The 72,089-nt window shown below is 41.5% G+C and overlaps 1 protein-coding gene, 2 long non-coding RNA genes and 1 other non-coding gene across 4 annotated transcripts; 2 read left to right on the forward strand and 2 right to left on the reverse strand.

The window, feature by feature from the left end:
- Window positions 1–8,325: 8,325 nt before the first annotated feature.
- LOC135569083 (uncharacterized) lies at window positions 8,326–9,608 on the reverse strand. The gene is made up of 3 exons (XR_010462824.1): window positions 9,361–9,608; window positions 8,925–9,055; window positions 8,326–8,596 (listed from the first exon to the last, which is right to left on the reverse strand). It is a non-coding gene; the product is annotated as an uncharacterized LOC135569083 (long non-coding RNA).
- A 5,123-nt stretch (window positions 9,609–14,731) lies between these two features.
- Window positions 14,732–16,349, forward strand: LOC135569082 (uncharacterized). The gene is made up of 4 exons (XR_010462823.1): window positions 14,732–14,889; window positions 15,025–15,118; window positions 15,298–15,516; window positions 16,169–16,349. It is a non-coding gene; the product is annotated as an uncharacterized LOC135569082 (long non-coding RNA).
- Window positions 16,350–16,502: 153 nt separating this feature from the next.
- Window positions 16,503–19,615, forward strand: LOC115127874 (zona pellucida sperm-binding protein 4-like). The gene is made up of 8 exons (XM_065015928.1): window positions 16,503–16,730; window positions 17,011–17,131; window positions 17,447–17,643; window positions 17,758–17,872; window positions 18,081–18,250; window positions 18,346–18,443; window positions 18,606–18,736; window positions 19,059–19,615. The coding sequence occupies exons 1-8, from the start codon at window positions 16,503–16,505 to the stop codon at window positions 19,250–19,252; spliced, it is 1,254 nt and encodes a 417-aa protein (XP_064872000.1). The 3' UTR covers window positions 19,253–19,615.
- Window positions 19,616–31,831: 12,216 nt separating this feature from the next.
- On the reverse strand, window positions 31,832–31,903 carry trnat-cgu (transfer RNA threonine (anticodon CGU)). Its single transcript has one exon. It is a non-coding gene; the product is annotated as a tRNA-Thr (tRNA).
- Between the last annotated feature and the right edge of the window lie 40,186 nt (window positions 31,904–72,089).

The following is a 72,089-nucleotide window of genomic DNA, read 5'->3' on the forward strand; positions in this document are numbered from 1 at the left end:
ACCGGGACACATACTTAAAGAATGTCCAGAATTTATATGTCATAAAATGTGGTGAACAAGGGCATTATGCCAGGGAATGTTCAACATCGGTGATATGTGTAGAAGATGTGACAGACCTAAGGACAGATGTAAATGTAAGAAGGAGCGATGTCTTATTTCTGCAAACAATGGACCTCATTACTGAAGAAGATGAGGGAGTGTGGCTATGGAGAGAGGGAAGAGAGTGATATGGAAAGTGTGTCGCAGGTGATTCAAGAGACAGCTATAGATGTGCTTGGAGAGTATGCAATTCCTTCTGGCAGTACTCGAGACGCAGTCTTGGTCTCTGCTGCTGACAAGGTGGAGCAGCAGCACAGGATTGGTGAATTAGACACACAGGTAGAGATGGTGCAAGGTACTTCTCAGGTGCCTAAGCTGCTTTAAGCCTGTGTGAAAATGACACCAAGGAGAGGGCTGTGTCCACTGGAGTTGATGGCACGGTTAAAGCGCATTTTACAAAAGGCTGAATGTTGCTCCCCTCATAAGTCCAAGTCATGAGTCGGACGAAGAAATAGAGAGTGAGGATTTTCAGCTGTTTGCTAGAAATAAGAGATCATTGGCGAAAGCTTGGGAGGTGATGGGGTCTGGTAAAAAGAAAAGTCTATTTTGAAATGACATGTTTGTCTTTGACTATATTTCTGCATACATTAACAATGATTAAAGTTGCATCACTAAATGGGAACAGTCTGAGAAATATGAACAAATTGGAGCAGGTTTTGGTGTCTGTGAAAGCTGACATGTGGTGTTTTCAAGAGACTAATGGACAGACTCCAAAATGTTGGAGATTTAAGAACAAATGTTCTGAGCTAATGTTTTGTAGTCACGGAAGTGAAAAACATGTGGAGTAGCTATTTTGGTAAAAATGATGTGGTTCAAAATGTCAAGCAGGTATATGCAGATAATCAGGGCAGACTTATTGTTATTGAGTTTGAAGTGCAAAAATGTCATTTTTCGCTTAATTAATGTTTATGCTTCGAATATTGAATCGGAAAGGAGAGATATGTTTAATAACCTAAGATCACTGTGTTCAGAAAATTGTATACTGGTAGGAGATTTTAACGTGAAGTGCACTAGAATGGATGTCTCGAGATGTGATAGTTTCAGACATGATTCGTCTAGAAATGCTTTATGGGAATTAATGAAAAATGAGAATCTTGTAGATATATATGGAGGGCTGAAAATTTAAATAGAAGAGTGTTTTCGAGAAGGCAGGTGGTGTTAAATGAACTAAAACAAAGCAGAATTGATTTATGTTTAGTAAAAGAAGATGTGATACAGCAGGTTCAGAAGATGTCATATAATTTTACAGCATACAGTGATCATGCAGTTATGTCATTCCAGATAGGTTTTGCTGTGGAGATGAGAGGGGGAGGTGTCTGGTGTTTAAATGCCAGTCTGTTAAAGGAGGAAAGTTATATAAAGGAAATTGTTGAATGTATCGAGGATGAAATGTCTAACGTACTGTTAAAAGACAATGTGTGTTTATGGTGGGAGGAAGTGAAAGTTAAAGTAACAAACAGGAGTATTAGGTACTCTAAAAATCGTAACCGTGTAGATAAGGTGAAAGAAAAAATGCTTAGAAATAGGATGTTACATGAACTTGAAAAGGCCGATGCTGATCCAGACTATGATGTAGTGAACTATTTGAAAATCCATGCAGAGCTAGGGTTTTATGAAGAAAAAAAATGTTTAGGTGCTATTGTTAGGAGTAAGGCACAGTACATCTTGGAGGGAGAGAAATGTACTTCCTTTTTTCTGGGGCTTGAAAAACAAAAGCAATTTAAGAGTTATATTTTAGAATTGGAAAATGAAAAAGGTGTAAAGGTAAATGATTGTGTTGACATCGTAGATTCAGTTGAATCCTGTTACAGAAATCTTTATAAAAAGAATGATGTGGACAAAGTGTGTGTTGCAAAAGTGTTGGAAAAAATCAGTGCCAAAGTATCTCAGGCAGATAGAAGAATGTGTGATGAAGAGATTTCAATTATAGAAATCAAGGAAGCAATTGAGAACACTCAAGGAAATAAAAGTCCAGGTTTGGATGGTTTAACAAATTAATTCTATAAAGCTTTTGTGGATACTTTGGCATCCATTTTACTGAAGGTTTTTCAGTATATGGAAGAGAATAAGGAAATCCCTGAGTCTATGTCAATTGGTATGTTAACCATCTTATTTAAAAATAGAGGCAGTAGGTTAAAGGCCTATTAGTCTTCTAAATTCAGATGATAAAATACTGACTAAAGTTTTAGCTAATAGGATGAAAAAGGTGATTGGAAGTATTATTACATCAACACAAGCCTAGGGAATACCTGGAAGAGATGTTGCAGATGTCATTTGTACAATTAGAGATGTTGTTAATCAAATGAAAAATGAAGGTGGTATAGTTTTAAGTTTAGATTTTAAGAAAGCTTTTGATAAAGTGGAACATAGTTTTCTGCAACAGACTTTGGAGAGGTTTGGTTTTGGGCCAAAATTTGTATCTTGGATTAACTTGTTGTATAGTGGAGCAAAAAGTTGTGTTAAATGTAACGGAGTGTTAACAGATACATTCCCTATAGAGAGGTCAGTAAGGCAGGGTTGTCCTTTGTCAGCTCTATTGTACAGTGTTTCTACGGAACCTTTAGCTGTTTTAATACTTGGAGACAAAGAGGTGAGGGGTGTTGGAATCCCAGGTGGTGGTGTCAGTGTTATACATCAGTACGCTGATTTTTTATTTTATTTATTTTTTATTTCACCTTTATTTAACCAGGTAGGCTAGTTGAGAACAAGTTCTCATTTGCAACTGCGACCTGGCCAAGATAAAGCATAGCAGTGTGAACAGACAACACAGAGTTACACATGGAGTAAGCAATTAACAAGTCAATAACACAGTAGAAAAAAAATGGGCAGTCTATATACAATGTGTGCAAAAGGCATGAGGTAGGCGAATAATACAATTTTGCAGATTAACACTGGGGTGATAAATGATCAGATGGTCATGTACAGGTAGAGATATTGGTGTGCAAAAGAGCAGAAAGGTAAATAAATAAATAAAATAAAAAAACAGTATAAAAACAGTATGGGGATGAGGTAGGTGAAAATGGGTGGGCTATTTACCAATAGACTATGTACAGCTGCAGCGATCGGTTAGCTGCTCGGATAGCTGATGTTTGAAGTTGGTGAGGGGAGATAAAAGTCTCCAACTTCAGCGATTTTTGCAGTTCATTCCAGTCACAGGCAGCAGAGTACTGGAACGAGAGGCGGCCAAATGAGGTGTTGGCTTTAGGGATGATCAGTGAGATACACCTGCTGGAGCGTGTGCTACGGATGGGTGTTGCCATCGTGACCAGTGAACTGAGATAAGGCGGAGCTTTACCTAGCATGGACTTGTAGATGACCTGGAGCCAGTGGGTCTGGCGACGAATATGTAGCGAGGGCCAGCCGACTAGAGCATACAAGTCGCAGTGGTGGGTGGTATAAGGCACTACTGATGACGACACTACTTTTCCTGTGAAGGATGTAGGTAGCATTGAAAGCATTATGAAAATCATAGATATCTACTGTAAGGCATCAGGGGCTGAAGTTAATATAGAGAAGACGGAAATTATGTTTTTTGGGGATATCAATGCAAATAAGTGTGAGATTCCATTTAAGGTAGCTAAGGATTTTATGAAGGTGCTGGGAGTAAATATTGGTGGAGAGGAGAAAGAGGCAAGGGATATAACTTGGATGGAGATCCTCAATAAAATCAAGCTAACTTTGAATTTCTGGAAAAATAGAAAATTAAAGTTAAAAGGTAAAGTAATTGTAGTAAATGCTTTGGTATCATCTAAACTTGTGTATATTTTGGGAGTTCTAGACATGCCAGAGTGGGTTATAAATTAATTGAATAATGTGGTGTCTAATTTTATATGGGATGGTAAAGGTGTTAGAATTGTGCAGAAAACATTGATAGCAGACTATGATGATGGAGGTTTAAAACTTGTAGATTTTGACGTTAAAAGAAAAGCTATTAGGATAAAAACAGTAAAGAAATATTTGTATGACAGCTTAGATTATGGCTGGAAACATTTTTTCAAAGTCTATTTGGATGAGAGTGGTGGATGTGAAGATAATGGTTTGTTGATGGGTCTTAAAAGGAAAATGTGTGAAAAGGTACCAGATTTTTATAAAGAAGTGCTAAATGCATGGGCAGAGTTGTTGCCTAATGTGTATTATGAGTGTGGGCATATTGACCTAATTATGAATCATCCTGTTTTTCTGAATGAGAAAATTAAGTACGAAGAAATGGTGTTACATAGTGAAGTATTCATGGGTGCAGGTCTTAGACAGATAAAAGATTACACATATGAGGTAATTCCAGTTTTTTTCCTGAAGAAGCTATTGTTGACACCATCCATGAATGGGATGTAGAGGTGGGTAGGGGAACAGTGAAGAATATGTACGAGAAGATAAAAGAAAGTATACCAAGCACATGGGTGGATTTAATGAATAGTGAAGTTGTTAGAGAAGATGTATTTGTCTTTCCTAAATTGTTTATTGGTAACAGTAAGGAGAAGGCACATTTATCTAGTATCCCGGTGAAAAGATTCTATAAAATAATGGTAGAGAAAATGTGAAAAGGCCAGCTGGGAGAAAGTTTGGAAAGGAATTCTTCCAACTTTGGACGTAAAAAGATATGGAAAACTTTAAATGTAAAATATAATAGTATGGAATGTGAAAGTAACGATTTTAAAATAAGGCATAATCGTATATATACAAAGGTGGTTTTACATCAAATCAATAGGGAAATAAAAAGAGAATGTAACTTATGTCACGAGTCACCGGAAAATTCACTGCATTAGTTTGTGGAATGTGAGGAGTTAAAATATTTATTTTGTAAGGTAAAGGGAATGATACATAGAAACTGGAAGGGTGATATTTAAAAAAATATATGTGTGGAATGAATTGATGTTATTTGGCGTGGCTGGTAAATGCGAGGGTGTTAATGTTGTTTTGTTGAATGTTGCTTTGAGTTTTGTGAGGTTGGCTATTTTTTGTAGGAGGAATTATGCTTTTTCTTGAGGGGAAGAGGGTAAGGGTGTGGGATATTTTTGTAGTATTGTTTAAGAAGCATATAGATATGTTTCATTATTATGGAAGTGAATGGTTTGATGAAGCTTTTGTGGAGGGGAGTGGGTTGATTTCAAGGGTGGATGGAGGAAGAATTACTTATATTTTTGAAAGTATTGGTATGTTCATTTCCTTTTGGTTTTTATAGTTGTTCGGGAGTTGATTTCAACATGCCTGTTTTGTGAGATTAGAATTTATGTAATGTTTTTATTAGTATTTGTTGTATTTTATTTACTTGAGTTCTTTGATTTGATAGGGGGTGAATTGTTCACCTGCCTATGTTAGTCTCGGTTTTTGTGTATGGTACATTTTATAAAATATTGTAATTGAAACTTTTTTTATAATATATATATATATTTTAAGTACGTCTAATCTCGGAAGCTAAGCAGGGTCGGGGCTGGTTAGTACTTGGATGGGAGACCGCCTGGGAATACCAGGTGCTATAAGCTTTTTGTCTTGCATCATTTCATCAGCATCACTGTCTTGTGGAATTTCAACTCTTTGTCTGTTTTTTCCCACAAGGCTGAAATATGTGCCCTCGCTTTGAAATAAGTAAGCAAGGTTAGTTTGTATATCATCCAACGATCTGTGCTACAAATTATGGCTACAGTATATGCAATTTCATCCACTTTTTAAGTGACACAAAGATACTTATCTAAATGGTGAAAATGCAACATCTGTTAACCCTTCGAAACAGCCCCTATGACCATTTTAAGGCACATCCGTTTGGCACAGGAAGCTGAACGTGAACACATATCCTCATGCTTTTACAGAATCCTGAGTTTTAAGTCTATACGTTAAGAACTGACTGATTTACACAAGGTTGAATTCACTATTTCTGTAAAACATCAGTTTGGTTATGGAAAAACACTTTTAGGGTGATTTGAACCACTTCCGGTTGCTTCAGGAAGCTTAGAATCGACACAGGTAGACCTCATAGTGGCCTGATTGTATTGTCATCGAAGACAGGTTCACAGGGCAATATTAACCCACATAGGCTCTAGGTTGAATTTAGGGTTGCAGGCAATGCATTCCTATGGGGAGAGAAGTCAGTGAAAACTGTTTGATGTAGACACCTTCTTTTAACTGTTAAGGGTTAATGCTACACGGTCAAGGTTTGCACAGATCGAGGTCGAATTGTGCTTCTCACCCTAACGGTTCTCTCACTGTCACCCAAAAGCAAATTACATTTAGGGCCAGGCTTCATTTTGGGCCTACTTTTTCTCATGGTTGCTGTGCTCAGACCGAGCAGGCTATGGTCAAGCGGGGCATCTCGTTGAACTCGGCACAGCCTAGCGATTATGGTAATGCCATTGCAGGCTCTGTGTGTCTTTAAGCACCGCACTTTGTCACTCCATCCTTGCTGTGTGTGTGTGTGTGTGAGAGAGGTTTTTCTTTGACATCTGTTGGGAGAAATGACTGATTTACAGTTCATGAGGGTTACCTAGTCACACGAGTGACGTTTTGGAAAGATGTGACTATTTTTATCCTTAAAAACCGACACTGTGACCCCAATTAAACGGTACTTCCGGTTGGCACAGGAAGCGATAAATAAACACATATCTTGCTTGGGGTATGCTCTTACGGAATCCTGAGTTTTAAGTCTTTATGTTTAGAATTGACTGATCTACACAGGGTTGAATGCAGTGATTTTCAAAATTGCAGGTTATGTATATCAAAACACTTTTAGGCTGAATTTAATCACTTCCGGTTGCTTCAGGAAGCTTAGAATCAACACAGGTAGACCTCATAGTGGCCTGATGGATTGTCATCGAACACCCTAACGGTTCTCTCACTGTCACCAAAAAGCAAATTACATTTAGGGCTTGGCTTAATTCTGTGCGCATGCGTGCGGAGCGCGCGCATGTCTACACTTTGTGTAGCCGTTAGCGATGAGGCTAATGATAACCTTCTTGTGGAAGAGAAGGAAAGGTGTAGGTAACGCCAACATTAACCTTTTCACACGCGAGTTCCAGATATCTTCAACAGTCGCCCCAGTGGGAGTTGATTTTATGGGCGTGTTGTCAGAATGCACTCACTGTTCCAACATGTGGACAGTTAACCCGCGCTGACCTCAGACCAAGGCACACTACCTGCTAATTTTCTATAGGCTGTTTCAACTTCTAATTTTGCCTCATTCATTCACAAAAGTAGCCCATTTCACTGTTGCAGACCATTTCTATTTGAGAATTTAGGGAGCCGGACAAACTTTCCTTCAAAAGAAAGCCCAAGCACTTCCCCAGATCAAGTATACAGTCCTTGCACATTTATTGTCTTCCTTACAAATAACTGTGGACATGCGTGCATTCCTATCAAAGTGCCTTATTTTCTGCATAACGTGTTGTCGTTTCTACTGTAGCATACCGTAAGTATAATGTACTTAGCGTTTTATTCATGCTTTCTGATTCTTGCCTAGATTGTAATGGACACGTGTGTAAAACACTTTTGAAGGTGGTACTGAATATGAGCTAATGCTAACGCCATACAATGCAGTCAGGTTATCACGTACGCTTCTGCCAGACTTATGGTGATCTCAACTGGAGTACCCCCATTGTCTTGAATGCACTGAAGTCGTTAGTTGATTTGAACACGGCATCAGAGTGTAAACTATGGTACCTCAGGGTTGCCAGATCAGACCCCCTTTCCAGGGGTATTTAGCTTAGAAAAACTGTCTGCCACTTATTGTTGATAAATCCCCCATCTTATTAATATTTCCTGCATCATCTTCTCCATAATACCTTCCCCCAAGGACTTCACCTCCCAAAATGGATTGAGATATATATCTTGCAACTTTGTTTAGCTTTCGTGCTACGGTTGTATTGGCTTTTTGATTAGTTAACTGTAAACTACTTGTCATGTGTACGCCGTAACAAGTACAAAGATTTGTCACATGCTGAAGTGGCCAAACTAAGTTAAGACCTCAGGAAATGGGCGCAGTGAACGGCATTCTGGGATTAGGGAGTTCTTGCTTGACAAACATGGCTGCCATATTTTCTAAAATAAATTTACATGTTCCAATGGTACACTGCAGGGACCATTCAGTGATAACAAGCATGTGATCGTACGCGCCAGACTCTCCCATAAGTGTTAAATTGGGTGGAGATCTGGTGACACACCGCACATGGCTCAAAACCATTGTGACCACTCATGACCTATGGATGGGGGCATAGACACGGTAGCCAAAGTAAATGGCCTGCCAAGCATGATAGGTTGCTAATTACTCAGGAACCACACCTGTGGAATAACACTTGTTTAGGCCCTAAAACAACAAGTTACCCATTAATGATGAGATTCCAACGGGGTCGGGAGTCGCGGTCCTCGTTGAGGGTGGCCCAGCAGTGGTCAAGCACCAGCGCTACCTTGGGGTCAGAGGACGTGGTCAGCTCCACCTCAAAGTGCAAAGGCTGTCTCAGGTACCTCACCACTGGATAGTCCTCCTCCTGGTGGAACGTGTTATACGAGACGTCTGGAACACAGAACAAGACAACCGGGGGTCGTGTTCAGTGGGCACCATCTGAACTTGTCCATTAAGAAAAGCTTGTTTATAATATCGTGTTGTGCCCTGATGAACACAAGCCATTTATAGCCAACACTATTACCCCCCCCAGAGGCTTCTGACAAATTCCCAAATCAGCTCCTCACCGTTACTCCATAGCCACACCTGTAGATCTCAGAACGCAAGAGTAATATATCACAAGGCTTACATTTTTGGGAATGGTTTTGTAAAGGAGACCTTCCAAGATTATTTTAGAGGCTAGGGGTCAAGTTGAAATTCTGAATTTGTGCACGCTTACCCTGAACGAGTCTCATTCTGAACATTAGTTAACCCGTCCCAGTCTCTGCAAAAGGCTCGTTGTCACGCGGCCTGGTCAGGAAGGCCAATGTGCGAGTGATGTTAACCACATAGTAGCAGGAAACCTTTAACCTTAAAAGAGTATGCAACTTCAATAGGGGAAATATGCAACTTCAATAGGGTAAACTTCAAGCAGTGGAGTGGACACACTGATAGTAGAGGCACATTTTCCCTGTATACAAAGTATTGAGCAATTGGTGAAGGGAAAAAAAACACCCTATAACAGCTAATAGCTACAATTGTGATGCGTAATGCACTCATACAGCATGAATTGTTGATAAACTATGTAGTAGAGGGGAATTGCTTATTACAGCCTACAGAAGCAAACAGTCCATAAATACACAGTACCCATCACCTCAGGGTAATAGTCATTTTACCTTCCTGGTGGTGCCACAGGAGTTCACAGTGAAGTGGAAGCGATCGTCGCTGTAGGTGGGACCCCAGGCGGGGTCGCTCAGGGTCAGCTGACCGGGGTTCAGACCGGGAGCAGACTCCACCTTCACCGCCAGCGCAGTCATCGTTCAGTTAGAGAAACACTCTTGGAGGTGGGGGAGCAAAAGACAGGTAGCTGTATTTGTTACACTTAGTTGAGCTTGCCGAGCACTGTAGAACCAATGGAATAGCACCAAATGTGCAAACCATGTCCATCTGGTTCTCCAGATTGAATTGAAGAATACACCTGAAGTCGTAAAATGTCTAACTAGTAATTTGTTACGCGAACTATCTAGCAAGAGGTTGCATAGCAACATCATCAACTTCCGGTTGACAGGTGAAGAGCTAGTACACGCGACTGAAAGCATAATGTTCGTTTACAGGCTACCCTCACAGCCTACCTCAGTACAGATGTGCAGATGCACCACTACATTCACTTCCCGAAACCGAATGTTTTGATCGAACACATTTTTTAAATAATATAATAATTCAATGTCCAAAGTCAGATTCCGCACTCATCTGGTACGTTGTGATTCAAACTGTAGCCCAAATGAGCGTGCTCTGGTATCAATGTTCATCGGGAGAAGTCCTCAACTTCAAAACTTTGTTTTCTACAGCAAAGCTGGCTTACCTTACGTATTCACTACTGCACTTGTTTATTGCAATTGAATGGTAAAAACACATCCAAGAAACACCCACATCAAACCACACCCCCAAGACAATTCTTGTTTGCCTTCAGTCATGGCCGCTAGCATTTCTTCTTAATGAGCATTGATGAAAAACAAGAGCTGTGCTCGAATACCCATACTAACATACTGTATACTACATACTTAATGAGTATATACTGAATACTATATATTATTAGTTCATTTTAGTATACTGTAAACGAACAGTATGCTTTCAATTGCGCGTACTAGCTTTTCACCTGTCTACCGGAAGTTGATGCTGTTGCTATGCAACCTCTTGCTAGCTATCTAGCATAACAAATTACTGGTTAGACATTATACGACTTCGGGTGTGTTCTTAAATTCAATCAGGAGTTCCAGAATGCGCTCATGAATTCAGAGCGTTGTCACATTGTCTGTTTGTAAATTCCGAGCAGAGTAGACTGCCAGAACGAATTTACGAAAGCACCCGAATGTCCATTGAGAACGCACAATGACTATACCATTTAGCTAAGCTCAGAATGACGGGAATAATCACGTCAAACATTGGGTAGTTAGTTAGATAGCCTATAGTTATTATATTGTCAAGTTTGATCTATAAGTAGCCAACTAACGTTAGGTATCTAGCTAACAACATACCGGTACATACTGCTGTACTGATACGCTATGTGGTTCGTAAGACCAGTGTAACTAACAAATTGTAAGCCAATATAACGTGTAAGTTAACTTATTTCAAAAGTAATTGCTTTATTACATTGCTCAACATTTTCTTAATATTTGTCATAATTAGTTAAAGCAATGAATTTGTATCCGCTCTCGTTGTACTTCGACTGCATATGTTCCGCCATTTTCAACAAATCTGGAAACGATGTGAAGCCACGCCCAGTTCCCGAAGAATTGCATTATTGGCCCTAAAGTACGGAAATAGTGTCCTCTTCGTGTATTCCTCATATTTTGGCTAATTTAGTACGACATCCTCGAACATTTGGCATACTAAATATATCCATAGTATTTTTTTATTTCTATTTTATTTCATCTTCATTTAACCAGTTAATGCTAGTTGAGAACAAGCTCTCATTTACAACTGCAACCTGGCCAAGATAAAGCAAAGCAGTTCGACACATACAACAACACAGAGTTACAGATGGAATAAACAAACATACAGTCAATAATACAGTAGAAAAAGTCTATATACAGTGTGTGCAAATAAGGAAATGATAAGGGAGGTAAGGCAAATGGTGGCCATGGTGGCGAAGTAATTACAATATAGCAATTAAACACTGGAATGGTAGATGTGCAGAAGATGAATGTGCAAGTAGAGATACTGGGGTGCAAAGGAGCAAGATAAATAAATAAATACAGCAAGGAGATGAGGTAGTTGGATGGGCTATTTACAGATGGGCTATGTACAGGTGCAGTGATCTGTGAGCTGCTCTGACAGCTGGTGCTTAACTTCTTGGATATAGGGGATGCTCGACTATGCATATAATTGACAGCTTTGGAAAGAAAACACTCTGACATTTCCAAAACTGCAAAGATATTGTCTGTGAGTGCCACAGAACTGATGTTACAGAAAAAAAGAAAAAGGAAAAAAAACTCTTACACAATCTTTTTGGAAAAAATGAACATTTGCTATCTAACTGAGAGTCTCGTCATTGAAAACATCCGAAGTTCTTCAAAAGGTAAATTATTTTATTTGAATGCTTTTTGTGAAAATGTTGCCTGCTGAATGCTAGGCTGAATGCTATGTTAGGCTATCAATACTCTTACACAAATGCTTGTGTAGCTTTGGTTAAAGCATATTTTGAAATTCTGAGATGACAGTGTTGTTAACAAAAGGCTAAGATTGTGTTTCAATATATTTATTTCATTTCATTTGCGATTTTCATGAATAAGAAACGTTGCGTTATGGTAATGAGCTTGAGGCTATGATTACGCTCCCGGATACAGGATTGCTCGAGGCTAGAGGTTAAAGCTTAGTGAGGGAGATCTGAGTCTCCAGCTTCAGTGATTTTTGCAGTTTGTTCCAGTCACTGGCAGCAGACAACTGGAAGTAAAGGCGGCCAAAGGAAAAATTGGCTTTGGCGGTGACCAGTGAGATTCACCTGTTGGAGCGTGTGCTATGGGTGGGTGCTGCTATGGTGACCAGTGAGCTGAGATAAGGCGGGGCTTTACCTAGCAGAGACTTGTAGATGACCTGGAGCCAGTGGGTTTGGCGACGAGTATGAAGCGAGGGCCAGCCAACAAGAGCATATAGGTTGCAGTGGTGGGTAGTAAATGGGGCTTTTGGATTGGAGATGCTTAATGTGAGTCTGGAAGGAGAGTTTACAGTCTAACCAGACACCTAAGTATTTGTATTCCACATATTCTAAATCAGAACCGTCCAGAGTAGTGATGCTGGACGGGCGGACAGGTGCGGGCCACGATCGGTTGAAGAGCATGCATTTAGTTTTACTTGCATTTAAGAGCAGTTGGAGGCCACGGAAGGAGAGTTGTATGGCATCGAAGCTCATCTGGGGGTTAGTTAACACAGTGTCCAAAGAAGGGCCAGAGGTATACAGGTATACTATGATATATTTATACAGGTATACTATGACCAATAAGCATACTAAATACTAAATTCATGTCACAAACAGTACAGTTAGTGCGAGTATTCGAACACAGCTAAGGCCAAATCAGGAAGTGCAGTCACCTTTTAATCCTGAATGACAATTGTCTTACCTCATAGAGATAGATCAATCTTCTTAGGGCTGATCGATATGACAACAGCCAGTGAAAGTGCAGGGCGCCAAATTCAAAAGAACAGAAATCTCATAATTAAAATTACTCAGACATACAAGTATTTCACACCATTTTAAAGATACACTTCTTGTTAATCCCACCACAGTGCCCGATTTCAAATAGGCTTTACGGCGAAAGCACCACAAACGATTATGTTAGGTCAGAGCCAAATCACAGAAAAACACAGTCATTTTTCCAGCCAAAGAGAGGAGTCACAAAAGCTGAAATAGAGATAAAATTCATCACTAACCTTTGATGATTTTCATCAGATGACACTCATAGGACTTCATGTTACACAATACATGTATGTTTTGTTCGATAAAGTTCATATTTATATCAAAAGATCTCAGTATACGTTGGAGCGTTATGTTCAGTAGTTCCAAAAACATCCGGTGATTTTGCAGAGAGCCACATCAATTTACAGAAATACTCATAACAAATGTTGATGACAATAAAATTGTTATGCACAGAATTAAAGATATATTTCTGCCTTATGCAACCGCTGTGTCAGATTTCAAAAAGCTTTACGGAAAAAGCAAACCATGCAATAATCTGAGTACGGCGCTCAGAGCCCAAACAAGCCAAAAAGATATCCGCCTTATTGTGCAGTCAACAGAAGTCAGAAATAACATTATAAATATTCACTTACCTTTGATGATCTTCATCAGGATGCACTCCCAGGAATCCCAGTTCCACAATAAATGTTTGTTTTGTTCGATAATGTCCATCATTTATGTCCAAATAGCTACTTTTGTTAGCGAGTTTTGTAAACAAATCCAATCTCACAAAGCGTGTTCATTAGGAGCAGACGAAATGTCAAAAAGTTCTGTTACAGTCCATAGAAACATGTCAAACGATGTATAGAATCAATCTTTAGGATGTTGTTAAAATAAATCTTCAATAATGTTCCAACCGGAGAATTCCTTTGTCTGTAGAATTGCGATGGAACAGAGCTCGCTCTCATGTGAACGAGCGTCACGAGCTCAAGGCATTCTGCCAGACCTCTGACTCATTTCCCTCTCATTCGCCCTCACCCCACAGTAGAAGCATCAAACAAGGTTCTAAAGACTGTTGACATCTAGTGGAAGCCTGTTGACATCGAGGAAGTGCAACATGACACCATTTGTGTCTTCAATAGGGAATGAGTTGAAAAACGACCAACCTCAGATTTCCCTCTTCCTGGTTGGATTTTTTCTCAGGTTTTTGCCTGCCATGTGTTCTGTTATACTCACAGACATCATTCAAATGGTTTCAGAAACTTCAGAGTGTTTTCTATCCAAATATACTAATAATACGCATATCTTAGCTTCTGGGACTGAGTAGCAGGCAGTTTACTCTGGGCACCTCTGGACAAGAAGATAATAAGAAGCCAAAAGACTCATCTATGTATCTGTGCCAATATAGTGTCTGTGACAGCATGGGCAGTGCCATTGAGGCTATCTTCACATTAAAGTAGTAACATTTCTTCTTCACAATTGTCTGAGCCCTTCTGATGACCCGATTGGACATGACTTCAACAGGGTCACCAGTAGGGCTCAGCCAATGAAGTTGGTAGTCCCACCCAGTTGACTACATTCAAATTGTGAAAGTGTATGCAAATGCAGCATTTTGGCCATTAGAGGCCAATATCTTTCTCTCTGTCTGGGCTACAACTGTAGACGGTTGGGTAATTATGCTTTTCACCTGTGAAAGGCTGTTGTGCTGCTAATGAGGGAGTTCTATTAACCTGAGCCGAGGTGCACCGGTCCATGGCCCCTGACATGAATGGATAAAAGCGGTGAGGGCGGAGCACCCTTCTAAAATTGAACAGTTGCCTTACATTTAGGTTTTTGTCCTAACACTACACAGCTGATTCAGATTAACAAAGCTGTTGCTTCAGGATACAAAATGACAGCAGTCGTCTTTAGTCCTAGCAAGAATGTCATGAATGTGGATGAGGTCCAAAGAAAGGGTTATGCAATAGCCAACACTCTCACACGGCTGGTGTTAAGAAGCCCTCATAATGCAGAGGAGACATACCTCCAGAATGTAAGCTGACCTCCATGAACTGGGTCATGTTCAGTAGAGCAAACATTTGGAAACTGTGGCGCTACCTGAACTCTGCAACATATTGAACGGTGTGCCTTACTGAACATGGCCCTGGTGTGGTTGCCCCCTGAACAGGTAGCTGGGGTTCCGATGCGGGTGCTCTCAACCTTCTTTGAGCAGAAGTGGCTGGTTACTCGAGTAGATGCCACGGCTGTTTGTCCAACACCAGGTTGAGTGTGAAATAATTTAAGATCCTATAAGCCCAGTTCTTAATTGGCTCCAGACAAGACTTTCATGTAGTGTTCAGTTGGAAAAATATTTTGGAACTTTTTCCAAATAATGGCACAGTTGTTATCAGTTGCAAAATGTTCTGTTTTGATGTGCACTTGGCTTCTTGTTTCACTGCAGAGGCAGTGACCTTTACTCCAGAAGTGATCACCTGGTACATGCCCAAGCACAGACCCACTTTTGTCCTCTGATGCCTTCACCATGTTGGAGGTGTACATGGGAATTGACGCTAAGAGGCAGGACACTGAGGAAATGGCTGCCAGAAACTACTCGGTTTTAGTCACAGAGGCTCATATTATTGTTGAAATTCCAGTGGGGGCGGTTGGCGGCTACTTCAAGGTCAGCATTGGATGAGTAAAATGTTCCTGTTTAATTTCTAAGTCTTATTTGTAGAGCCCTTTTTACTACAGCAGTTGTCAGTGCTTTGCAGTAACCCTTTGCCATCTCTCATGGGTAAACTCTTAGAAACGTTGTCTTGTGTAAAATGTTTCTTATTGAGCAATTGTCTGCTTAATCAGGCTAATATACAATGGATTGCAAAATTGTGTGAATGTTGCATAAAATTACATTTAAACATACTCTACCGCTTGTCTTTGCAGTTTGTCCTTTACCCGCTTGAAATTTGAGACCAAATATCCACACTAAAGGATTGTTTACCTGACTTTTTAGGTAGCCGGTAGCTTTGCCACTGTCGACTGAATGCAAGCAACACTCTGCTGCTGTTTACATATCGTGCAAGTGTTTACTTTGCGTGTCAGTTGCTTTGAAAATGCACACCGCCGGAAATGCAAGTTGACAACCATACACCTACCAGCTCTCTAAAGTCTGGTAACCAATACTTTCCTTTGGATATTTTGTCTTACATTACGAGCGGCAAAAAGACAAGCGGTGGAATAATTGTCTTTAACTTTCTGGCTTATAAGGAACATTTACCTGTTTTGCACTAAAAGTGTGTATTACAGCCTTACTGCATCACTTGCCTCCCTTACAGAGCCATATTCAGGATGACCAGTACTTTGTCACTTACACCATTGAGCCCATGCTTGAGTTGCTGTGGATCGAGGAGGTCGCACATGAGGACACCAGCTATAAAGTCCTCTTCCCTATCACAACGCCTCCGATGGCCAGGCCTCCACAAGTTCGCAACTGTGAGTCTGGTTTAGTTAAATAGTGCCTATGGTAATTTGGGATGCCTGGGTTGTTCATTAGGCACAAAACAGAAGAAAATGTAATGAAACGGAGGCAATATCTGGACTTACCCAGTAACAAATGTCAATTTTCAACTTCCATTGTACCGCATTTCAAAATGTTTTCCTTTTTTGCCAATGAACAGACACACCGACACAGTTCCTGAGCAGGCAGTGTTTGTGCTTGAGTTGGGGACCTTCAACCTTGATGTGGAGCTGCTGAACATCACCTTTCCCACCATGGTGCTAACTGTTGCAGAGTGCAACGCCAGGGGCTTCAATGTTCAGGAGCAGAGATCCCCGGACAACACCTTGAAGACCTTCAGGATGGAGGTGCCCTTCTCAGACTCGGTGGTCTTTAAGGAGGTGTGTTCCTGTTAAATGCAAAGCCACATGCAGTGATTTGTACATGCCCTAGTAAGTGGGCCACCAACAAAATATAAACAATGGCACAAATGTACTTTGTATCCATTATTATGGCAGTTGCGTGCATTTGATTTAGAGGAATATTGGCACAAATGTACTTTGTATCCATTATTATGGCAGTTGCATGCATTTGATTTAGAGGAATGAGGGCAACATTACTTTGAATATGTTTGTTTTAATAATGCTGACCAATTGACCAATGCTTTTAACTTCACTACAGAGAAGGGCGGAACAAGGTGTCACAACCTTCACTCTTCAGCTGATCTATGGCCTGGTCATCTTTCCAGAGTACTCTCCTTTCTCTCACTCTGCCGTTGTGGACGCTGTACTGCTGGACATTGGTATGCCTCTGGACTACGCCAAACTACTGAATGGTTTCCTCTCGTTAATGATTGCCCTGAAAGGAAGTTGGCAGTGAAAGCCCAACTAGCCATACTGTAGGGTTTTCCTATGCGGTCTTTCTACAAAGAATGTTAAGCTTTAGAGTATTTGGACCCAGTTTCCCTGTTCCTGATTTGCCAGGATCGTGTTTATTCAGTCCCACCGTAGCGAAACATTTTGCAATCTAAACAAGGGTTTCTTCTTGGACCAGTTCAAGTAGTACCTTCCTGTTTTTTGTGCTTAATTAATGAACACCACCCTGTTTGTCCTTGTAGTGCCACCCTCAGTCACTGGCAACTGTGATCCGGAGAACTTCCACATCACTGTGGACTACAGGAACCAAGAGCCCTTTTTTGTGGTCTTGGTTGGCAAGCGGCTGCTTAACCATGAGTTTGCTCAACAGTATTTAACAGAAGGCGACACAGACTTCACCATCACGTTGCCCTTCTCTTCGCCGGACGCAGTGTTTGAGGTACGACACTCTCCAAAAACATGTTAACCTAAATTGCTTTAGCTAGCCTCGCTTTCCTTACCCTGTATACATGCATACAATATTGTACTAATGAACTCTCCCATTGGTTCCCAGTCAGTTCACTCGTCCTCTGTCAGGAGCAGACTGGATGTGGCTCTGTTGAATCCTTACAACAACATGACCATCAAATACTTTTCCCTGGCTTGCAGCTTCCTCAAAACGCTGACTGGTTGGTTCTCAAACAATTACTTCCGATAAATAGGTGTTTAACATGGTTACCAAACCTGGGTTCCTTGCAAATACTGTGAGTCTAATAGTAGTACCAGATGGGCATGGTTTGCACTTTTGGTGCCATTCCATTGGTTCAAGCTCAATAAGTGTAACAAATACAGAACCCAGGTCTGATGGCTACCTGTCTTTGCTCCCCCACCTCCAAGAGTGTTTCTCTAACGGAACGATGACTGCGCTGGCGGTGAAGGTGGAGTCTGTTCCCGGTCTGAACCCCGGTCAGCTGACCCTGAGTGACCCCGCCTGTGGTCCCACCTACAGCGACGATCGGTTCGCCTACTTCCACTTCACTGTGAACTCCTGTGGCACCACCAGGAAGGTAAAATTACTATTACCCTGAGGTGATGGGTACTGTGTATTTACGGACTGTTTGCTTCTGCAGGCTGTAATAAGCAATTCCCCTCTACTACATAGTTTATCAACAATGTCATGCTGTATGAGAATGAAATCTCCTTGCCAGATGAACTTGAGGTGAAGCTGAATGCCACGACGTCTTCAGAGGAGGAATATCAGTAAGTGCATTACTCATCACAGTTGTAGCTATTAGCTTTCATAGGTTTTTTTTTCTTCACCAATTGCTCAATACTTTGTATACAGGGAATGTGCCTCTACTACCAGTGTCCACTCCACTGCTTGAAGTTTCCCTATTGAAGTTGCTTACATCCCTCTTTTAGGTTAAAGGTTTCCTGCTACTATGTGGCCAACATCACTCGCACATTGGCCTTCCTGACCAGGCCGCGTGACAATGAGCCTTTTGCCGAGACTGGGACGGGTCGACTAATGGTCAGAATGAGACTCGCTCAGGGTAAGCGTGTACAGTTCAGAATTTCAACTTGACCCCTAGCCTCAAAGTATCTTGGAAGGTCTCCTTTACAAAACCATTCCCAAAAATCTAAACCTTATGATATATTACTCTTGCTTTCTGAGATCTACAGGTGTGGCTATGGAGTAACGGTGAGGAGCTGATTTGGGAATTTGTCAGAAGCCTCTGGTGGGGGGTGGGTAGTGTTGGCTATAAATGGCTTGTGTTCATTAAGGCACAACAGGATATGATAAACGAGCATTTCTTAATGGACAAGTTCAGATGGTGCCCACTGAACACGACCCCCGGTTGTTCTGTGTTCCAGACGCCTCGTATAACACGTTCCACCAGGAGGAGGACTATCCAGTGGTGAGGTACCTGAGACAGCCTCTGCACTTTGAGGTGGAGCTGACCACGTCCTCTGATCCCAAGGTAGCGCTGGTGCTTGACCACTGCTGGGCCACCCTCAACGAGGACCGCGACTCCCGACCCCGGTGGAATCTCATCATTAATGGTTAACATGTTGTTTTTGGGCCTAAACAAGTGTTATTCCACAGGTGTGGTTCCTGAGTAATTAGCAACCTATCATGTTGGCAGGCAATTTACTTTGGCTACCGTGGCTATGCCCCCATCCATAGATCGAGTGGTCACAATGCTTAAAAACGATGTGAGCCATGTGCGGTCTGTCACCAGATCTCCACCCAATTTAACACTTATGGGAGATTCTGGCGCGTACGATCACATGCTTGTTATCACTGAGTGGTCCCTGCAGCGTATCATTGGAACAGAACGTATGCTGCATCAAACGACTCAACCGCGTTGTCTGAAAAGCATCTAAACAATGTTTTGTACTGATGAGAAATAAAGGTCTTCACAACTTTATTCCACCTTTGTTTGTAAAATATATAAATGTTAACGTTATCATCTAGTCTAAATAACAGGTTGACTTGTTTTACAGTATGATGCGGTACAAGGGAGCCATGTAAATCTAGTTTAGAAACTATGGCAGCCATGTTTGTCAAGCAAGAACTCCTAGAATGCCGTTCACTGTGCCCGTTGCCTGAGATCTTAACTTAGTTTGGCCACTTCAGCATGTGACTAATCTTCACTTGTTACGACGTACACATGACAAGTAGTTTACAGGTACCTATACAAAATGCCAATTGTCGTCACCTCCCCAAATACAACCGTAGCACGAAAGCTAAACAGAGTTGCAAGATATAGCTAAGTCCTTGGGGGAAGGTTTTGTGAAGAGGATGATGCAGGAAATATTACAAAGATCTGGGAATTTATCAACAATACATGGCGGGAAGACAGTTTCTCTAAGCTATATACCCCTGGCAAGGGCGGTCTTATCTGGCAACACGGAGGTACCATAGTTTACACTCTTATGCAGTGTTCAAATCAACTAACGACTTCAGTGCATTCAAGACAATGAGGGTACTCCAGTTGAGATCAATATTAGTCTGACAGACGCTTACGTGATAACCTGACTGCATTGTATGATGTTAGCTCATATTCAGTACCACCTTCAAAAGTGTTTTATACACGTGTCCATTACAATCTAGGCAAGAATCAGAACACATGAAAAAAACACTAAGTACATTATAATTACGGTACTCAGTAGAAACGACAACATTTTACACAGAAAATAAGGCACTTTGATAGGAATGCACATGTCCACAGTTATTTGTAAGGAAGGCAATAAATGTGCAAGTACTGTATACTTGATCTGGGGAAGTGCTTGGGCTTTCTTTTGAAGGAAAGTTTGTCCGGCTCATTAAATTCTCAAATAGAAATTGTCTGCAACAGTGAAATGGGCTACTTTTGTGAATGAATGAGGCAAAATTAGAAGTTGAAACGGCCTATAGAAAATGAGCAGGTAGTGTGCCTTGGTCTGAGGTCAGCGCGGGTTAAATGTCCACATGTTGGCACGGTGAGTGCATTCTGACATCACGTGCATAAAATCAACTCCCACTGGGGCGACTGTTGAAGATATCTGGAACTCGCGTGTGAAAAGGTTAATGTTGGCGTTACCTACACCTTTTTACTCAATGTTATCCTTTTGGTTTGCTACAGTTCAGTGTTGTGCCAAGCTGATGATCAGTCGAATGGAAATCAAGAGCGGCTGGCAAGCTTGGCTTGCCTTTCCGATTTGGTTTCATACAACTGCTCTTAACACTGACTGAATAGTTGTTGGTTTTGGGTTGAATTCAGTCACAAGTGATCTCTTGTGTTTAAAACAGTTATTGCACTAAACCTAAAGGATGGTTCAGATGCCTGTGCAGCATGGATGTTTGAAACTGAATAGGATCAGTTGACAGGATCCCCAGAAGTTGATGCCGCTTTCAATTGAATTTCCTGTCCTAGAGGAATGCGCTAATTGGGAGTTGCTAAACATGAACAAATACCACGGTCAAGTGTAGCTGCATCTTGCTAACCTTATTTAGCTAGGTAATGTTCATATTTGAAAAAATTTTACTACATTTTTGATTTGGGTGAGCACTTTGCCACAGATGGATACGCTGGCCTAATTTTTATCTCAAGAATTTAAATTGGTTAACTATTGAAAGATGACTTTCCTACATTGTAATGGGCTACAATGACTTTGACCATGATTATGCACGCTGCAAATGACACTTTATTTTGCGGGTGCCTTTTCAGTATGTGGATGCATGTTACACCAAGCAGTGTAGTGAAGCAACTTTATTGGTCAAAACCATTCATTTGGGCAATTTTACCATTTTTATGAAATGGAATCAAAAACCTACATTTGGCCATGTGGACACGGAGTAACTTTGCAGCTGTTTATTAAATCAGCAATGTCATAGCAGTTAAATAAAAACAGGCTGAAATGTTTTGTATATCATAGGAAAAGGCACACCATTCACATGGCTGTGCACTAAATGGGCAGTTCAGATTTGTCACTTCAGCTGCAACTGCAACTATCTCGTTGTGCAAAATCCTGACCATCGTCATTCAGTTCAAGTGGATTTGTACTGGTGTGGGCGTTTGTCTCTTAATGTAACGTCTTCAGATTTCACAAATTCCTTTTTGCTAATATCTGGCAGTTAAACAGTAAAGGATAAACCTCCCAAAGATGCAAATAAAAAAAGTAGGCCTAAACTGTCTGCGTAGGTTACTTGTATAGTAGAGCTGCGCCGTTCACAGAAGTCCTCCACATGTGAATCCGATGTCGTGGGTGTAGAATTGATTTTGTGTGACCAATTTTTCCAACAGCGGAAGAATTGCTCTGGCGCATTGCATAAAATTCTTGTTTAAAATGAAGTACTCGTGTTGAAAAATATGATTGCCTTGTTGATGATACCGACTGTCTATTCGGCAACTTTGGTTAAAACATGGTCAATTGATCAATATTCAGGTCGCCTGTAGTCTGACCATTCTGGATCATTTAGAATTTTAAGAACCATTTAGAGGGACATCTCACCTCATGTCAATGGAATAGAATATACATGTTTGACATCCGTCATTTATTAACAAGCCATTGCAGTAGACCAAAATAAATATTGTTGACGGAAGCCCAATTTCTGTTCTATAAAATAAAAACGTACTAAATCAGATTCATCCACGTCTGATGGGCCAAAAGATCAGAAATTAAAACCAACAAACCACTGTCGTGACGTGACCTTGAATTATCTGAGGACTGTTTAATTGTTAGCCGACTCTAAATGAATCATGTTAGGATTTGGGGTGCCGAGGAAGCGGTTTTAAAGTTACCGTCTCCCGACTTAAACTCTAGACGGTAGAAATCTATTAAATTGATAGTTAACTTATTAACCCTTACATCGTATCCTCCTTGCAGCTGCAAAAACCCCAGCCTTATGATTCAGTACTATACAAGTTGGTTTAATTGAATTACTAGCTAACTAAATAACCCAGGCTAAACACACAGGTGACACAATATGACAGCTTGTTACAAGGTTTCTCTTCACACCCCCCACCGTTCCGTAAGGGACACTTATCATTGCTACATTTTTGAACACACGAACCGGCACCAGCTCTGAGTAAAAGCATGAATGTATTTATGCGGGATGCCCGACGTGGAAAGGTAGGTGGTTGGTCTTCTCTCTGATTGGCTACATGAGATCACAATGTCGTTGGTTGTCCGTGGCTCCAGTCTTGAACAGAACTACAGGATGGGTTTTCCTTTCACTCGTTCTGGAAGATGGGCTAATCAACCCTGTCGCTGATTCCTCAGTGGGTGATGAGTAGGATGGTTTGGATATAGTAGCAGAATGATCTCACTTAAGGTCATTTTTCTAGGTACTTGTGAGTTTAGGAAAGTTCCAAACGTGTAGCTTGCGCCTCACGGTTTTCTGGTTAATGTTAATTTCTGTTACCATTCCTTTTATGCACTCTGGCCGCCGGGGACGCTTCTGTCAGTCTGACCAACTCTCTGTCCCTCGTGGTATGGCTACTTACTATGCACATTTTCTAGGGGAGTTTCTCTAACACGTTCAAAGTGAACACTGGAACAATATTTCTAACATAAGACTGGTCAGAGATTATCTATAGAAAAATGTCATATTGGTTTTCATTTTTACTAGAAACGTCCTCACTCTACAGGTAGGAAGTCTCGAGCCTTTACATTGTATATGAAATATGTTTTTTCAAGACAAAGGTTATTTTTGTTGGGAAAGGCCTGTTAGCAAAAACATTCCTTTAGTTATACTGGAGGGGGAGAAAGAACCCACTTCTGCTGTAAATTGATCTGATCCTCACAGGACAGTCATTACATTTACCACAAGACTTTAGCGACACAAGGCGACTTGGGGTGCAGCGTTCACCTTATGTTCCAGTGGAACTTAGTCCATCTCTCTTCACTGGCAGCTGTGAGAACCCCGAGGATCCATACCGTTTATCCACCCGGTAGTCCTGAAAGCCAGGGTCCACTGTCTCACGGAAACGCTTTGAGGCCTATACTCCGCTTTCCTTCGCCGAGGATGCGGTTTGTTCCAGCCAGTGGCCAGGTAACAAAGTTACCCCAACAATCTTTATTGGTTAATTTTGTCAGTGAGTGGCAATCATACCTTTTTATGACACCATCAAATCTTTGATTCCTAGGTCTTTGTCCATTGTGATGTGGTCATTCCCCTGACAGCCAGTAGTCCTCTGGCGCACCATGGTCTTGTAGTGGACAATGTGAATCAGGACAACTGGAAAAGAGGTAGGTCTTGTTTTATGAAGGTTGAGACCCTGGCAGACCATAACTGAACTAATAGTTGTAGGGGTTTAACAGGTCAACGACATGTCAAAGACCTTTTGAGGAGCGTCATTTATATGTTTCTTCTGTGTGATACATTCTTTGGGTGTAATGTCTTGTTCTAACATGTCAAATAAAGTGTTCTAGGATAAAACAAGGTTCTTAACCGTCTGGGAGGAGCTACAGTCATTGTATCACCACAAGATTTAACACGGTAAGGCAGCGTTTTCTTGTTCCTAGGCTTGTCATCTGACATGTATCAATCAGCATGGAACTCTGAACCATCCACCGGAGGGATGGAGAATTTCCCCCTCTAGGACAAACGATGGGTGTCAAAACAAAAGCTTTCCAATGTCCAGTAGGATGAACTGACTCAATGTTATAGTGGTTTGCAAAGTGAAACCAGCAGGGCTGTGGTTGGTTGCATTTTGTGTTGGTAATTTTCAACTGAACCATTACAACTTTCCTTGATACCGTCCACTAGCTTGGTTTCATCCAAATATGGACATTTCCCTTCTTAATGATATGCATGTCAATCTCTCATGGCTCAAATGGGAGGGTCTTGACTTCATCGCTTTGTTTGTGTAAGAAGTGTTGACAAGCTGAATGTACCTCTGTCTTTTTTTTGTAACAGTATTTTTATTGAAATTTCATTTATTTTTATTAAGAGATACAACTTTGGGAGACAAAGCACACAGAACAAAGAGAAACACAATCCCCACTTACCTACATTCTACGTTTGCATATACATACACATACATACATACCCATGTCACACATATACATATACCCATGCATACCATCACACATATACAATTTCACATACATACATACCCATGTACACACAAATACATTAATGCATATAACTGACTCAACATGTTATAGTGGTTTGCCAAATACATACCCAGCAGGGCTGTGGTTGGATGCAGTGTTGGTAATTTTCAACTGAATTTACAACTTTCCTTGATACCACTACTAGCATGGTTTCCATACCAAATACATACATTTCTTCTTTAATATACCCATGCATATACCCACACAAATGGGAGGATACACATACATACATACTTGTTTGTACATACACACATATACATACACTGTACCAGTATTTTTATTGAAATATACACCCATGCATTATACATACACATACATACACAACCGAGCTGTCTGTTTTTTTTTTTTGTAACAGTATTTTTATTGAAATTTTCGGACATACATACCCATACATACCCCACCCATATATACCCACATATACATACACATACATACATACACATACATACACACATATACATACACCCATGCATATACACACATATACATACACATACATACATACCCATACATACACACATATACATATACCCATGCATATACCCACACATATACATACACATACATACATACCCATACATACACACATATACATATACCCATGCATATACCCACACATATACATACATACATACACACATATACATATACCCATGCATATACATACACATATACATACACATACATACATACACACATATACATATACCCATGCATATACCCACACATATACATACACATACATACATACCCATACATACACACATATACATATACCCATGCATATACCCACACATATGCATACATACACGCACGCACACATATACACACCCATACATACGTACACCATTTTCCTCTCCCCGCTCTGTGCTTCTCTCACCCCATCACCATCATTGCGTCCCTCAATACATACATTTTAAACAAACTTACAAACAGAAATTAAACAAAAAAGCTCAGTTTAAACCAAGAGGTTAGGTTCCACACATGGAACGTACAGTGTAGTTCTGAAATACATAGATCCCCGCCATTCTAAGAGAATCCTTGCAGCATAATAGCTGATACCTCAGGTTCTAGGTAATTTAGATAAGGTTCCCATACTTTGTAGAACTGGTCTGTTTTTGAATGCAATGTACATGTCAGATATTCCAGAGGCACCCATTCAAATAGTATCTTATGCCAGTCTTTAATAGAAGGAACCTTATCACTAATCCACTGTAAAAGGATGTTTTTCCTCGCTGCGAAGGTAAGGATGTTGTAAAGCCTTCTTTACAGACAGAAGTAACATGCCTACTAGGGAGACCTAACAGTAAAGAAACTGGGTCCAATTCTAGATCAACCCCTAGGATCTTTTCAATTTCTTGCAGGACACCAGACCAGTATCTTTGTATTTTGGTACATGACCATAAACAATGTGTTAGGGTGCCTGTATCAGTTTTGCATTTAAGACACTGAGGGGAAGAGGAAGTGGGGCTAAAAGCATGTCTGCGATTTGGGGATATATGCAATCTGTGTATTATTCTTAATTGGATTGCTCTAGTACGGTTACATATAGATATTGTTTTTGCATATCTCCAAATGTCCTCCCACATCTCTTCGTCAATAGTAACAGACAATTCTTTCTCCCACACTTGTTTCACCCTCTGTGTGTTGACAGCAGAAAAGGACCTTAAAGTATCATAAAACAGACTTACAGACATTTTCCTTTGTGGGAAAAAAAGCATTCTTTCAATGACAGACATATCAGGGTTACCAATTAAGGTGGTGCTCTCCAGAATATAATGTCTTACTTGTAGGAAGCGGAAAAAGTCCTGCTTTGGGAGTCGATATTTCTCGACCATCTGCTCAAATGACAACAAAATCTTGTCAGCAAATAAGTCGTTTAGCGTATGCCCTTATTAAGCCATAAGTTAAAGCCAGCATCCAGCAATCCTGGACTGAAATCTGGGTTGTTAAGAATTGGGGTAAGAGCAGAGGTTAGTTTGGACCTTCCCAGGAAGCGTTGAACTGACCTCCATACTTTGAGTGTGTTAAGTGTAACTGGATTATTGCAGTGTTCTTCTACAGACTTGAAACTTCTGAAAAATAAAAGATCCTGTAAGGGGTATTTTGAAAGAGAAGTCTCAATGTCTAACCAAATAGAGGAGTCATCATTTGTGATCCAGTCAGAAATATAACAAAGGTGGGCACACCATTGATAGAACTTGATATTGGGCAGGTCCAAGCCGCCCATAGAACTTGGCAGTTGCAATATTGCCATCTTAAGTCTTGGCTTGCGTTTACTCCATATAAAGGAACTTAGCCATCCATTTACATCCTTTATTACCTTATTGGGGAGTAATACTGGGATCATTTGGATTGGGTAAAGTAGTCTAGGTAAAACGTTCATTTTCAGGAGGGATATTCTACCCAACCAAGAAATGGGGAGAGAGTTCCAGCGCTCCAGATCCTGTCTTATTGTATCAAACAAGGGAACAAAATTGGCTTTGTACATTAGCTGGAATTTAGGAGTTACAATTATACCCAGATACATGAAACCTGAGGGAGACCATTTAAAAGGGAAGGGGGGAGAAGTATTAGGTACAGAGTGTAGGCTACCAAGTGGCATAGCCTCTGACTTAGTTAGGTTAATCTTGTAGCCTGAGAATTCACTGAATAATTCAATTATATTAATAAGAGATGTAATTGAAGTCTCGGGACTAGAGATGAATATCAGGACATCATCAGCATACAAGCTTATTTTATGGTGAACATCACCAATGAGCAGCCCCTGTATAGCAGGCGTTACCCTGATGGCCTCGGCCAGTGGTTCCATAACGAGTGCAAAGAGGAGGGGGGATAAAGGACAGCCCTGTCTGGTACCTCTGTGTATAGAGAAGCTATTTGACCGTAGCCCATTAGTTAGGACAGCAGCCTGAGGATCATCATACAAAACTTTCACCCATTTTATAAAGTTGTCCCCCAGACCAAATTTATTTAGAGCAAATAATAGGTAAGACCACTCCACACGATCAAATGCTTTCTCAGCATCTAGGAGAGCACAAGACCATCTACAGCACTTTGTTGGTAGGCTTGAATTACATTAAGAAGCCGCCTGACGTTGTTGCATGACTTACGGCCCCTAATGAAGCCAGTTTGGTCTCCTTTCACAATTAGTGGCAATGAGTCCTCTAATCTTGTGGCTATAATTTTAGAAAGCAATTTTCTATCCACATTCAGAAGGGAAATTGGTCTGTACGAGGAACAAGACTCTGGACATTTTCCCTTTTTGAGAATAAGTGAAATTTTGGCTTCTCTCAGCGTTTGAGGGAGTTGGTCATTTGAAAATGAGTGGTTAAACATCTCACGCAATGGCTCAAGGATCAGGCCATGGAACTCTTTATAGAACTCACTACAAAACCCGTCTGGTCCTGGGGCCTTACCATTTTGCAGACTCTTAATTGCGAACATTATCTCTTCCTTGGTAATAGGGGCATTAAGGAGGGACCTCTGTTCTTCGGAGATAGTAGGGAGCTCAATCTTACCAAAGAAGTTCTCCATTAATTTGGGTGCATCCTTTGGCAGTTCTGAGGCATAAAGGTTTGTATAAAATTTCTTAAATGAGTCACTTATCAATTTATTTTCATATAAATGATTACCATCAGAATCAGTAATAGTAGCAATTGACTGAGAGTCAGCCCTCTTTTTAGCTAGGTATGCCAAGTACTTTCCTGGCTTATCGCCATGTTCATATAGCTTTTGCCTGACAAATCTCATTTTCTTTTCAGCGTCCTGTGTTAGGAGAGAGTCTAGCGTTGATCTAATGACTGATATTTCCTTTAATAGGGCAGGAGTGGGCGTTTTAATGTAGTCCTTCTCTTTAGTTCCTAATTCACCCTCTAACATTTTTTTGCTTTTCTCGCTTTTTCCTTCTCTTAGTAGCTGTGTATGACATAATCAGACCCCTGGCATACGCTTTACAGGTCTCCCAAAGGAGCGAGGGGTTATCTGTTGATTGAGAGTTAATAGAGAAAATGCTTTAAACTCTGTTATAAAGTATGATGTGAATGTATGGTCTTTAAGAATGGTTGTGTTCAACCTCCAATGTCTTGACCGATTGAATGCCCCGTTGAGTTTTATGTCCAGGATCACCTCAGCATGATCAGATATGACTATGCTTCCTATCCTAGCAGATAAAACAGACTGCAAAGACGTCTTGGGCATAAAAAAATAATCTATTCTAGTCTGACATCCATGAGGTGCAGAGAAAAAAGTGAACTCTCTGTTGGAGGGATGGAAAGCTCTCCAGACATCCGCATACCCCAGATCATCACAAATAGCTTTAAGTGACTTAGCTTGAGGAGAGAGTGAAGCTATACCACTGGGAAACTTATCAATAAGGGGGTTCAACAAGCAGTTAAAATCTCCTCCAACCACTGCAGTGTCTGAGTTTAATTCTGAAAAGTCTAGAAATGCCTTAGTGAGGAAATCAGGGGGGTGAGCAGGGGGGAAGTAAATGTTCATCATGGAAATGTTCTGCCCTTGTAAAGTATCATTAATTATAACAAAGCGACCAAATTTATCTTTCACACAATTCAAGACCTTAAGTGGTAAGTTATTTTTCACCAGAATTGCTACACCTCTACTTCTGGATGTAAATGATGAGAAAAACACTTGACCAAACCCTCCTTGTTGTAATTTCAGGTGCTCCTTATCATCCAAATGGGTTTCTTGCAACAGTGCAATATCAATATTTTCTTTTTCAAAAAGACAATACTTTCTTCCTCTTAATGGGGTTATGGCTCCCTCTAATGTTCCACGTACATACACGCAGTCTGTTATCTGCCATTGTATCTTGACCATTCAATATTCAGACTGGATCCTACTGTAAAAGTGGGGTGGTACCTTTTTCCATGTGTTGAACTCTCCTCTATCTCACTGAGCATAAACAAAAAATATGAACCCTGAACTCGAACTATACTAAACCCAAAAATTAAACATGTAAAATTCCAAAAGGGGGTTTTCCCACTAGCTAACATGCAGGGGATTTCAACTCTCCAATGTAGACTCTTAAGTCCGCATTGCCGCTCAATAGCCTCATCCTTTATATATATGGAAAAGAAAATCAATAGAAGAAGATTGAGGCTCTTCCACCTAAAACCAAGCCTGGGCACCAATATGGATTCACACATATCTCAGCCTGAGCTATAGCGGCTATTAATTTAGCAAGAAAAATAATAAAGTTACGAATATTACTGAGCCGGAGTACGTGGGGACTCACACCACTGTTTCGTGATCAGATTCAACCAACAATAATAAAGTTACGAATATTACTGAGCCGGAGTACGTGGGGACTCACACCACTGTTTCGTGATCAGATTCAACCAAAAATAAGCAAAGTTATTCAATGCTGTGGAGGTGCAGCTTAAAGTTATTTACCCGAGAGAGTCAATAAACGCAGCAGCCTCTTCAGGTGTGTAGAGCTTTTTAGGTGATCCGTTGACCATAATCTTCAATGTGGCCGGGTACAACAGTGCGTAGTCCATCTTCATTCTCCTGAGTCGAGCCTTCGCCTCATCAAACGCTTTGCGTCTTCGTACAACCGCTGTGGAATAATCATTGAAGAATGAGACCTTTGGACCTTTATGTTGACTACCATCAGAGCCGATGTTTCTAGCCGCATCCATGACGCGCTGCTTGTCGGTGAAGTTGTGGAACTTTATAACCACCGGCCGTGGGCGTTGATTGGGGCCCGGTATCGGTGCTTGAGAGCGATGGGCTCTGTCCAGCTTCACACGACCAGCCTTAGTGTCCATTTGTAGGTAGCCAGGGATCCATTCCTCAAAGAATTTTACTGAACGTGTCCCTTCAGAATTTTCCGGGAGTCCCACAACACGAATATTGCATCTGCGTCCTCGATTATCCAAGTCGTCAATGTGCTCCGCCATTTCGCGCACCTGTTTCTCAAGTGCTTTTATCTTAGCGTCCATAGATGTAGTTGAAGTTTCCACTGCAGCAATTCTTCCTTCCGCCTCAACAACACGTTTCACAACGCTCTGTATTTCAGCTGAATGGCCTGCTATTGCTTCCAAGACCGTTCTTATCTTAGCATCGATCACTTTAGTAATGTTATCAGTCATCTTTTGAATCATCAGGTCCATTGTGCCCGGGTCCGCAATGGTGTTAGCTTCGCTAACGTTAGCTAGCTCCTCATGCACATCCACAGGGGTGGTGGTTTTGGTCGACTTCTTAGTATTTCTATTGGGCATGTTGTCGGAGATTTTTGCGAAATAGTCGTCAAGACTCATTATATGGTAACTTATTTAGCCAATTCTACCACTTTTTCAAGCTAGGAGATTAATGTAAGAATATAAATTTACGAATGCCACGAGAGCTCGCTGAAACACCGTGTTCTCTCTACGGCGCCATTTTGTCCCCCCGAGCTGTCTGTTTTTTAAAACTACTAGCACGCAGCTCAGACACCCATGCATTCCCCACAAGACATCTCTTCACAATCTCCAAGTCCGAACTACGAAGGTCTCTATGATTGCAACGTAATCTATTCCGCATCAGGATAAGATTTCAACACACACCGTACGGAACAGCGGGGTCTGAAGACACTCCTTAAAAAGTTGCGAGCTTGCACCGCAGGACGGCTTCATTGCTCCAGACCACCACAAGGGGGAGTTTGAGCAATCATTATGCATTTGGGTCCCAAGGCTTTGATGACCAAAGACTACTTTTGACACGAGCCACCCTTGCCTTGTGGCGCTCAACGAAGATTGCTGACAAAACAGATGGAAGTTGCCTTAACGAGTCAAGCAAATGTACAATTTGAGAGGAATGTGATAATGTAGAGAAATTGCTTTTTTTTGGTCAAAGTTAAATTACAAATCTCTATTTAGCAAGTTAGACTAGCTAGTGACAGGAAACATGTAAAGTGGCTCTATCGTAGAGATACTTCCCCTTAATATAATAGTTATGTTCAAATATTGATACATGATTTTTCTACAAAGTCATCCAATGAATGTACATTTCCATGGAATTTGAAGCCTTTTCTATAAAGGCACGGATGGGATTTGAACCCATGGTGTTCGGTTTACGAGACCGACGCCTTACCACTTGGCCACCATGCCACTCTATACTGCAATATATATATATATATATATATCAACATTCTGGAAAGTAGTAGTTGTGCAAATGTGAATTTGGCACACAAGCTCAGTGGAGAAAGGACCTCATACATATATAGCATGCACTCCCCTCTGAGCTTCCATCCCATTTAATTTGCAGATAAAACGCAATATCAATACACTGTACTTTATATATACACCACTCCATTGAAACTACAATGAAATGATAGCAGCAATTCTTAAAACAGGTACGGACAGGGATCAAAAACAAAGTGGGAGTTGTGCAAAAGCTCATTTAACAAGTGAATACTCTCAAAAGACAAGTTGGGGAATACTGTAGGTAAGGGAATACCCCCCTATATTGGACAAAAATGAATGGGAAGTCATTGGCATCGGACAAACCATATACACATTGTCCAATACCACCCAATTCGGCGTTGATTCATGCAAAGTATATTGCAAATGCCATATGGCAATTGCCAGTTGTAACACTTTCAAAATCCAACAGGTGGCGAATCCGCTCCACCTTGGTTTTTCATATTGGAAATGTAACCCAAGTCAACATCCAAAAGCAAAATTTTGAAAAAATGATTTTTTGGTCAAAAACTTCTCACCCCTTAAAAAAGTGCTTTCTGGACCGTTTTTCGAAATTCTTTCAATTTTTTTGTCAATTACACATGTGTAAGAACTGTATGAATATACTTTTGTCCAATTTTATTTTATTTTTTTTACATGCGCATAAGTAATATGTTTTGTCCATTTTCAATATGATTTCATAGGAAGTCAAAAGTCAAAAGTCAAAAATGTCAAAATTTTGTAAAAAACTTCACACACCCTTAAAAAAGTGCTTTCTGGACCGTTTTTCGAAATTCTTTCAAATTTTGTGTCAATTACACACGTATAAGAACTGTATCAACATACTTTAGTTGTATTTTATTATCATATTTTTTAAATATTTTTTTTTACTTGTGCATAAGGAATATGATTTGTCCATTTACAATATGATTTCATAGGAAGTCAAAAGTCAAAGTCAAAAGTCACTTTTTTGGGGGCCAAATGCCATAAGAAATTTGACATGCTCGAAAATCCTGCAGAAATGCAAAATTGACTGGCCTGATGAACACAGGATGGCCTGGCAGTGATAGTTCTTCCTTTCCATCACTCGTTGTGTTGATTTCATCATGTCCATTTGGTGATGTTTTTTCACTATAGAATCATATTGCAAATGCACGTGCATTTGCAATATGTTTCAATGGGCATTTACCATTTGAAATTTGACATGCTCAAAAATGCAAAATTGACTGGTCTGATGAACACAGGATGGCCGAGCGGTGATAGTTGTACCTTTCCATCACTCGTTGTGTTGATTTCATCATGTCCATTTGTTTATGTTTTCTCACTTTTGCAAAGTCACTGTGCATTTGCAATATGGTTCAATGGGCATGTACCATCACGATTTTGTCATGCTATAAAAATCCTGCAGGAATGCAAAATTGACTGGCCTGATGAACACAGGATGGCCTGGCAGTGATAGTTCTTCTTTTCCATCACTCGTTGTGTTGATTTCATCATGTCCATTTGGTGATGTTTTTTCACTATACAATCATATTGCAAATGCACGTGCATTGTTGTGCAACTGGTAACCCAAATATAAAAATATGGTTGTAAATGCATTTACCGGGACTCCTATTGTTCATGCCCGCTATGGGAGTACCCTACTACGGCCCTCTATGGGGGCCGTCCTGAGTGCTTTATGGACTGTTTAAAATATTCTGATGGATACGCATTGTTGTGCAACTGGTGATTGAAAATAGGCACCTGGTAACCCAAAAATAAAAATATGGTTGTAAATGCATTTACCGGTCATTATGATATTAATGCCCGCTATGGGAACACAGGATGGCCGGGCAGTGATAGTTGTTGCTTTCCATCACTCGTTGTGTTGATTTCATCATGTCCATTTGGTGATGTTTTTTCACTATACAATCATATTGCACGTGCATTTGCAATATGGTTCAATGGGCATTTACCATATGAAATTTGACATGCTCAAAAATGCAAAATTGACTGGCCTGATGAACACAGGATGGCCGAGCAGTGAGAGTTGTACCTTTCCATCAATCGTTGTGTTGATTTCATCATGTCCATTTGTTTATGTTTTCTCACTTTTGCAAAGTCACTGTGCATTTGCAATATGGTTCAATGGGCAGGTACTATCACGAATTTGTCATGCTATAAAAATCCTGCAGGAATGTGAAATTGACTGGCCCGATGAACTCGGGATGGCTGGGCAGTGATTCTGGTTCATCTCAATGGCTCGTTAGGGTTGATTTCAGAATGTCACTTTTGGTGATGGTACCTCACTGTTTAAACATATTGCAAATGGACAAGAGTCACCAGCAAGTCATCGTCCATCAGTCAATTAGATATCATTCTGACACCAAACTGATACAAACTGACACCAAACCCACTTTTTCCAACTCGTTTAGTAGCCAACTATCACATACTTCAGAGCTGGCCCAAAATTCACAACGCCTTCGGTTCAAACCATAAAAAAAAACATAAAACACGTAGTTACATTCTAGCTGCGGGTCCATTTCTTATGTTACGTGTAGACCTTGCTGAGGCGACCCCGAATCCCAAGTTTCGGCTCGATCGGTCATTTGGTGTCCGAGCAAAACCCTAATTGGTGCTGAAAATCCACTTTTTTCCATGAATAGCTACGGGGTCCTTGAATGAGCTATCGGACAGAAACGTTGGGGTCTGTCTATATGGGCCGAGACGGTCGCAATGCACCTAGTCTTGCGACTCTGGGACATTTCTAAATGTCGCCATTTTCGTGATGCAAAAATGAATTGAAGTCATTGCAAATGTACGAAGCTGTTTCTCAGTCCGAGAACCGTCTAGAGCCACGTAACTCACCACGCACTATCGACCGGAGGTCTAGAACAGGATTCTAAAGTTTCGGAACTCTAGGTCCGACGGTTCTTTAAAAGTTCCAACAAGGTTAACTAATGCAGGCAGTGTATGTCTCTACGCAACCCCAATGGGTCCCTACTTCCAAGCTGTGTGTGTGTGTGATTTAGTTTTCCTTTGAAATTTTACAGGAAAAATGACTGATTTACAGTTCATGGGGGTTGCCTAATCACATATATGAAGTTTTGGAAAGATCTGACTTTTTTAACCCCTCGAAACAGCACAAGAGACACAAATTATGGCACTTCCGGTTGGCACAGGAAGCTGTAAGTCAACACATATCCTCATTGGCGTATGCTTTTACAGAATCCTGAGTTTTAAGTCCTTACGTTAAGAATTTACCTATTTACATAGGGTTGAATGCACTATGTCTATCAAACTGCAGGCAGGGTATGGATAAACACTTTTAGGGTGATTTTAACCACTTCCGGTTGGTCCAGGAAGCTTAGAATCAACACAGGTAGACCTCGTAGTGGCCTGATGGACTGTCATCGAAGACAGGTTCATACGACATTCATAACCCACATAGGCTTCAGGTTGAATTTAGAGGTGCAGGCAATGTATTCCTATGGGGAGAGAAGTCAATGCAAACTCTTTGATGTAAACACCTTCTTTTGACTATTAAGGGTTAATGCCACACGGTGACGGTTAGGCTTGCACGGATCGGGAGGACCTTAGGAACGTACCTGAGGTCGAATTGTGCTTCTCACCCTAACGGTTCTCTCACTGTCACCCAAAAGCAAATGACATTGAGGGCCAGGCTTCATTTTGGTTCTGCTTTTCTTCAAGGTCACTGCACTCAGAGCGAGCTACGGTCAAGCGGGGCGTCTCGTTGAACTCGGCACAGTCTGGAGACTATGGTGATGCCATTTTTTGTGTTGATTTCAGAATGCCATTTTGGTGATGGTCCCTCTCCGTTTAAACATATTGCTAATGTACAAAAGTCAACTAGCAAGTCAGTGTCCATCAGTCAATTAGATGTCATTCTGACACCAAACTGATACCAATTGACACCAAACCCACTTTTTCCAACTCATTTAGAAGCCAACTATCACATATGTCAGAGCAGGCCCATAATTCACAGCGCCTTTAGTTTAAAACATAATAAAAACGTAAAACACATAGTTACGTTCTAGCTGCGGGTCCAGGTCGGACATTATGTGAAGGCCTATGTGAGGCGACCCCGAATCCCGAGTTTCGGCTCGATAGGTCCTTCGGTGCCCGAGTAAAACCCTAATTGGTGCTGAAAATCCACTTTTTTCCATACCTTGCTATGGGGTCCTTGAATGAGCTATCGGACAGAAAAGTTGGGGTCCGTCTCTATGGGCCGTTCTGGTTTCAATGCACCTAGTCTTGTTTCTCTGAGACTTTTCTAAATGTCGTCATTTTCGTAATGGTCAAAATGAATTGAAGTCATTGCAAATGTACGAGGCTGTTTCTCGGTCCGAGAACCTTCTAGAGCCACCTAACTCACCACACACTATCGACCTGAGGTCTAGAACAGGTTTCTAAAGTTTCGGAACTCTAGGTCTGACGGTTCTTTTTTAGCTCGAACAAAGCTAAATATTGGAGGCACTGTCAGTCTCTACACACCCCAATACGTCCATCCTTCCAAGTTGTGTGTCTGTGTGATTTAGTTTTCCTTTGAAATTTTATGGGACAAATGACTGATTTACAGTTCATGGGGGTTGCCTAATCACGCATATGAAGTTTTGGACAGATCTGACTTTTTTAACCCCTCGAAACAGCCCCTGAGACACCAATTATGGCACTTCCGGTTGGCACAGGAAGCTATAAGTCAACACATATCCTCATTGGGGTATGCTTGAACAGAATCCTGAGTTTTAAGTCTTTACGTTAAGAATTGACTGATTTACACAGGGTTGAATGCACTATGTCTATCAAACTGCAGGCCGGGTATGGATATACACTTTTAGGGTAATTTTAACCACTTCCGGTTGGTCCAGGAGGCTTAGAATCAACACAGGTAGACCTCATACTAGCCTGATGGACTGTTACCAAAGACAGGTTCATACGGCATTCATAACCCATATAGGCTTCAGGTTGAATTTAGGGGTGCAGGCAATGTATTCCTATGGGGAGAGAAGTCAATGCAAACTCTTTGAAGTAAACACGTTCTTTTAACTATTAAGGGTTAATGCCACACGGTCAAGGTTAGGCTTGCACGGATCGGGAGGACCTTAGGAACGTACAAGAGGTCGAATTGTGCTTTTCACCCTAACGGTTCTCTCTCTGTCACCCAAAAGCAAATGACGTTGTGGGGCAGGCTTAATTTTGGGCCTACTTTTCTTATGGTCGCTGCGCTCAGACCGAGCGAGCTACGGTCAAGCGGGATATCTCGTTGAACTCGGCACGGCCTAGATATTATGTTTATGCCATTGCCTGCTCTCTGTGTCTTTGAGCACCGCACTTTTAACTCCATCCTTGCTGTGTGTGTGTTAGAGCTTTTCTTTGACATCTGTTGGGAGAAATGACTGATTTACAGTTCATGAAGTTTACCTAGTCACACATATGAAGTTTTGGAAAGATGTGACTTTTTTAACCCTTCAAAACAGACAGTGTGACCCAATTAAAGGCACTTCCGGTTGGCACAGGAAGCTATAAGTAAACACATGTCTTGATTGACATAGCCACTTACAGAATCCTGAGTTTTAAGTCTTTCTGTTAAGAATTGACTGATCTACACAGGGTTGAATGCACTATGTCTATCAAACTGCAGGCAGTGTATGGATCAACACTGATAAGGTGATTTCAACCACTTCCGGTTGCTTCAGGAAGCTTAGAATTGGCACAGGTAGACCTCATAGTGGTCTGATGGACTGTCATAGAAGACAGGTTCATAAGGCATTCATAACCCACATAGGCTTCAGGTTGAATTTAGAGGTGCAGGCAATGTATTCCTATGGGGAGAGAAGTCAATGCAAACTCTTTGAAGTAAACACCTCCTTTTAACTATTAAGGGTTAATGCTACACGATCAAGGTTAGGCTTGCACGGATCGGGAGGACCTTAGGAATGTACCTGAGGTCGAATTGTGCTTCTCACCCTAACGGTTCTCTCACTGTCACCCAAAAGCAAATGACATTCAGGGCCAGGCTTCATTTTGGTTCTGCTTTTTTCAAGGTCACTGCACTCATAGCGAGCTACGGTCAGCGGGGCGTCTCGTTGAACTCGGCACAGTCTGGAGACTATGGTGATGCCATTTTTTGTGTTGATTTCAGAATGCCATTTTGGTGATGGTCCCTCTCCGTTTAAACATATTGCTAATGTACAAAAGTCAACTAGCAAGTCAGTGTCCATCAGTCAATTAGATGTCATTCTGACACCAAACTGATACCAATTGACACCAAACCCACTTTTTAGGCTTTGTGTGTCTTTAAGCACTGCACTTTGTCACTCCATCCTTGCTGTGTGTGTGTTTCTGTGTGTGTGTGTGTGTGTGTGTGTGAGAGAGCTTTTCTTTGACATCTGTTGGGATAAATGACTGACGTACAGTTTATGGGGGTTGCCTAATCACACATATGAAGTTTTGAAAAGATCCGACCTTTTTAACCCTTGGAAACTGCCACTGTGACACCATTTAAGGCACTTCCGGTTGGCACAGGAAGCTATAAATAAACTCATATCATGATTGGGGTATGCCTTTACAGAATCCTGAGTTTTAAGTCTTTACGTTAAGAACTGGTTACAGATCCAGTTGCAGGGTGTTCTTACGAATCTTTTTAAAGTGTGCTGCGGAGCTCTGCGAGATTTCTGTGATTTTCTATGATTTTCTGAAATAACACACACTCACTAAACCCTCCGTAAATAACTCAGTTCTTAACGTAAAGACTTCAAACTCAGGATTCTGTAAAGGCATACCCAAATCATGATATGAGTTTATTTATAGCTTCCTGTGCCAACCGGAAGTGCCTTAAATGGTGTCACAGTGGCAGTTTCCAAGGGTTAAAAAGGTCAGATCTTTTCAAAACTTCATATGTGTGATTAGGCAACCCCCATAAACTGTAAGTCAATCATTTCTCCCAACAGATGTCAAAGAAAATACTCTCTCACACACACACACACAGAAACACACACACAGCAAGGATGGAGTGACAAAGTGCGGTGCTTAAAGCCTAAAAAGTGGGTTTGGTGTCAATTGGTATCAGTTCTGTGTCAGAATGACATCTAATTGACTGATGGACACTGACTTGCTAGTTGACTTTTGTACATTAGCAATATGTTTAAACGGAGAGGGACCATCACCAAAATGGCATTCTGAAATCAACACAAAAATGGCATCACCATAGTCTCCAGACTGTGCCGAGTTCAACGAGACGCCCCGCTTGACCGTAGCTCGCTCTGAGTGCAGTGACCTTGAAAAAGCAGAACCAAAATGAAGCCTGGCCCTCAATGTCATTTGCTTTTGGGTGACAGTGAGAGAAACGTTAGGGTGAGAAGCACAATTCGACCTCAGGTACGTTCCTAAGGTCCTCCCGATCCGTGCAAGCCTAACCTTGACCGTGTAACATTAACCCTTAATAGTTAAAAGAAGATGTTTACTTCAAAGAGTTTGCATTGACTTGTCTCCCCATAGGAATACATTGCCTGCACCCCTAAATTCAACCTGAAGTCTATATGGGTTATGAATGCCGTATGAACCTGTCTTTAGTAACAGTCCATCAGGGCAGTATGAGGTCTACCTGTGTTGATTCTAAGCTTCCTGGACCAACCGGAAGTGGTTAAAATCACCCTAAAAGTGTTTTTCCATACCCTGCCTGCAGTTTGATAGACATAGTGCATTCAACCCTGTGTAAATCAGTCAATTCTTAACGTAAGGACTTAAAACTCAGGATTCTGTAAAAGCATACCCCAGTGAGGATATGTGTTGACTTATAGCTTCCTGTGCTAACCGGAAGTCCCTTAATTGGTGTCTCAGGGGCTGTTTCGAGGGGTTAAAAAAGTCAGATCTTTCCAAAACTTCATATGTGTGATTAGGCAACCCCCATGAACTGTAAATCAGTCATTTTTCCCATAAAATTTCAAAGGAAAACTAAATCACACAGACACACAACTTGGAAGGAGGGACGTATTGGGGTTTGTAGAGACAGACAGTGCCTCCAATAGTTAGCTTTGTTCGAGCTAAAAAAGAACCGTCAGACCTAGAGTTCCGAAACTTTAGAAACCTGTTCTAGACCTCGGGTCGATAGTGCGTGGTGAGTTAGGTGGCTCTAGAAGGTTCTCGGACCGAGAAATAGCCTCGTACATTTGCAATGTCTTCAATTCATTTTGACCATTACGAAAATGGCGACATTTAGAAAAGTCTCAGAAACACAACACTAGGTTCATTGAAACCGGCTCGGCCCATAGAGACGGACCCCAAACGTTTCGGTCCGATAGCTCATTCAAGGACCCCATAGCAAGGCATTGAAAAAAGTGGATTTTCAGCACCAATTAGGGTTTTACTCGGGCGCCGAAGGACCTATCGAGCCGAAACTCGGGATTCGGGGTCGCCTCACATAGGCCTTCACATAATGTCCGACCTGGACCCGCAGCTAGAACCTAACTATGTGTTTTACGTTTTAATTATGTTTTAAACTAATGGCGCTGTGAATTATGGGCCTGCTCTGACATATGTGATAGTTGGCTTCTAAATGAGTTGGAAAAAGTGGGTTTGGTGTCAATTGGTATCAGTTTGGTGTCAGAATGACATCTAATTGACTGGTGGACACTGACTTGCTAGTTGACTTTTGTACATTAGCAATATGTTTAAACGGAGAAGGACCATCACCAAAATGGCATTCTGAAATCAACACAAAAAATGGCATCACCATAGTCTCCAGACTGTGCCGAGTTCAAAGAGACGCCCCGCTTGACCGTAGCTCGCTCTGAGTGCAGTGACCTTGAAAAAAAGCAGAACCAAAATGAGGCCTGGCCCTCAATGTCATTTGCTTTTGGGTGACAGTGAGAGAACCGTTAGGGTGAGAAGCACAATTCGACCTCAGGTACGTTCCTAAGGTCCTCCCGATCTGTGCAAGCCTAACCTTGACCGTGTGGCATTAACCCTTAATAGTTAAAAGAAGGTGTTTACTTCAAAGAGTTTGCATTGACTTGTCTCCCCATAGGAATACATTGCCTGCACCCCTAAATTCAACCTGAAGCCTATATGGGTTATGAATGCCGTATGAACCTGTCTTTGGTAACAGTCCATCAGGCCAGTATGAGGTCTACCTGTGTTGATTCTGAGCTTCCTGGATCAACCGGAAGTGGTTAAAATCACCCTAAAAGTGTTTTTCCATACCCTGCCTGCAGTTTGATAGACATAGTGCATTCAACCCTGTGTAAATCAGTCAGTTCTTAACGTAAAGACTTAAAACTCAGGATTCCGTAAAAGCATACCCCAGTGAGGATATGTGTTGACTTATAGCTTCCTGTGCCAACCGGAAGTGCCATAATTGGTGTCTCTTGGGCTGTTTCGAGGGGTTCAAAAAGTCAGATCTTTCCAAAACTTCATATATGTGATTAGGCAACCCCCATGAACTGTAAATCAGTCATTTTTCCCATAAAATTTCAAAGGAAAACTAAATCACACAGACACAGCTTGGAAGGAGGGACCGATTGGGGTGCGTAGAGACATACACTGCCTGCATTAGTTAACCTTGTTGGAACTTTTAAAGAACCGTCAGACCTAGAGTTCCGAAACTTTAGAAACCTGTTCTAGACCTCAGGTCGATAGTGCGTGGTGAGTTACGTGGCTCTAGACGGTTCTCGGACCGAGAAACAGCTTCGTACATTTGCAATGACTTCAATTCATTTTGACCATTACGAAAATGGCGACATTTAGAAATGTCTCAGAGACACAAGACTAGGTGCATTGCGACCGTCTCGGCCCATATAGACAGACCCCAACGTTTCGGTCCGATAGCTCATTCAAGGACCCCGTAGCAAGTCATGGAAAAAAGTGGATTTTCAGCACCAATTAGGGTTTTGCTCGGACACCAAATGACCGATCGAGCCGAAACTTGGGATTCGGGGTCGCCTCAGCTAGGCCTACACATAACATAAGAAATGGACCCGCAGCTAGAACGTAACTACGTGTTTTATGTTTTTTTTATGGTTTGAACATAAGGCGTTGTGAATTTTGGGCCAGCTCTGAAGTATGTGATAGTTGGCTACTAAACGAGTTGGAAAAAGTGGGTTTAGTGTCAGTTTGTATCAGTTTGTTGTCAGAATGATATCAAATTGACTGATGGACGGTGACTTGCTGGTGACTCTTGTCCATTTGCAATATGTTTAAACAGTGAGGTACCATCACCAAAAGTGACATTCTGAAATCAACCCTAACGAGCCATTGAGATGAACCAGAATCACTGCCCAGCCATCCCGAGTTCATCGGGCCAGTCAATTTCACATTCCTGCAGGGTTTTTATAGCATGACAAATTCGTGATGGTACCTGCCCATTGAACCATATTGCAAATGCACAGTGACTTTGCAAAAGTAAGAAAACATAAACAAATGGACATATAGAAATCACCTTATTTTTTATTTTTGGGTTACCAGTTGCACAACAATGCACGTGCATTTGCAATATGATTCTATAGTGAAAAACATCACCTAATGGACATGATGAAATCAACACAACGAGTGATGGAAAGGTACAACTATCACTGCTCGGCCACCCTGTGTTCATCAGGCCAGTCAATTTAGCATTTTTGAGCATGTCAAATTTCATATGGTAATTGTCCATTGAACCATATTGCAAATGCACGCACACTTGCAATATGATTCTATAGTGAAAAAAACATCACCTAATGGACATGATGAAATCAACACAACGAGTGATGGAAATGTACAACTATCACTGCTCGGCCATCCTGTGTTCATCAGACCAGTCAATTTTGCATTCCTGCAGGATTTTTATAGCATGACAAAATCATGATGGTACATGCCCATTGAACCATATTGCAAATGCACAGTGACTTTGCAAAAGTGAGAAAACATAAACAAATGGACATGATGAAATCAACACAACGAGTGATGGAAAGGTACAACTATCACTGCTCGGCCATCCTGTGTTCATCAGACCAGTCAATTTAACATTTTTGAGCATGTCAAATTTCATATGGTAATTGTCCATTGAACCATATTGCAAATGCACGTGCACTTGCAATATGATTCTATAGTGAAAAAACATCACCTAATGGACATGATGAAATCAACACAACGAGTGATGGAAATGTACAACTATCACTGCTCGGCCATCCTGTGTTCATCAGGCCAGTCAATTTTGCATTTTTGAGCATGTCAAATTTCATATGGCATTTGGCCCCAAAAAAGTGAATTTTGACTTTGACTTTTGACTTCCTATGAAATCATATTGTAAATGGACAAATCATATTCCTTATGCACAAGTAAAAAGAAAAAAATATATATATGATATTAAAATACAACTAAAGTATGTTGATACAGTTGTTATACGTGTGTAATTGACACAAAATTTGAAAGAATTTCGAAAAACGGTCCAGAAAGCACTTTTTAAGGGTGTGTGAAGTTTTTTCCAAAATTTAGACATTTTTGACTTTTGACTTTTGACTTCGTATGAAATCATATTGAAAATGGACAAAACATATTCCTTATGCGCATGTAAAAAAAAAAAAAAAAAAAAAATTATGATAATAAAATTGGACAAAAGTATATTCATACAGTTCTTACACATGTGTAATTGACAAAAAAATCGAAAGAATTTCGAAAAACGGTCCAGAAAGCACTTTTTTAAGGGGTGATAAGTTTTTTACAAAAATTCATTTTTTCAAAATTTTGCTTTTGGACGTTACATATCCAATATGAAAAACCACGGTGGAGCGGATTCGCCACCTGTTGAATTTTTAAAGTGTTACAACTGGCAATAGCCATATGGCATTTGCAATATGCTTTGCATGAATCAACGCCGAATTGGGTGGTATTGGACAATGTGTATATGGTTTGGCCACTGCCAATATCTTGCCATTCATTTTTGTCCAATACAGGGGGGTCTTCCCTTACATGAGGTAGACTTGTGGGCATTCCTAATATTTTCCACGACTTCCTCTTTTTGTATTGTAGTTTCAGTAGTGTAGTGGTTATCACGTTCGCCTAACACGCGAAAGGTCATATTCAATATTTCCCAATGCCCAGAGGCTAGCATTTGGTTTGAAACAGATGTGGTTTATCTGAACCTTGCTGTCTACCTCTCCGACCTGTGGATCAATGTTGCCGTTTTTTTGGGGACCTCCACCGTGCGATCTGTATGAATGTGAACAGACTGACAGCTTCTCTGAGCCAGGCAAATTCATTTATCAGGGTCATTGTAATGGATATATCCAAAGAAATGGCATTATAATTCAAGGTAAAACAAACAAAAATGTAGATCGTTTTCTGTCATTTCAGCTGCTTGATCTGATTGTGTGATAGATTTAGTTGGCTGGCTAGCAAAGGAAAAGAAGCTTGCCTGCATAGGTACAGTGCATTCGGAAAGTTTTCAGGCCCCTTACTTTTTTCCACATTTTGTTACGTTACAGACTTATACTAAAATGGATGAAATAAAATAAAATCTATCTACACACAATACCCCATAATGACAAAGCGATAACATATAGTTTTTAATAATAAAACAAATATTTAAAAAAATACCTTATAATTCCCGGCTTCTCAAGCCTTATTGCTTAATTAATGGACTAAGTCATTTCTGATTTTCAATAGGTTCTGAGAGCGATAAATGCCCCACCCAGCCAAAGTCAGCCACACCCTTAGTATTCCACTCATTAGGTTTCCGTAGTGTAGGGGTTATCACGTTCGCCTCACACGCGAAAGGTCCCCGGGCGGAAACACATTTTAACAAATTGGACAGTAAGCATATTCACTTAGGGCTCGGTCCCAATTTCGGAATTCATGCTTTTCCTTCGCACTTCTCAGCATTTGGTATTCAGACTTACCTTTTTTAGTCGCGTAACGCACTCTGCATGTGTGGCTAGCTTGGGCTGAGAGAGATAGGATACGGCTTGGGTCAAAATGATTGATTGATGACCTTACGTCATGATGACGTGTACATGTCTGAATATGGGCCTCCGGCCCGTCCCCCCTGTTCCTGTGTTCACGTGTTAGAGGGTGTGTGTTATTTTATAGCATTAAGTTATGCTTTGAAGTAGGGCTGTTGTTTGATGTCTAGGGGGGGTGGTTGAACTGGGGAGGGTGTTGTTTGAGTGTTTGAACTTTTGGGAGCGTACACCCAGTTTTTATCTCCCTTATGGTTGTTATCTATGAAGCAGGAATGTCCAGGCTTATGTATCTGGGGCCTAGGCTTTATAAATGTCCAGAACAAGCCATTTTTTTAAGACCTGAATATTAAACATCTAAAATATGTCTACAAGGGGAATTATCGGAGTGCTCTGTAGCTCATGTCATGAATCCAACGCCAAAAGCCTGGAAGATATTTTGCTTGAGGCTCCCGAATGTTTTAACCTGTTAGTCCTATAGGGGCAGTATTTCATTTTTGGATAAAAAGACGTGCCCGTTTTAAGCGCAATATTTTGTCACGAAAAGATGCTCGAATATGCTTGGAATTGATAGCTTTGGAAAGAAGACAGTCTTACGTTTCCAGAAATGCAAAGATTTTCACTGTGAGTCCCTTAGAACAAATGTTTCGGGCAAAACCAAGATGTATGACCAACCAGGAAATGCACAGGATTTCTGAGGCTACGTTTTCCATGATCGCCTTATATGGCTGTGAATGCGACAGGAATAAACGGACTCTTTCTCTTGTTTCCCCAAGGTCTCTGCAGCATTGTGACGTATTTGTAGGCATATCATTGGAAGATTGACCATAAGAGACTACATTTACCAGGTGTCCCGCTAGGTGTCTGCGTGCCAATTGGTGCGCAAAAGTCAGGTCCCGGTATTTTTCCATTCAAATCTCAGAACAAACCAGGCTACAAGGACGGTGCTTTCAATGGAGAGAAATATGACAAACCACCTTCAGGATTGATTCAAACAACGTTTTCCATGTTTCAGTCGATATTATGGAGTTAATTCGGAAAAAGTTCGACATGTAGGTGACTGAATTTTCGGTTAGTTTCGGTAGCCATATGCATAGTAACAAAAGGGAACAATGTGTCCTACACAAGAATCTTTCAGGAAAAACTGGACATCTGCTATGTAACTGAGAGTCTCCTCATTGAAACATCTGAAGTTCTTCAAAGGGAAATTATTTTATTTGATTCCTTGGCTGGTTTTTGTGAATATGTTGCGTGCTAAATGCTAATGCTAACGCTAAGCTAGCTATCACCACTCTTACACAAATTAGTGATTTTCTCTGGTTCTAAAGCATATTTTGAAAATCTGAGACGACAGGATTGTTAAGAAAAGGCTAAGCTTGAGAACAGGCATATTTATTTCGTTTCATTTGCGATTTTAAAAAATCGCTAACGTTGCATTATGCTAATGAGCTTGAGGCTGTAGTAACGATACCGCATGCGGGATGGGGCGGACTAAGAGGTTAAAGGATTTCTGTGTACAAGCGAGGGCCATATTTCGTACATATTCAACCCGGAGGAATCTACGGTTAAGATATTCACAGACAGCGTGTCCCAACCCTTTTATCGTGCAGAACCCGAGCCTTTTTCTCCAGCGCTAAGGATGCGAGAATGGCTTAAAATAAGGCTAGCTTTGTGTCTAATGGAACGTGCCCTGAGTGCTTCAAGGCTGCCAGGATATGCGTTGGAAGAACAAGTCTGTGGACGCCAGGATCTAATGGCTCTGAGAGTCACTTCCATGGGGTATACCCCGGACTACCCCCTACGTCATGATGACGTGTGCATGTTTAAATATGTGCCCCCGCCCCGTCCCCCCTGTTCGTGTGGTCATGTGTTAGAGGGTGTTTGTTATTTTATATCTATATGTCATGCCTTGAAGTATTCAAGGTGTTTGATGAGTAGGGGGGTCTGGTTGTGTGTGGGGGGGGGGGGTGTTTGAGTGTTTGAACTTTTGGGAACATGTCCTTTTGGGACCCCACCCCCCCAGCTTTATCTCCCTTATGTTTGTTATCTGATGAAGCAGGAATGTCTGGGGCTATAGCGCTGGGGCCTCAGCATTATAAATGTCCAGAACAAGGCTTGCAAACCCAGAACCGTAAACCCTATTTTTTAAACATGGATTTTGCGATCAGTGGCAAAGCTGTGATGACTGTAGCAACGGAGGCAGGACCGCGTCTGAAACATCGAGAAAGGGCAAAGTATACAGCCGCAATATACGATGCACCAAAAAAGCGGTTTCTAAACGTGTATAGAACCCAGATACCTCCCGCAACTGCGCTGAAAGATGAAGTGTTGATGTCTAACGGACAGCATTGGGGGGTATCTGTTTGATTACTTGGCCTGTAGCGTGAAACTCTATACGTTAGCCGAAGGAGAAGAATATACCGACCAGAAATTAGGCGTGACTTATGAGGTTGAAGACTGGACGGTTTTTCGACAGGTTTTGTGTCCCGAACTGAGCCGTATCACCAAGGGTTACTTACAGCTTGTTCACAGGCTACGAGACCCGTTGGGAAGGTACCCCGGACACCTCAGGAAGAGTATTTCACAGGGTGAAAATACAACGAAAAAATGGACTTCCCTGCGGCTGCGTTGAGTTTTACGTCAGCACAGCGGAAATCCGAAACCAAAACATCCGGGATGGCGGTTCGGACGGGGATTTCGGCAAATGCTTATCCCCTTTAAAAGCTGGCCTTTAATGGAATTTAAAATGTTGGAGATGTTGGACGCTCTGTTTGTACAGAGCCAAAAGCGCCAGAGCATTGTTCGGCTAAAGAAGTGCATAATATATACGAATCCTGAGGATTACGACTCAAAGCATCCCCAAGAAGATACAACGTCAGGAGAGGCAGCCCCCAAAGAAAACGAGGTAAATTGTTAACCCCGCCCAGATACCCCGAGGGCTGGTTCAAGAATAAAAGGCTGGTTCTTAAAACCTACAGTTCTTAACCTACGCATTGACCATGGATATTCCTAACGCATACCCGAACTCCGAAACGGCCTGGGCTCCCGACACTAAGGATTGTATGCCTCGCAGCCCTCCATTCTACTCCCCCTTGGCAAGACCCTCGACACCCCCTACATGTACACAACCTGAGGACGTGTTTGATGGGGTGGTCAGTACTATTTTTGTGGACACAATCAAGGCCTCAGTAGCCACGCTTTTAGACGTGGTGATTGGAGAATATATACGAGAAAAATGCATCGGTTGTGAGATTAATCACCCCAGCCAGCAAAGGCACCCCTGCCTATACAACCTCCCAAGATACTACTTCTTCAACAATTTTGAGGCGCTGGTGAAAAGACTTTGGTCCTGCCGGTTTATACCATCGCTGGTCAGAGCCCTGGGGGCTATGGGCCTCGTGCCGTCTATCCCCAGAGTTTACGGGGTAACCGAGGCATTCCTACACGAGCTGAAGGAGGCAATTCACATACACGAGAAACTCAAAGAAATCCGACACACCCTGGTGGAGGATAACAAATACAGGGAGGCTGTGGTGTCTGATGTGATGACTTTCTGGCTCAATAAACCCCAAGAGCCCGAGTGACATTTTTGTTATTTAGATGTAGAGCAATGGGTACCTATGTGTATACGATGTTAGATAGAATAAATACATTTTTTCTTTTGAGAGAACTTACAAGTGTTATGCATCAAATTATTGAAAATAAAGTGAACAATGTCTCGTTCTACACAACCCCCAATTCCGGGGCTAATGTAGAGCGTGTTTTGAAAATGGACCAAATCATGAATCAGGTACGACATGCGGGCGAGTGTCTACAATGGACACAAATGGTAACCCGGCTTGGTGGTGATTCTGAAGAACTAGAAACAACCTTGTCTAAGATTTTACTTTATTTGTTTGAAACACCCTTTAATTGTAACATGTATCATATTTGTTGTTTATATACTTTTATAGCTGATGTGTCTGTTGTAAAAATTCAGCGAAACAAACCTGTTAATCTAAGCCAAATATACACGGTTTTACATGATTCGATCATAGAGAAAGGGGGGGCATGTATCCTGCAATGAATTAGGGATTGTCTGTATACGTAATACCTAATGTTTTCATGAAAATAAAAATCCCAAAAATGAAAATGAAATGTTGTTGTTATTTGAAAGTGGCTCATTAACGTTATTGTACCTCAGAGAGGCAAGAAGGATGGCAGAGCAGATTTTGAAAAACATTTATTATAATCCCTCTAACCCGGGGTCTTATGGTGGTAAGGAACGTTTACAGCGCGCTTTAGCCGAAGAAACAGGTCACAGGTTAAGCCATGCTAAAGTCAATGAGTGGCTATCCGAACAAGATGCTCACACTCTGCATAAACCCGTGAGAAAACATTTTCCTAGAAATAGAGTTTTTTCTACACACCAATTGTCCCAATTTCAGGCTGATCTATGTGACATGCAGGCCCTTGCAGATAAAAATGAAGGAAACCGCTACATGCTAACTGTCATAGATATTTTCTCTAAAATTGCTTTTGTCCGGGTCTTAAAGAATAAGAGCGGGGCTGAGGTGACCCGGGCATTTGCCTCTATCTTGAAGGAAGGAGGCGCCCCCAAGAAAGTGCAGACCGATGGCGGAAAATAATTTTTTAAGACCTTTCAGAAACTCTTGAAAAAGCACAATATAGTACATTTTGCTACAGGCTCGGATTTGAAAGCTTCTGTGGTTGAACGCTTTAACCGAACTCTGAAGGAGCGGATGTGGCGCTATTTTACAGCGCACAACACGCATAGATATATCGATATAGTTCAAGATTTAGTAATTGGGTATAACAATAGTTATCATAAAAGTATAAGGATGAAACCCTCCGAGGTCTCTTCGGAAAACTCTTTTCAAGTCTTTAAAAATCTGTATGGTTTGCTCCCTCTTCGCCGTAAGAAAAAAATACATTTTAAATGTATTGTGGGGGACTTGGTTCGTATATCCAAGTTGAGGGGTGTTTTCGATAAAAAATACGTGCAAGGATACAGTGATGAGCTTTTCACGGTTACAGAATGTCTGCCGCGCATACCCCCGTTCTACATATTAAAAGATTATGACGGTGAACTTATAACGGGATCTTTTTATGAGCAGGAATTACAGAAGGTAAAGGTTGGTAAAGACAAGGTGTTTCACGTAGAGGAGATTCTAGATCAAAAGAGAGAGAACGGTCAAAAATGGGTGCTGGTCCGCTGGAAAAACTGGCCGCTAAAATTCAACAGCTGGGTAATAGAGAAGGATGTAGTGGAGGCATCAGGGGTTAATTTAAACCCCCATGCATGATAAAATACATCCTCATTCGGGTGTACACCGGAGGGTATAATGGAACACAGCGGCTTCTACCTGACTCTCCCCAGTAATGCGTCCGCATATATATATCGTAATAATCAGAGTTCTAATTATACAACCAATTTTCCAAAGCCTATAGAGTTATCAGAGGCCTGGGAAGTAGGGCTCAGCGAGATTACATACCCCCATAGCTGGTATAATATCAAAGATAAGGACCTGGAATTTTATTTCAAAAAAGTTAACGGAACCTGCAAAATTTATTAAGGTTAAAAAGGGTTCTATAGAACCGTCGAAAGGCTCGTCTCCGAGTTGAATGAACGTCTATCGCAAAACAGTATGGAAATATTCCTGATGTACAACCCTATACATAAAAGGGTCCAAATCTCAGGAGATGCTTCCGGGGTATAAAGACCGGAGGTAATTTAGCATACGTTAGGGATGGGGCCCAATAAATGGACGTATGTGAGAGATAAATTATTCCCATTCCCGCGGATATACATGCATATACATTTACAACATATTTGTGTATACTGACATCATATCCTATCAAAGGGTCGGAGACAGCTGTGTGCCACTCCTGAGAACAGTTCATATAGACGGAAAGGATGGGGACATAGTCACTGTCACCTACGACAAGCCACACTACGTACCTGTAAGCAAGAAATATATTGAAAACATTCTTGTTGAGCTTAAAACGGATCAGAACGAAAACATTGAATTTACTTATGGTAAAACGATTGTAAAACTCCACTTTAGACCCACCAAAACCTCTCTACATATATAATATTAGTATTATATATTTTATATACATAATACATCTCAATTAAAATTATGGAACACCGACATCTCGACCCTAACCGGTATGTCACATACTATGTGGATCAAGTGGGTAATGGGTTACCAGGACATTATGGATCGCCCACAATGTATGGTTCGGGGATCGGAGGGATATTTCGTAACCTCTTTAGGATGGTTTTACCGTTTATGAAGAGAGGCTTCAGCATAGCCAAACCGCATTTAAAATCAGCAGCAAAAAATATAGTAAGTGAGGTTGTCGCCAATGCGATAACCAGAAGGGCGTCACCAGATGTCGAGAGTCAAGAAGGCTCGGGGTTGATGATGTTGTCTCGAAGACCGAAAAAGAGACCTCCCGGTAGAAGGCAAAGACTTGTGCCTAAAAAACGAAGGTTAGCGGTTAAAAGAAACTCAGTTAGTCAAAGACGGGATAAAGTGAGGAGGTCTGGACCAAAAACGGTAAAAAGAATATTCGGAAGTATTTTCTAAAAGAACAAGCACCATGGCTCTTTTACACCGCATGTCCTCTGAAGCTATAAAAACAGAGCTCGATCTTTTCACGGCCCCCTTAACCCAACATTCAGTACAGAGGTCCAGTTATGTGGAGATAGCCCCACTCTCTGCCATTACACACAACGGCCCCATAGAGTTTTTCATACCAGGCCATGGTGACAACTATCTGGACCTCAACAACACCTTGGTGCATTTGCGTCTAAAAGTGACCAAAAGAGATGGTACTGATATTGCAAACGATGCCAAAGTGAGTCTCATTAATTACCCAGTGGCCACCATCTTCTCCCAAGTGGATGTGACTTTGGGGGAACGTCTAATCAGTCAAAGCAGTGCCACATATCCCTACCGTGCCATCATGGAATGCTTACTCAACCACTCTGAAGACACTCTCAAGACCCAATTCAGCGCAGGGCTTTTTAGCAAGGATACTGCAGGAGGCTCTATGGAATCGACAGACCCATCCACAGGTGCAAATAAAGGCCTGGCCGCCCGGGCTCGCTACTGTGCAGAATCTCGAGAGTTTCATCTGCTAGGCCCTATACACTCTGACATTTTCTTTCAAGAACGTTTACTCTTAAATGCGGTTGATTTAAGACTAAAATTAACCAGGGCCAAGGATGAGTTTTGCCTAATGTCTGCAGCGGATGGGGACTTTAGCTTAAAAGTGTTGGGGGCCACGCTTTTTATTAAAAAAGTATCGGTATCTCCGGCAGTTCGTCTGGGTCACTCACAGGCTTTGCTGAAAGGAAATGCCCTTTACCCTCTCCAAAGAATTACCATGAAAACCTTTAGCATACCTGTGGGCAGCAGAAAACCTATTTCTAGGCCCATTACCGAGATATGTGGTTATAGGTTTGGTTGATCACGCCTCCAATACGGGCAGCTTAAATAAAAACCCATTTAATTTGCAACACTTCAATGCAGAGTATGTCGCTCTGTGTCAGGACGGACGTCAGGTCCCTGCTAAGGCTTTCCAACCGCAATTTAATAACAACATATCTGTTCGAGAATTTTACAATCTATTCCTGGCTACCGGGAGGCATCTAGAAGATCTCTCTTTACCTATTGACCGAAATGATTTTGCAGAGGGTTACACAATGTATGCTTTCAATTTATCCCCAGACGATGACACATCAGGAAATCTTTCTGTGGTGTCCCAAGGTAACCTCAGGCTGGAAATGCGTTTCCGTACACCTTTAGCATGTACCGTTAGCATGATTGTTTATGCCTGCTCTGATTCAATCTTGGAGGTGAATAGCCGAAGACAGGTTTTAGTAGATTATTATTAAGGATCGTTGAGCAAAGACATGAATACCCAAGAGTTGGAAGGGCTGATGAGCCGACTGATTGGAAAACAATTTTGCGGAGTGTTGGCTTGTGATGAATTACCTATGGAGAAATGGAAGGTGCGGCCTGCAATGTTTATTGTCAATACCCATCCTAAAAACATGCCGGGTGAACATTGGCTAGCTGTGACATTAGAAGAGGAAGGAGGAAGAAAAATCTCAACTTTTTTTGATTCCTATGGCTTTCCCCCCGGTTTTTCACATTTCCCCAAATCTATTAAAGAATTTCTGACCAAAAACGTCTCAAAGATATACTACAACATCAAACAGGTGCAAGATACCCTTTCAACGACATGCGGTCAACACTGTGTATTCTACCTATGCCAAAGAGCCCGGGGGAGTTTCTTTTGAAGATGTTATGTCTCTTTATAAGGATGATTTAAGAAGTAATGATAAAGTTGTAGCTTGTTTTGTTAGAAAATATCAAAAGTGTTCAAATGTGTATCCTCTAAGAACGTGTAATCAAGGCGTATGCTCACGCCAAATGTTTCAAGAATGCCACAAATGTTAAATTGCTTATTTTTCAAATAAAATTTATTGAATTTAATCATAGTCATTCAAAAGTCATTCAAAAGGCTAACCACCCAGAGAGATCGGGATTAGGGAAAGGTCCAGAGGCGTTCAGTGGGGTAAATGGGTTATCGTCATTCATTTCGTAAGGATGCGAGGGTTTTGGGGCATCTTTAGGGGTGCTGTATCTCGGTGAAGGTTTGTGTTTTAAAGAGTGAATCTTATAGTTGGGTACACCCGAGAGGGGTATGTTGAGGATGGCCAGGGCCTTAAGAAACTGAAGCCACCCTGGAGGTCTTCGGTCATCAGCCACCTTGTGGGCAGATGTGGTACTTTTAAGCAAGTCAAGTATATGTGAACCCTTGACAACCGCACCCTGAAGGATAAACTCTCCTTTGTCATTCCAAGTAGCTGCCCCATTTGAGTCTTTTAGCTTGTTCATAATGTAGCTAACATTTTTCCTGTTACGTGCCGGAACATGGGTTAACAAGTCATGCATAACTTTATCTTCAACAGGCATTTGATCTTCAGACGGTAAGCTCGCAGGTACAGGCTTTACAGGGGCGTGGCTCTCGCGAGGCTCGTCATCTTTTAAAGGGTCCTGTAGGGAAATAGTTAAATGGCCTGTCTCTCTTTGCAAGAGGTTTGTGTATTTTTGGACCTTATCATAGGGTTCAATCCTTTTGATTCAAAATATCCTTCATGGCCGTATCCAAATCATTTTCCGCTGTTTGTCTGATATTTTCGGGGGCCCCTGCACTTGTTTTTTTAAGTCTATCCAACTCTTGTTGTGGCACCAGATACATTTTATTGGCCATCACCCTAGGTGTTCAACCACCACGTCGGGCTGCAATAAGGCTGGTGATGAAGGGCACGGCTATACTTAGTAAAGGTAGAATAAAACCGCCAGACTGTTGTATGCTATGTCGTTTCTTTTGAAGTCTGACCCTTTTATTGGCAAAGAGCTTGATCGAGGTCATTTGTCTCTTTAATTTTTTCAATTGTGTCAGGGTGAGTGGAATGCGTCCTTTGAGAAGATTCAAAGCAATCTCACATAGGGATAATATGAGATCTGAAGAACAGTGACCCAAGATGGCCTTCCGTTCATTAGATGTAGCCCCAACGGCTACTTTTTTTTAGGAATGTACGCAGCCGGCCACTCCCACGGGAACAGACCGGTTCGTAGCCTCAGGTGTTCTGGAGTATTTGCTTTTAAATCCACGATTAAATAAGAAAATGGCGCTTGGGTAGCGTCCTCGTAGCTCTCCATGAAGTAGGATTTCCTTCCCGGGTACATCTGCTGAGCTAGAGTGTTAATTTGTAGTTTGTCTCTAGGATTTTTGAACAAAACCATGTAATTGGCGTTCAAACTGATGGTGCGGCTATTTTTACCTTGGTGAAACACATTCTGCACCAAGTAAAGCACGGACAGGTTTCTATGATGAGTATATTGGGTAAACGCTCTGGCAATTTCGGGATGTTCGCTACCTGCAAATAGCATATCGTCCAAAACCAACAGATTGTTTTCATGAGGAGGTAAAAGTTCATCATCAGACAGTGAATCAGGTATTCCTTCAAGAAACTTGATTTTTATTGTCTTCAACAATTCATCATACAGAGGTTGATAACATGAATAACACCACACAACATTATCAGCCTTTTGAGATAACACATGTTCAGAATTCTCTAAAATACTTTTTACAAAACAAGTTTTACCACTATTCGAAGGCCCTGCGATTAAGGTCGAAAATGGTAGTTGCACCTGGGGGTCAAAACCTTCTACAGAAGTCATTATATCTTAAGCTTTAAGACCCCTGTAGCTTGTAGCATAAGTCAACAGCCAAAGGGACAATGTGGTCCAGTCAGGCAAAAGCAGTCTCTTGTCATAGACAACCCTGAATCTTTTAGTAAGTGGGGCCTTCCTCAGAGGGAAGCCCTTTATTATAACCAACAATCTCTTTGTAGGAGCTCCTAAATCTCAAAGTCACTATTCCTGTCATTTAGGAACCCCTCGACCAAGCGTGTGATTGATTCCTAGTTTTTACACGAGGGGTATTTTTTTCATAGTTTTTTGAGTCACGCCTGACACACTGCGGACTGTAGCATAAGTCAGTAGCCATAGGGCAATGTGGTCCCGTCAGGCAGAAGCACTCTCTTGTCATAGACAACCCTGAATCTTTTAATGAGTGGGTCATTCCTCAGATGGAAGCCCTTTTTTATCCCTAACAATCTTTTTGTAGGAGCTCAAAATCTCCAAGTCACTATTCCTGTCATTTAGGAACCCCTCGACCAAGCGTGTGATTGATTCCAAGTTTACACGCTGGGCATTTTCATAGTTTTGAGTCACTCCTTTGGCTTTCAATACCACGTGATTCTTTAGAGTTCTAAAAGCATAGCTTTTGGGCCCACATGATGACCATTCAGTGATATGGTCACCCTCTGCGAGTTCGCTCGTTAAGCCACCCAGATAGTTGCTGAGTGGGGGGCTCCAATCCCCTGGTTTGCTTACATAGACCACAGAGTCTGTGTCGTGGTAATGTACCCGCCTCTGAAGCTGCTCCATGAGCTTGTACAGTTCAAGTCGGCCATAGGCCGTGGTAAATGCTGCAAGAAACACATTTACATTACCCGGGGGTAGAACCCACTTCTTGTTACGTCGCCATTGCACCAAGGCAATGTCGACTCAAGAATGAAAAATGTGAAATTTCGTATTGGTTCGAAAAAACGAATTCCAAAAATTCTTCAGGGTCTTTAATAATCGACGTTGTTAGCATATTACACCTCTGCGCTAATTTGCCCCAAAGCGAATTTAAGTACAATTTCGACACATTTTGTTTGGTTTTGTTGACCTCTATTCTGTCAGGGTCAAGAAGGATGCCTTCTCTGTCATGATAGTCTTGAATGTACCTGTCTTTACTCTCTTGATCTGTGACCGATGCAGGATAGCCTGAAGCCATTTGCTTACATCTCAAGAAGGTCTTGATGTACTCTTTAAAAAGAGTGTCTGATTTCTTTGAAAAGTTCCATACTTCAAAGATTTTGGCCACACGATACCCCATCTCTAAAGCCTTAGAGAATTCAGCTGTGACCCATACACCTGTCAGTGCTCTTTCTTGATCGGTGTGATCACATGGGGTTTGTTGTATGTTTTCACTGCAGGTGCGACAAAGGGGAAAGAAAAGTTTTCCTTGAGGGCCCCTGTAAGGCAACACAGGTATAAACAGACCCCTTGGAGGGTAGACTGTTGCTTTGATCAGACCAAAATAGTTTTGAGGTAAGTCAAAATCACGATGAATAATTTCAGGATGACCTATAGGATAGCATGAGGAACTCATTACATGCGGATAAAGGGATGTAAAATCTACATAGCCTATTGTCTCGTCGGGTTGCGCTACATACCTCAATGTCAAAGCATTGGTACGGCCGCCATACAAGGCCTGTCTTGGCTCCAGAGGTTCTGGGGTGTCAAAGCTGGAAAGGAATGCTTGAACATGAGGATCAGACTTTTTGAGGGCTGTCCATTCGTGCTCCCACAAAACAACCACTTTTAGACCGTAAGTAGCCTGTAACGAATCAACTTTGTCTTGAAACTCTTGGTACATTTCCCCAAAAGTATTTTGGGTTAGGACACACATGTTCTGGGGCACAAAGCAAGATTTGCAACCATGGAAGAAACAACCGTTGTACTCATACACGGTCTCAACCCCGTCAATCTGGGTGTAGCCATCTACATGGTAAGAGCCAAATGCCTTCTCCCCTAGATTCAAAGCATGTTGAATAAAAATGTCTTTATCCTGGGCCATATACTCTAGCCATTGAATGGACCCACTAGAGTAGGCCTTGAACTGGCGTCGGTAGTTGTCAGGCGAGGGGATAGCTATAGAGGATGTAGGCAGATAGTGTGTACGGTATGTTTTCATGCATGCCGATGCAATCGTTGTACAACTCCAAGGGTCAATACCGGCATCTTTGATTACCTCTTCTCTGAATCTGAGGCATCCTTCACGAAGTATAACCATATCATTGTCACAGTATGATTCCATCTCTTTATGGAAATCAAAGGTGCCATGTCTTACTGTCTCATACCAAGTCATGAATCTCTCTCGCTCTTTGGGAGACATTTGATCACACCCGTACATTTCTGGGCTGGGATATGATCCGATATAGTGTAGATTCTCCTCAGATGTGAAGAAGTGGGGGAACCAGCCTTTCACAGAGTTTTCAAAACCCAAGGCCTCTGGCATTTGAGCCAATCTCATGGGTAAGAAGCTTAAACTGTCAATGTATCTCTGGTTGAAGGCGGGATCTACAAAACACAAGATTTTACTACCTTGCGCTATGACCCTGGGGGCCACGCCTTGCTGTATCAAGGGGTTCAGAAGAAGGTAAGAGTCGTAGGCTCTAGCATTGTGCGCTATAAACGTAAAGTTTCGGTACTGTGGTTTTCTAAAATGTTTTAGAAAGAGTAGTGCACAATTGGATCCTTCTGGCAGAACATATATAATACGTCCATCCTTATATATAATACGTCCATCCTTCCAAGTTGTGTGTCTGTGTGATTTAGTTTTCCTTTGAAATTTTATGGGAAAAATGACTGATTTACAGTTCATGGGGGTTGCCTAATCACACATATGAAGTTTTGGACAGATCTGACTTTTTTAACCCCTCGAAACAGCCCCTGAGACACCAATTATGGCACTTCCGGTTGGCACAGGAAGCTATAAGTCAACACATATCCTCATTGGGGTATGCTTGAACAGAATCCTGAGTTTTAAGTCTTTATGTTAAGAATTGACTGATTTACACAGGGTTGAATGCACTATGTCTATCAAACTGCAGGCCGGGTATGGATATACACTTTTAGGGTAATTTTAACCACTTCCGGTTGGTCCAGGAGGCTTAGAATCAACACAGGTAGACCTCATACTAGCCTGATGGACTGTTACCAAAGACAGGTTCATACGGCATTCATAACCCATATAGGCTTCAGGTTGAATTTAGGGGTGCAGGCAATGTATTCCTATGGGGAGAGAAGTCAATGCAAACTCTTTGAAGTAAACACGTTCTTTTAACTATTAAGGGTTAATGCCACACGGTCAAGGTTAGGCTTGCACGGATCGGGAGGACCTTAGGAACGTACAAGAGGTCGAATTGTGCTTTTCACCCTAACGGTTCTCTCTCTGTCACCCAAAAGCAAATGACGTTGTGGGGCAGGCTTAATTTTGGGCCTACTTTTCTTATGGTCGCTGCGCTCAGACCGAGCGAGCTACGGTCAAGCGGGATATCTCGTTGAACTCGGCACGGCCTAGAGATTATGTTTATGCCATTGCCTGCTCTCTGTGTCTTTGAGCACCGCACTTTTTAACTCCATCCTTGCTGTGTGTGTGTGTTAGAGCTTTTCTTTGACATCTGTTGGGAGAAATGACTGATTTACAGTTCATGAAGTTTACCTAGTCACACATATGAAGTTTTGGAAAGATGTGACTTTTTTAACCCTTCAAAACAGACAGTGTGACCCAATTAAAGGCACTTCCGGTTGGCACAGGAAGCTATAAGTAAACACATGTCTTGATTGACATAGCCACTTACAGAATCCTGAGTTTTAAGTCTTTCTGTTAAGAATTGACTGATCTACACAGGGTTGAATGCACTATGTCTATCAAACTGCAGGCAGTGTATGGATCAACACTGATAAGGTGATTTCAACCACTTCCGGTTGCTTCAGGAAGCTTAGAATTGGCACAGGTAGACCTCATAGTGGTCTGATGGACTGTCATAGAAGACAGGTTCATAAGGCATTCATAACCCACATAGGCTTCAGGTTGAATTTAGAGGTGCAGGCAATGTATTCCTATGGGGAGAGAAGTCAATGCAAACTCTTTGAAGTAAACACCTCCTTTTAACTATTAAGGGTTAATGCTACACGATCAAGGTTAGGCTTGCACGGATCGGGAGGACCTTAGGAATGTACCTGAGGTCGAATTGTGCTTCTCACCCTAACGGTTCTCTCACTGTCACCCAAAAGCAAATGACATTCAGGGCCAGGCTTCATTTTGGTTCTGCTTTTTTTCAAGGTCACTGCACTCATAGCGAACTACGGTCAAGCGGGGCGTCTCGTTGAACTCGGCACAGTCTGGAGACTATGGTGATGCCATTTTTTGTGTTGATTTCAGAATGCCATTTTGGTGATGGTCCCTCTCCGTTTAAACATATTGCTAATGTACAAAAGTCAACTAGCAAGTCAGTGTCCATCAGTCAATTAGATGTCATTCTGACACCAAACTGATACCAATTGACACCAAACCCACTTTTTAGGCTTTGTGTGTCTTTAAGCACTGCACTTTGTCACTCCATCCTTGCTGTGTGTGTGTTTCTGTGTGTGTGTGTGTGTGTGTGTGAGAGAGAGCTTTTCTTTGACATCTGTTGGGATAAATGACTGACGTACAGTTTATGGGGGTTGCCTAATCACACATATGAAGTTTTGAAAAGATCCGACCTTTTTAACCCTTGGAAACTGCCACTGTGACACCATTTAAGGCACTTCCGGTTGGCACAGGAAGCTATAAATAAACTCATATCATGATTGGGGTATGCCTTTACAGAATCCTGAGTTTTAAGTCTTTACGTTAAGAACTGGTTACAGATCCAGTTGCAGGGTGTTCTTACGAATCTTTTTAAAGTGTGCTGCGGAGCTCTGCGAGATTTCTGTGATTTTCTATGATTTTCTGAAATAACACACACTCACTAAACCCTCCGTAAATAACTCAGTTCTTAACGTAAAGACTTCAAAAGACTTGCTTAAAGCCTAAAAAGTGGGTTTGGTGTCAATTGGTATCAGTTCTGTGTCAGAATGACATCTAATTGACTGATGGACACTGACTTGCTAGTTGACTTTTGTACATTAGCAATATGTTTAAACGGAGAGGGACCATCACCAAAATGGCATTCTGAAATCAACACAAAAAATGGCATCACCATAGTCTCCAGACTGTGCCGAGTTCAACGAGACGCCCCGCTTGACCGTAGCTCGCTCTGAGTGCAGTGACCTTGAAAAAAAGCAGAACCAAAATGAAGCCTGGCCCTCAATGTCATTTGCTTTTGGGTGACAGTGAGAGAACCGTTAGGGTGAGAAGCACAATTCGACCTCAGGTACGTTCCTAAGGTCCTCCCGATCCGTGCAAGCCTAACCTTGACCGTGTAGCATTAACCCTTAATAGTTAAAAGAAGATGTTTACTTCAAAGAGTTTGCATTGACTTGTCTCCCCATAGGAATACATTGCCTGCACCCCTAAATTCAACCTGAAGTCTATATGGGTTATGAATGCCGTATGAACCTGTCTTTAGTAACAGTCCATCAGGGCAGTATGAGGTCTACCTGTGTTGATTCTAAGCTTCCTGGACCAACCGGAAGTGGTTAAAATCACCCTAAAAGTGTTTTTCCATACCCTGCCTGCAGTTTGATAGACATAGTGCATTCAACCCTGTGTAAATCAGTCAATTCTTAACGTAAGGACTTAAAACTCAGGATTCTGTAAAAGCATACCCCAGTGAGGATATGTGTTGACTTATAGCTTCCTGTGCTAACCGGAAGTGCCTTAATTGGTGTCTCAGGGGCTGTTTCGAGGGGTTAAAAAAGTCAGATCTTTCCAAAACTTCATATGTGTGATTAGGCAACCCCCATGAACTGTAAATCAGTCATTTTTCCCATAAAATTTCAAAGGAAAACTAAATCACACAGACACAGCTTGGAAGGAGGGACCGATTGGGGTGCGTAGAGACATACACTGCCTGCATTAGTTAACCTTGTTGGAACTTTTAAAGAACCGTCAGACCTAGAGTTCCGAAACTTTAGAAACCTGTTCTAGACCTCAGGTCGATAGTGCGTGGTGAGTTACGTGGCTCTAGACGGTTCTCGGACCGAGAAACAGCTTCGTACATTTGCAATGACTTCAATTCATTTTGACCATTACGAAAATGGCGACATTTAGAAATGTCTCAGAGACACAAGACTAGGTGCATTGCGACCGTCTCGGCCCATATAGACAGACCCCAACGTTTCGGTCCGATAGCTCATTCAAGGACCCCGTAGCAAGTCATGGAAAAAAGTGGATTTTCAGCACCAATTAGGGTTTTGCTCGGACACCAAATGACCGATCGAGCCGAAACTTGGGATTCGGGGTCGCCTCAGCTAGGCCTACACATAACATAAGAAATGGACCCGCAGCTAGAACGTAACTACGTGTTTTATGTTTTTTTAATGGTTTGAACATAAGGCGTTGTGAATTTTGGGCCAGCTCTGAAGTATGTGATAGTTGGCTACTAAACGAGTTGGAAAAAGTGGGTTTAGTGTCAGTTTGTATCAGTTTGTTGTCAGAATGATATCAAATTGACTGATGGACGGTGACTTGCTGGTGACTCTTGTCCATTTGCAATATGTTTAAACAGTGAGGTACCATCACCAAAAGTGACATTCTGAAATCAACCCTAACGAGCCATTGAGATGAACCAGAATCACTGCCCAGCCATCCCGAGTTCATCGGGCCAGTCAATTTCACATTCCTGCATGGTTTTTATAGCATGACAAATTCGTGATGGTACCTGCCCATTGAACCATATTGCAAATGCACAGTGACTTTGCAAAAGTAAGAAAACATAAACAAATGGACATATAGAAATCACCTTATTTTTTATTTTTGGGTTACCAGTTGCACAACAATGCACGTGCATTTGCAATATGATTCTATAGTGAAAAAACATCACCTAATGGACATGATGAAATCAACACAACGAGTGATGGAAAGGTACAACTATCACTGCTCGGCCACCCTGTGTTCATCAGGCCAGTCAATTTAGCATTTTTGAGCATGTCAAATTTCATATGGTAATTGTCCATTGAACCATATTGCAAATGCACGCACACTTGCAATATGATTCTATAGTGAAAAAACATCACCTAATGGACATGATGAAATCAACACAACGAGTGATGGAAATGTACAACTATCACTGCTCGGCCATCCTGTGTTCATCAGACCAGTCAATTTTGCATTCCTGCAGGATTTTTATAGCATGACAAAATCATGATGGTACATGCCCATTGAACCATATTGCAAATGCACAGTGACTTTGCAAAAGTGAGAAAACATAAACAAATGGACATGATGAAATCAACACAACGAGTGATGGAAAGGTACAACTATCACTGCTCGGCCATCCTGTGTTCATCAGACCAGTCAATTTAACATTTTTGAGCATGTCAAATTTCATATGGTAATTGTCCATTGAACCATATTGCAAATGCACGTGCACTTGCAATATGATTCTATAGTGAAAAAACATCACCTAATGGACATGATGAAATCAACACAACGAGTGATGGAAATGTACAACTATCACTGCTCGGCCATCCTGTGTTCATCAGGCCAGTCAATTTTGCATTTTTGAGCATGTCAAATTTCATATGGCATTTGGCCCCCAAAAAAAGTGAATTTTGACTTTGACTTTTGACTTCCTATGAAATCATATTGTAAATGGACAAATCATATTCCTTATGCACAAGTAAAAAGAAAAAATATATATATGATATTAAAATACAACTAAAGTATGTTGATACAGTTGTTATACGTGTGTAATTGACACAAAATTTGAAAGAATTTCGAAAAACGGTCCAGAAAGCACTTTTTTAAGGGTGTGTGAAGTTTTTTCCAAAATTTAGACATTTTTGACTTGACTTTTGACTTCGTATGAAATCATATTGAAAATGGACAAAACATATTCCTTATGCGCATGTAAAAAAAAAAAAAAAATTATGATAATAAAATTGGACAAAAGTATATTCATACAGTTCTTACACATGTGTAATTGACAAAAAAATCGAAAGAATTTCGAAAAACGGTCCAGAAAGCACTTTTTTAAGGGGTGATAAGTTTTTTACAAAAAATTCATTTTTTCAAAATTTTGCTTTTGGACGTTACATATCCAATATGAAAAACCACGGTGGAGCGGATTCGCCACCTGTTGAATTTTTAAAGTGTTACAACTGGCAATAGCCATATGGCATTTGCAATATGCTTTGCATGAATCAACGCCGAATTGGGTGGTATTGGACAATGTGTATATGGTTTGGCCACTGCCAATATCTTGCCATTCATTTTTGTCCAATACAGGGGGGTCTTCCCTTACATGAGGTAGACTTGTGGGCATTCCTAATATTTTCCACGACTTCCTCTTTTTGTATTGTAGTTTCAGTAGTGTAGTGGTTATCACGTTCGCCTAACACGCGAAAGGTCATATTCAATATTTCCCAATGCCCAGAGGCTAGCATTTGGTTTGAAACAGATGTGGTTTATCTGAACCTTGCTGTCTACCTCTCCGACCTGTGGATCAATGTTGCCGTTTTTTTGGGGACCTCCACCGTGCGATCTGTATGAATGTGAACAGACTGACAGCTTCTCTGAGCCAGGCAAATTCATTTATCAGGGTCATTGTAATGGATATATCCAAAGAAATGGCATTATAATTCAAGGTAAAACAAACAAAAATGTAGATCGTTTTCTGTCATTTCAGCTGCTTGATCTGATTGTGTGATAGATTTAGTTGGCTGGCTAGCAAAGGAAAAGAAGCTTGCCTGCATAGGTACAGTGCATTCGGAAAGTTTTCAGGCCCCTTACTTTTTTCCACATTTTGTTACGTTACAGACTTATACTAAAATGGATGAAATAAAATAAAATCTATCTACACACAATACCCCATAATGACAAAGCGATAACATATAGTTTTTAATAATAAAACAAATATTTAAAAAATACCTTATAATTCCCGGCTTCTCAAGCCTTATTGCTTAATTAATGGACTAAGTAATTTCTGATTTTCAATAGGTTCTGAGAGCGATAAATGCCCCACCCAGCCAAAGTCAGCCACACCCTTAGTATTCCACTCATTAGGTTTCCGTAGTGTAGGGGTTATCACGTTCGCCTCACACGCGAAAGGTCCCCGGGCGGAAACACATTTTAACAAATTGGACAGTAAGCATATTCACTTAGGGCTCGGTCCCAATTTCGGAATTCATGCTTTTCCTTCGCACTTCTCAGCATTTGGTATTCAGACTTACCTTTTTTAGTCGCGTAACGCACTCTGCATGTGTGGCTAGCTTGGGCTGAGAGAGATAGGATACGGCTTGGGTCAAAATGATTGATTGATGACCTTACGTCATGATGACGTGTACATGTCTGAATATGGGCCTCCGGCCCGTCCCCTGTTCCTGTGTTCACGTGTTAGAGGGTGTGTGTTATTTTATAGCATTAAGTTATGCTTTGAAGTAGGGCTGTTGTTTGATGTCTAGGGGGTGGTTGAACTGGGGAGGGTGTTGTTTGAGTGTTTGAACTTTTGGGAGCGTACACCCAGTTTTTATCTCCTTATGGTTGTTATCTATGAAGCAGGAATGTCCAGGCTTATGTATCTGGGGCCTAGGCTTTATAAATGTCCAGAACAAGCCATTTTTTTAAGACCTGAATATTAAACATCTAAAATATGTCTACAAGGGGAATTATCGGAGTGCTCTGTAGCTCATGTCATGAATCCAACGCCAAAAGCCTGGAAGATATTTTGCTTGAGGCTCCCGAATGTTTTAACCTGTTAGTCCTATAGGGGCAGTATTTCATTTTTGGATAAAAAGACGTGCCCGTTTTAAGCGCAATATTTTGTCACGAAAAGATGCTCGAATATGCTTGGAATTGATAGCTTTGGAAAGAAGACAGTCTTACGTTTCCAGAAATGCAAAGATTTTCACTGTGAGTCCCTTAGAACAAATGTTTCGGGCAAAACCAAGATGTATGACCAACCAGGAAATGCACAGGATTTCTGAGGCTACGTTTTCCATGATCGCCTTATATGGCTGTGAATGCGACAGGAATAAACGGACTCTTTCTCTTGTTTCCCAAGGTCTCTGCAGCATTGTGACGTATTTGTAGGCATATCATTGGAAGATTGACCATAAGAGACTACATTTACCAGGTGTCCCGCTAGGTGTCTGCGTGCCAATTGGTGCGCAAAAGTCAGGTCCCGGTATTTTTCCATTCAAATCTCAGAACAAACCAGGCTACAAGGACGGTGCTTTCAATGGAGAGAAATATGACAAACCACCTTCAGGATTGATTCAAACAACGTTTTCCATGTTTCAGTCGATATTATGGAGTTAATTCGGAAAAAAGTTCGACATGTAGGTGACTGAATTTTCGGTTAGTTTCGGTAGCCATATGCATAGTAACAAAAGGGAACAATGTGTCCTACACAAGAATCTTTCAGGAAAAACTGGACATCTGCTATGTAACTGAGAGTCTCCTCATTGAAACATCTGAAGTTCTTCAAAGGTAAATTATTTTATTTGATTCCTTGGCTGGTTTTTGTGAATATGTTGCGTGCTAAATGCTAATGCTAACGCTAAGCTAGCTATCACCACTCTTACACAAATTAGTGATTTTCTCTGGTTCTAAAGCATATTTTGAAAATCTGAGACGACAGGATTGTTAAGAAAAGGCTAAGCTTGAGAACAGGCATATTTATTTCGTTTCATTTGCGATTAAAAAAAAATCGCTAACGTTGCATTATGCTAATGAGCTTGAGGCTGTAGTAACGATACCGCATGCGGGATGGGGCGGACTAAGAGGTTAAAGGATTTCTGTGTACAAGCGAGGGCCATATTTCGTACATATTCAACCCGGAGGAATCTACGGTTAAGATATTCACAGACAGCGTGTCCCAACCCTTTTATCGTGCAGAACCCGAGCCTTTTTCTCCAGCGCTAAGGATGCGAGAATGGCTTAAAATAAGGCTAGCTTTGTGTCAAATGGAACGTGCCCTGAGTGCTTCAAGGCTGCCAGGATATGCGTTGGAAGAACAAGTCTGTGGACGCCAGGATCTAATGGCTCTGAGAGTCACTTCCATGGGGTATACCCCGGACTACCCCCTACGTCATGATGACGTGTGCATGTTTAAATATGTGCCCCCGCCCCGTCCCCCCTGTTCGTGTGGTCATGTGTTAGAGGGTGTTTGTTATTTTATATCTATATGTCATGCCTTGAAGTATTCAAGGTGTTTGATGAGTAGGGGGGTCTGGTTGTGTGGGGGGGGGGGGTGTTTGAGTGTTTGAACTTTTGGGAACATGTCCTTTTGGGACCCCACCCCCCCAGCTTTATCTCCCTTATGTTTGTTATCTGATGAAGCAGGAATGTCTGGGGCTATAGCGCTGGGGCCTCAGCATTATAAAATGTCCAGAACAAGGCTTGCAAACCCAGAACCGTAAACCCTATTTTTTAAACATGGATTTTGCGATCAGTGGCAAAGCTGTGATGACTGTAGCAACGGAGGCAGGACCGCGTCTGAAACATCGAGAAAGGGCAAAGTATACAGCCGCAATATACGATGCACCAAAAAAGCGGTTTCTAAACGTGTATAGAACCCAGATACCTCCCGCAACTGCGCTGAAAGATGAAGTGTTGATGTCTAACGGACAGCATTGGGGGTATCTGTTTGATTACTTGGCCTGTAGCGTGAAACTCTATACGTTAGCCGAAGGAGAAGAATATACCGACCAGAAATTAGGCGTGACTTATGAGGTTGAAGACTGGACGGTTTTTCGACAGGTTTTGTGTCCCGAACTGAGCCGTATCACCAAGGGTTACTTACAGCTTGTTCACAGGCTACGAGACCCGTTGGGAAGGTACCCCGGACACCTCAGGAAGAGTATTTCACAGGGTGAAAATACAACGAAAAAATGGACTTCCCTGCGGCTGCGTTGAGTTTTACGTCAGCACAGCGGAAATCCGAAACCAAAACATCCGGGATGGCGGTTCGGACGGGGATTTCCGGCTTCGAATGCTTATCCCCTTTAAAAGCTGGCCTTTAATGGAATTTAAAATGTTGGAGATGTTGGACGCTCTGTTTGTACAGAGCCAAAAGCGCCAGAGCATTGTTCGGCTAAAGAAGTGCATAATATATACGAATCCTGAGGATTACGACTCAAAGCATCCCCAAGAAGATACAACGTCAGGAGAGGCAGCCCCCAAAGAAAACGAGGGCTGGTTCAAGAATAAAAGGCTGGTTCTTAAAACCTACAGTTCTTAACCTACGCATTGACCATGGATATTCCTAACGCATACCCGAACTCCGAAACGGCCTGGGCTCCCGACACTAAGGATTGTATGCCTCGCAGCCCTCCATTCTACTCCTCCCTGGCAAGACCCTCGACACCCCCTACATGTACACAACCTGAGGACGTGTTTGATGGGGTGGTCAGTACTATTTTTGTGGACACAATCAAGGCCTCAGTAGCCACGCTTTTAGACGTGGTGATTGGAGAATATATACGAGAAAAATGCATCGGTTGTGAGATTAATCACCCCAGCCAGCAAAGGCACCCCTGCCTATACGACCTCCCAAGATACTACTTCTTCAACAATTTTGAGGCGCTGGTGAAAAGACTTTGGTCCTGCCGGTTTATACCATCGCTGGTCAGAGCCCTGGGGGCTATGGGCCTCGTGCCGTCTATCCCCAGAGTTTACGGGGTAACCGAGGCATTCCTACACGAGCTGAAGGAGGCAATTCACATACACGAGAAACTCAAAGAAATCCGACACACCCTGGTGGAGGATAACAAATACAGGGAGGCTGTGGTGTCTGATGTGATGACTTTCTGGCTCAATAAACCCCAAGAGCCCGAGTGACATTTTTGTTATTTAGATGTAGAGCAATGGGTACCTATGTGTATACGATGTTAGATAGAATAAATACATTTTTTCTTTTGAGAGAACTTACAAGTGTTATGCATCAAATTATTGAAAATAAAGTGAACAATGTCTCGTTCTACACAACCCCCAATTCCGGGGCTAATGTAGAGCGTGTTTTGAAAATGGACCAAATCATGAATCATGTACGACATGCGGGCGAGTGTCTACAATGGACACAAATGGTAACCCGGCTTGGTGGTGATTCTGAAGAACTAGAAACAACCTTGTCTAAGATTTTACTTTATTTGTTTGAAACACCCTTTAATTGTAACATGTATCATATTTGTTGTTTATATACTTTTATAGCTGATGTGTCTGTTGTAAAAATTCAGCGAAACAAACCTGTTAATCTAAGCCAAATATACAAGGTTTTACATGATTCGATCATAGAGAAAGGGGGGGCATGTATCCTGCAATGAATTAGGGATTGTCTGTATACGTAATACCTAATGTTTTCATGAAAATAAAAATCCCAAAAATGAAAATGAAATGTTGTTGTTATTTGAAAGTGGCTCATTAACGTTATTGTACCTCAGAGAGGCAAGAAGGATGGCAGAGCAGATTTTGAAAAACATTTATTATAATCCCTCTAACCCGGGGTCTTATGGTGGTAAGGAACGTTTACAGCGCGCTTTAGCCGAAGAAACAGGTCACAGGTTAAGCGATGCTAAAGTCAATGAGTGGCTATCCAAACAAGATGCTCACACTCTGCATAAACCCGTGAGAAAACATTTTCCTAGAAATAGAGTTTTTTCTACACACCAATTGTCCCAATTTCAGGCTGATCTATGTGACATGCAGGCCCTTGCAGATAAAAATGAAGGAAACCGCTACATGCTAACTGTCATAGATATTTTCTCTAAAATTGCTTTTGTCCGGGTCTTAAAGAATAAGAGCGGGGCTGAGGTGACCCGGGCATTTGCCTCTATCTTGAAGGAAGGAGGCGCCCCCAAGAAAGTGCAGACCGATGGCGGAAAATAATTTTTTAAGACCTTTCAGAAACTCTTGAAAAAGCACAATATAGTACATTTTGCTACAGGCTCGGATTTGAAAGCTTCTGTGGTTGAACGCTTTAACCGAACTCTGAAGGAGCGGATGTGGCGCTATTTTACAGCGCACAACACGCATAGATATATCGATATAGTTCAAGATTTAGTAATTGGGTATAACAATAGTTATCATAAAAGTATAAGGATGAAACCCTCCGAGGTCTCTTCGGAAAACTCTTTTCAAGTCTTTAAAAATCTGTATGGTTTGCTCCCTCTTCGCCGTAAGAAAAAAATACATTTTAAATGTATTGTGGGGGACTTGGTTCGTATATCCAAGTTGAGGGGTGTTTTCGATAAAAAATACGTGCAAGGATACAGTGATGAGCTTTTCACGGTTACAGAATGTCTGCCGTGCATACCCCCGTTCTACATATTAAAAGATTATGACGGTGAACTTATAACGGGATCTTTTTATGAGCAGGAATTACAGAAGGTAAAGGTTGGTAAAGACAAGGTGTTTCACGTAGAGGAGATTCTAGATCAAAAGAGAGAGAACGGTCAAAAATGGGTGCTGGTCCGCTGGAAAAACTGGCCGCTAAAATTCAACAGCTGGGTAATAGAGAAGGATGTAGTGGAGGCATCAGGGGTTAATTTAAACCCCCATGCATGATAAAATACATCCTCATTCGGGTGTACACCGGAGGGTATAATGGAACACAGCGGCTTCTACCTGACTCTCCCCAGTAATGCGTCCGCATATATATATCGTAATAATCAGAGTTCTAATTATACAACCAATTTTCCAAAGCCTATAGAGTTATCAGAGGCCTGGGAAGTAGGGCTCAGCGAGATTACATACCCCCATAGCTGGTATAATATCAAAGATAAGGACCTGGAATTTTATTTCAAAAAGTTAACGGAACCTGCAAAATTTATTAAGGTTAAAAAAGGGTTCTATAGAACCGTCGAAAGGCTCGTCTCCGAGTTGAATGAACGTCTATCGCAAAACAGTATGGAAATATTCCTGATGTACAACCCTATACATAAAAGGGTCCAAATCTCAGGAGATGCTTCCGGGGGTATAAAGACCGGAGGTAATTTAGCATACGTTAGGGATGGGGCCCAATAAATGGACGTATGTGAGAGATAAATTATTCCCATTCCCCGCGGATATACATGCATATACATTTACAACATATTTGTGTATACTGACATCATATCCTATCAAAGGGTCGGAGACAGCTGTGTGCCACTCCTGAGAACAGTTCATATAGACGGAAAGGATGGGGACATAGTCACTGTCACCTACGACAAGCCACACTACGTACCTGTAAGCAAGAAATATATTGAAAACATTCTTGTTGAGCTTAAAACGGATCAGAACGAAAACATTGAATTTACTTATGGTAAAACGATTGTAAAACTCCACTTTAGACCCACCAAAACCTCTCTACATATATAATATTAGTATTATATATTTTATATACATAATACATCTCAATTAAAATTATGGAACACCGACATCTCGACCCTAACCGGTATGTCACATACTATGTGGATCAAGTGGGTAATGGGTTACCAGGACATTATGGATCGCCCACAATGTATGGTTCGGGGATCGGAGGGATATTTCGTAACCTCTTTAGGATGGTTTTACCGTTTATGAAGAGAGGCTTCAGCATAGCCAAACTGCATTTAAAATCAGCAGCAAAAAATATAGTAAGTGAGGTTGTCGCCAATGCGATAACCAGAAGGGCGTCACCAGATGTCGAGAGTCAAGAAGGCTCGGGGTTGATGATGTTGTCTCGAAGACCGAAAAAGAGACCTCCCGGTAGAAGGCAAAGACTTGTGCCTAAAAAACGAAGGTTAGCGGTTAAAAGAAACTCAGTTAGTCAAAGACGGGATAAAGTGAGGAGGTCTGGACCAAAAACGGTAAAAAGAATATTCGGAAGTATTTTCTAAAAGAACAAGCACCATGGCTCTTTTACATGTCCTCTGAAGCTATAAAAACAGAGCTCGATCTTTTCACGGCCCCCTTAACCCAACATTCAGTACAGAGGTCCAGTTATGTGGAGATAGCCCCACTCTCTGCCATTACACACAACGGCCCCATAGAGTTTTTCATACCAGGCCACGGTGACAACTATCTGGACCTCAACAACACCTTGGTGCATTTGCGTCTAAAAGTGACCAAAAGAGATGGTACTGATATTGCAAACGATGCCAAAGTGAGTCTCATTAATTACCCAGTGGCCACCATCTTCTCCCAAGTGGATGTGACTTTGTGGGAACGTCTAATCAGTCAAAGCAGTGCCACATATCCCTACCGTGCCATCATGGAATGCTTACTCAACCACTCTGAAGACACTCTCAAGACCCAATTCAGCGCAGGGCTTTTTAGCAAGGATACTGCAGGAGGCTCTATGGAATCGACAGACCCATCCACAGGTGCAAATAAAGGCCTGGCCGCCCGGGCTCGCTACTGTGCAGAATCTCGAGAGTTTCATCTGCTAGGCCCTATACACTCTGACATTTTCTTTCAAGAACGTTTACTCTTAAATGCGGTTGATTTAAGACTAAAATTAACCAGGGCCAAGGATGAGTTTTGCCTAATGTCTGCAGCGGATGGGGACTTTAGCTTAAAAGTGTTGGGGGCCACGCTTTTTATTAAAAAAGTATCGGTATCTCCGGCAGTTCGTCTGGGTCACTCACAGGCTTTGCTGAAAGGAAATGCCCTTTACCCTCTCCAAAGAATTACCATGAAAACCTTTAGCATACCTGTGGGCAGCAGAAAACCTATTTCTAGGCCCATTACCGAGATATGTGGTTATAGGTTTGGTTGATCACGCCTCCAATACGGGCAGCTTAAATAAAAACCCATTTAATTTTCAACACTTCAATGCAGAGTATGTCGCTCTGTGTCAGGACGGACGT

This window comes from Oncorhynchus nerka, unplaced genomic scaffold, assembly GCF_034236695.1.
Source record: "Oncorhynchus nerka isolate Pitt River unplaced genomic scaffold, Oner_Uvic_2.0 unplaced_scaffold_1208, whole genome shotgun sequence".
Classification (NCBI taxonomy): domain Eukaryota; kingdom Metazoa; phylum Chordata; class Actinopteri; order Salmoniformes; family Salmonidae; genus Oncorhynchus; species Oncorhynchus nerka.

Excerpts from the sequence above, each read along its gene's own strand:
- LOC115127874 (XM_065015928.1), top strand. The coding sequence starts at position 16,503 with ATGAACAGACACACCGACACAGTTCCTGAGCAGGCAGTGTTTGTGCTT. Across the intron at positions 16,731-17,010 it reads ACTCGGTGGTCTTTAAGGAG|AGAAGGGCGGAACAAGGTGT; the intron begins GTGTGTTCCTGT and ends ACTTCACTACAG. Across the intron at positions 17,873-18,080 it reads CTTCCTCAAAACGCTGACTG|AGTGTTTCTCTAACGGAACG; the intron begins GTTGGTTCTCAA and ends CCCACCTCCAAG.